This window comes from Leptinotarsa decemlineata, unplaced genomic scaffold, assembly GCF_025532065.1.
Source record: "Leptinotarsa decemlineata unplaced genomic scaffold, Ldec_3_MD MMD2_tig00001393_RagTag_RagTag, whole genome shotgun sequence".
NCBI lineage: Eukaryota > Metazoa > Arthropoda > Insecta > Coleoptera > Chrysomelidae > Leptinotarsa > Leptinotarsa decemlineata.
The window spans coordinates 12,780,488-12,841,435 of NW_027412562.1; the positions used below are offsets into that span (position 1 = coordinate 12,780,488).

At 33.1% G+C, this 60,948-nt stretch overlaps 2 protein-coding genes across 2 annotated transcripts; one reads left to right on the top strand and one right to left on the bottom strand.

Annotated features, from left to right (window-relative positions):
- The first annotated feature begins 8,801 nt into the window (after positions 1-8,801).
- On the top strand, positions 8,802-9,242 carry LOC141482567 (uncharacterized). The gene has a single exon (XM_074176058.1). The coding sequence runs from the start codon at positions 8,802-8,804 to the stop codon at positions 9,240-9,242; it is 441 nt and encodes a 146-aa protein (XP_074032159.1).
- A 4,865-nt stretch (positions 9,243-14,107) lies between these two features.
- LOC111506266 (uncharacterized) lies at positions 14,108-48,621 on the bottom strand. The gene is made up of 12 exons (XM_023161291.2): positions 47,958-48,621; positions 47,738-47,905; positions 41,084-41,307; positions 26,411-28,278; positions 26,206-26,354; positions 26,030-26,155; positions 24,116-24,647; positions 20,726-20,872; positions 20,479-20,672; positions 20,041-20,421; positions 19,833-19,988; positions 14,108-14,404 (listed from the first exon to the last, which is right to left on the bottom strand). The coding sequence occupies exons 1-12, from the start codon at positions 48,492-48,494 to the stop codon at positions 14,267-14,269; spliced, it is 4,620 nt and encodes a 1,539-aa protein (XP_023017059.2). The 5' UTR covers positions 48,495-48,621; the 3' UTR covers positions 14,108-14,266.
- Positions 48,622-60,948: the final 12,327 nt, after the last annotated feature.

Sequence of the window (60,948 nt, forward strand, 5' to 3'; positions counted from 1 at the left end):
CAGTTCCGAATATATGGAACTTTTTTTTTCGCACCGAAGGAACGTATGGTACGCAAATATGTTCCGGCACGTCGATGAATATACTTTCAAAGAATACATTCTGAAATTTTCATCGACAAACTATTTTTGATAAATGAGAAATTTGACTTTTATGAGTAATTCAGTTCCGAATATACGGAACTTTTTCTTTCGCACCGAAGGAACGTATGGTACGCAAATATGTTCCGGCACGTCGATGAATATACTTTCAAAGAATACATTCTGAAATTTTTATCGACAAACTATTTTTGATAAATGAGAAATTTGACTTTTTTTGAGTAATTCAGGTCCGAATATACGGAACTATTTTTTTTCGCACCCAAGGAACGTATGGTACGCAAATCTGTTTGGGCACGTCGATAGATATACTTCAGAAGAATATATTGTGAAATTTTCATCGACAAACTATTTTTGATAAGTGAGAAATTTTACTTTTATGAGTAATCCAGTTCCGAATATACGGAACTTTTTTTTTCGCACCAAAGGAACGTATGGTACGCAAATATGTTCTGGCACGTCGATGAATATACTTTCAAAGAATACATTCTGAAATATTCATCGACAAACTATTTTTGATAAGTGAGAAATTTGACTTTCATGAGTAATTCAGTTCCGAAAATACGGAATTTTTTTTTTTGCACCGAAGAAACGTATGGTACGCAAATCTGTTTCAGCACGTCGATAGATATACTTTCGCTGAATTAATTCTGAAATTTTCGTCAACAAACTATTTTTGATCAGCGAGAAATTTGATATTTTGTGGATGAGTCTTTCCTGGGCATTCGGTATTGTTTAACGCAGGATATTTCAAATGACATACTTTTTACAAGTCATGTCATAAAATTTTTACCGAGAAACTATTTTTCCAGTTCTCATTCGCTACCTGTTTCGGTACAAATGAATTTTTCCTGAATAATATTTTAATCTTATTTTACATTTTTTTCGGTATTACTGCTTGTATACGGACAGTTGGCTGATATAATGAGTTTATGTAGAATGCTGACAAATTTATTCGACATGTTTCAATAATATATCGTGTTTTTAAAATGATAACATCAAAATACAGGTAAAATTATTAATATTTGCAATCTGGCAACACTGTTCGCAAATCTCATTCTAAACCCTGTTCGATTGTCCTTCGTCATAAACTGTGGATGAAAAGTTGTGGGTAACTTCAAACTAATAGATAACATACTGTGGCGGATGCCTCCTCGCTCCCATCACAAAAAGGTGTGGAGTTCAATTTTATCTGCTCCGGGGATCAGAAAACTATAACATCTTGATATTTTGCAGTCCGCCACTTTCCTTAGATCTTTCAACCATTATCATCAATTCTTTCGGTAAAAAACTATCCCAGGAGATTCCAGAAGGCCACATCTTCTGCATCAATATTTTACCTCGTATAGTAAGTATTGATATTAAGCCTACTGGGTCGAACACGGACATGATGCACTTGAGAGCATTTCTTTTAGTTGGGTTTTCATCATGAACATGTCCGATGTCCAATTTTGAAGAAATATAGTCATCTCACTTTCTAAGTTTCGCCATAAGAATCTCTTGGACATTCGATCTCGTTCACGAATTCGAATCTGATGAAGCATTTCTCCGACGTCACCACAAAATCTATATCGTCGTTGGCGAAATTTACATAAGATTTCACCTGGTGTGGGTTAAAGTTTACTATTCAAGCTGACTCCTCTCGACGTGGGTTTATTCGGATTATTCACAGCAAAGTGTAAGTTCCAATGACGTGGGTTGTCTGTGAGAATTTCTTCCTGTTTCAGCTTTCTAACATATCCTTTTTCTATGTAACCATTAATTTTTTGGCAGTAGGCTTCGGCAAAGTTTTTGTCGAAACTGCATTTCTTTTCCATACATTTCAGTCGTTGTAGAGCCCTATATTTGCTTTCTGGAAGGATATCATTATCATTTTTCAACAACAAACGTATCTCATATATTTCTCCTGTATAACAAATGGTAGTATCCATTATAATCATTACCCTCTCATTATCCTTGCTCATCTTGTCTGATGTTAACAATACTCCAAAAGACTCTGTTGCAAAATTTTCTTTGATGAATTCTTCAATGATGAGTTCTTTCTCACAAACGTGCATTTTATGGGCTTTGAAGACTTTTTCGACATTGATAAGACTTGGACCCTGTAGTGACCAACCTAATTTACACTAAGTAGCTACAGGTAACTTATCTGATTCACAACCTATGTCAGGGTAATATCAAATGTATATTGTCCTGTCCAATTAAAATGACTGAACTGGGATATCCTTCGAATGAGAATATTTCCTCCAATCGGCCATTCTGATTTCTTGTTCTGGAAGTGACAAATTTCTACGTGAAGAAATAATGTGTTATACACAATCACAAAAATGTTTGTTTTATGATATTTGGCACCGAAGACTAGGACATTTGAGTGCTGGTCGTATGAAGTTACTACAAGATAGATTTGCCGAAGGTATCTGTTTTGATAAATGACACAGTGAAATATTGTGTGACAGTTGTATTCAAGGAAAACAAACCAGAAAACCATTTCCGAAGGGTAAGGCTATAAGAGCCAGTAGAAAATTGGAACTCATCCATTCGGATATTTGCGGACCGATGCCAGAAAAATCAATTGGGAAAAAATTATACTTTCTCACATTTACTGATGATTTTACCCGAAAAACATTCGTTTATTTCCTGATTAACAAAAATGAGGTGTTAAAAAAATTTAAAGAATTTTCAGCAAAGGTTGAAACAAGAACGGGTAATAAAATCGCCGCTATTAGAACTGATAATGGAACTGAGTATGTAAACCGAAATTTTCAAGAATATTTGAATAGGATGGCGACCGTTGAATATGATTTTGATTGTCAAGTTGGCGGGAATTCGGTCAAAATGTTGAAGAAAACCAACTTCTAAATTGTCGACGTTTCGAAACTTTATTGTTTCATCTTCAGGACTCTGAGGTATAAGAACAAGACATACATATTAAAATGGAAATTTACAAAGCAGTTCTGTTAGAAACAAAATAAATTATGTAATATAACAATCGTTAAAAAATAATAAAAGTTTCGAACACTTTACAAAAAACAACGTTGATGAGTACTTACATTTAGGGCGGCTTTCCGAGTTGAAGGGTGAAGTGAATAATTTCGACATAAAATATAAATAGGTACGTACACAGGTTCCTGAAAGACGTTGACACAGACACGAAGGGATTAACAATCTGAACTGTCTGTAAATCGTTCTTTATAATTCAAAAAAATCCCATGAAAGAAATGAGAATTGTATTTGGAAAAAGCAGTCAGTTAATGATTCCAAAGTCTGTTATTGTTTGATTTTTTCTATTACATTGAAATATGAGGTGTGTTAAGTTTTCAATATCCGACCTTTTGTTAACGCATTTTGTTCCATGTTTTGTTATTTCAATCATTTCGTTCAGGAGTCTTTTTTTTAATACCATCTGTTGTCCTATAATACTGACTGACTCAAAATCAAAATTATGAAGCGACGATTTGCAATGTTCTGCCAGGCTAGTAGGATTCTTCATTGTTTTAAGTGGGTTGTGTATATTTTTACAATCCCTGCTATGTTCAGTAATTCTTTGTTTGAGATACCTGCCTGTTTGTCCTATATATATTTTCTCACATTCAGCACATGGTATTTTATAGACAATATTGGATTTCAGGTCTTTTGTGTTTTTGTTTTTATTCTCGTGAATAAATGATTTTTAATTGTATTTTCAGATTTCATACTAATTTTAAAATTTTTATTTTCTAGTCTTGTATAGTTGTGGTGTCAGACCTGCTACATACGGTAATTTGAAATATTTAATGTTCAACGGTGTTTTTTCTTTTTTTTTGTTTATTTGTTCTATCTGAATATACTAATTTTTTAATTAGAGATCTAGGATAGCAATTCTTAAGCAACATAGTTTATATTAGTTTTAGGTTTTGGTTTTCAAAATTTTTAGCACATGCGACCAAAAGGTCGGATATTGAAAACGTACACACCTCATATTTCAATCTAATAGAAAAAATCAAACAATAACCAACTTTGGAATCATTAACCGACTGCTTTTTCCAAATTCAATTCTCATTTCTTTCATGGGCTTTTTTTGAATTTTTGTTAATCCCTTCGTGTCTGTGTCAACGTCTTTCAGGAACCTGTGTACGTATTTATATTTTATGTCGAAATTATTCACTTCACCCTTCAACTCGGAAAGCCGCCCTAAATGTAAGTAGGGGGAGATGGGGTACATTGATACATGGGGCACATATATACAGTCAATATAAATCGAAAACAAAGCGCGCTAAAATAGCCGTCCATCTCACATAGGAAGGTAATTATACACACTACACGCACACTAGCGCAGAGCAACGTTCACTCGACGATAAGCGCTTGTCACGTGTAAATCTGTTTCTGACATTCGCAACAAAATTTTCATAGTTTTCTTTCGGATGTGATTCTTCTAATATATTTAGTGTTACCTGTGACATATTAGGATATTTGGTAAGTACATATCTATCGTTACATTCTGTAGACTCGAATTTTTTTGATTATTTGTTGCTTTAATTTTATTGAACATTTATTTCGATTATAGTTGACAGGGGCACATTGATGCAAGTGCTGCTGGGGCACATTGATACGTATCAATGTGCCCCAATATTTTGTTGAATGTATGTTTATGTAAGAATAACATATTTCATTTCTTTATAGAAAAATGGTTCGAACATTTAAACGCAAAACAGAAAGAACTTTCATCGATGAAGTTTCTGTGGCTTCTGCGATATCTGACGTGAAGGAAAATTCTGAAGGAAAATTATCAATAAGAAAAGCAGCCGATAAATATAATTTGAAACATGCAACTCTACAACATAGAATTGTAAGAAAGAAGAATAGAGACAGCGAAGGCGTGAGTTTTTCATCTAAGTATACCTCCCAGCAAGTATTTACAATCGAACAAGAAGACCAACTGAATGCGTATGGAATTGTTTACTTATCATTTCCTCCACACATATCCCACAAACTCCAACCTCTTGATGTCGGTGTTTTCGGTCCGTTTAAAGCAAAACTCAAGGTAGCCTTCAATGACTGGCACATTAATCACCCTGAAAAAGCCTTAATTATTTATGATATTCCAAGTCTTTCTAAATTGGCTTTTTTTGAATCTTTCAACGCAAAAAATATTATGAGCGCATTTGCTAAGACTGGAATCGTGCCATTCAATAGATTGGCATTTTCTGAAGAAGATTTTTCTCCTTGTGACGTTTATAGCAACCAAGAATCACAAATGATTCTAGTGCCAATCATATTGATCCCGAATCAACGACAGAGAGCGAGCAATGTGTTACACCACCTCCAACTAGAGAGTCACCAAATATCATGGATGATTTTGAGTTACATAATATGCCTTCCACATCAAGAGTTTTGATGGAATCAATGAAACACTCACAACAAAGCCATGCATAACTCCTGAAGTTGTGAGGCCTTATCCAAAAATTTACCGAAACTATCCAACCAGAAAAGGAAAAGGAAAGGGTAAATCGCGAATTTACACAGATACTCCAGAAAAACAAAGAATAGAAGAATGCAAATAACTAAGAACAACGAAAACGTGGAAAAGATCTTAAAACTGCTCAAAATTTGCTAGGCATAACTGTTAATCCCAACAAGAAACCAACTAAAAGGACAAGGGCTATATCTATGGAATCCGACTCTTCTGCTGATATTTCATTACAGGAATCAATCGATTCTGAAGGATCTACCATGGATCCAATGATGATATTATTAATACTGCCCCACCTGCAGCAAATGATCTTAATGATGGTGACTATATTATAACAAAGGTAATTAATGTAGGAAAGAAGCAACCTCGTAAGCATTTTATTGGAAAAATAATGTCAAGATACCCCGATAGCCAGAACGACTTTCTAGTCACTTTTTCGAAGCTCAAACCGACTGGAACTTTTGTGTTTCCTGATATAAAAGACGAAGCTTCGGTTAATATTTCTGATATTCTGCTGAAGTTACCATATCCTATAGTTAAAACAGGAACTGGAAAAACAGCTTCTCTATTCAATTTTAAGATAAATTTGTCACCTTACAACATTTCAATGTAAGCTAATTCACTTCATAGAAACTAATGATGACTGATTATGTCAATAAAAGAATGATTGTATCTCATTGTTTGAGTATTTTTCATGGCATAGCTTATTGTTTGGATTTATTTTTTCTATTTTTATATAAAAAGCGCAAAAAGCATTCATTTCAAGTACTAGAATAAACTTAAGTGCATATAATATACTAAAAAGTAAAAAATGAATAATTGATAAATAATTGTCATAAAAATCAATGAAACTTGTTTGATTTATAGAAATGTTTTTATGAATCAAAGTGCCCCAGTATATGTATCAATGTACCCCACATGTGGGGTACATGTTTTTGTAAATAGGCTCTAATATTTTTTGTGATTGAATCTAACGACTAATTTGACTTTGAAAAGTTGTTTGAATATATATTGAATACATTATGATTCTTAAATCAGATGTTACTGTCAATAGGTCTTCTTTTATTGGATCTAAGTAAAAATCGTATCAAGGTGCCCCAACTCCCCCTACTCATCAACATTGTTTTTTTGTAAAGTGTTCGAAACGTTTATCATTTTTTAACGATTGTTATATTACATAACTTATTTTGTTTCTAACAGAACTGCTTTGTAAATTTCCATTTCAATATGTATGTCTTGTTCTTATACTTCAGTCCTGAAGATGAAACAATAGAGTTTCGAAACGTCGACACTTTAGAAATTGGTTTTCTTCAACATTTTGACCGAATTCCCGCCAACTTGACAATCAAAATTTTCAAGAATATTTACGCCAAAAAAGTATTCAACATCAAACAACAGTTGAATACACGCCAGAACAAAATGGTGTAGCGGAGAGGATAAACAGAACTCTAGTTGAAAAGGCCCGTTCAATGTTGCAAGATGCAGAAGAAGCGTGGAGCGGACGAAAACCAAATCTGGAAAATCTATGAATTTTCGGCTGTGTCGCTATGCTCACATACCCAAAGTGAAGAGAACAAAGTTTGACTCTAAAACACAAAACTACGTGTTTGTAGATTATTGCGAAGATTCCAAGACATACCGGCTAATAAATATGAAAACACAAGATGTACGTAAGGCGCGTGCTGTTATTTTTGACAAACAAAAAATGGCTTCCACTAGTCTTCATTCTTCGGGAAACGTATTTGAAGAAGCATATTGTGATGACAATATTTCCGAAACATATCCTACAGAAATAAAAAAACCGAAACCGAAAATATTCTTATTGAAAATGAACAAGCAAACCAAGAAATTATTGGAGAAATCAAGCAACATCCAGTATGTGATACTCAAGGCTGTCGGGATGGGGGGGAGCCTCCCCCCCTGCTTTTTCGACTTGGGAAAAGTTGGGAAATTTGAAAAAATGAATGAAAATTTTTAAAAAATGAGAGATAAGAAAGGGAGAGGTAATAAGAAAAGGGAAAGAACCGGGAGAAGGTCGGTATTTCCCAACATGCATAACTTGGAGATTCCATACCTACTTTGAAATTCTGAGTTGTTTGAAAACTTAAAAAAAGTTTAATTTCTCCCAAGTTAGAGGACAGTCCTGAACTGTCCACAAATTTTTAAGTGACAATTTTACAAAATTCCCAACTTTTCGCTGTTTTTTTCGACATGAAAAAGTTGGGTAATTTCGGGCCGTGAAGATAGAAAAAATAATAATAGAAAACAATAAGCACGATATTATTTAAGTGTTGTTTCGTTTCATTTGTATTGAATATTGCTATACATGGTGGATATGGTGGAAGACCAAGGACCTTCGTCCAAAGTAGAATAATTCCCATTATTATTTTTATAATTACCAAAATTTATTTTTGTTTGTGCATACCCTAACGGGCATAAGCATTCAGCCAATCTTTTCTAAATAAGAAAATTAATATATTATAGTAGTAACTAATCACTCGGCATTAATTTTTTTCGAAAGTTGGGAAATTTTGCAGGTGGGGTTGGGAAAATTTGGATTCCCTTCCCCCCCTGGTATTTCTTTTCGCTACGACCCTGGTGATACTAATGATTGCCGAAATGAACCAATAAACGTAGAAAACGTATCCAAGCAACCAGAAAACAGGTACCTACTCTTTATGAGAACGGAAACTAACAGAAAAATTCAAAATGATTATGTCATGCAAGCTGTCATGATAATGGAAGCAGTTAACGAACCAAAAAATGTTCATGAAGCTCTCAATAGAAGTGATTCTGAGCAATGGATAAGAGCGAAGCAGGAAGAATATTCTTCTCTAGTAAAAAATAAAACCTGGAAGCTCGTAATTCTTCCCGAAAACAGAAAACGAATTACATGTAAATGGATTTTCAAAAAAAATGGAGATGGAAAAGCGTTGTACAGTCCAGCCGTCTTTGGAACCAAAAATTGATAAAGAAATGAAAAGCATTGGTTCACTTCAAGCTAATTTTGACGTTTGTGTGTATTATCATTTTGAAAAGAAAAAAATCATAATAGTAGTCTTTTATGTGGATGACTTCCTCTTATTTTCAAATGACAACGACACACAAATGGTTTAAAGAACTTATGAAAAAGTTTGAAATGAAGGACCTTGATGAAGCCAGTTACTGTCTGGGTATTTATATAAGAAACAGACAGTCTGGGCAAATATTTTTGGATCAGGAAGCTTATATTAACCAAATTTTGTAGAAATTCAACATGACTGAGTGCAAACCAGTTTCAACCCCTTTGGAAGTTGGCAAAAAACTCAGCCTGTTCATGTGTTCTTCAAATGTTGAAGAAAATGAGATGATGAAGAATGTGTTATACCAGATGGCTATTAGAAGTTTATTATATGCTGCTCAATCTACTAGACCTGATATAGCATTTGCAGTGGGGGCTCTTAGCAAATTCAACTCAAACCCAGGACCAGAACATTGGACAGCTCTCAAAAGAATTTTTAGATATCTTCAAGGTACGAAAAATATGAAACTTATTTATTCAAGCGGTAAAGATAGTAGAATAGATGGTTATTTCGATGCTGATTATGCAGATGACAGAGATGATAAGAATTCAACCAGTGGATATATTTTCAAATTCGGAGTATGTTGCGCTCTCTCATGCAACACAAGAAGATCAGTGGTTGCATCAAATTATTGAATAAATTCAACTAACTGAGACAAAGTATCAAATCACCATATATTGTGATAACAAGAGTGCAATAGATCTGTCAAAAAATGCTTCTCATCATGCTAGAACTAAACATATTGATATTCAGCACCATTTTGTCAGAGAAGCTGTCAGAAATAAAAAAAATTATCGTCACAAAAGTTTCCACCGAGAAAATGGTTGCAGATTCTTTAGCAAAAGCAGTCAACAGAAGAAAACATGAGTGGTGCAGATATCACATGGGGATTTCTACGTCTATATTGGGCTCCTCATCAAGTGGGGGTGTTGCAGAATGAAGACTGTTCCTTTATGATGGATGAGCCCACTGTATATAACTATGTTGTAGTTGTTATTTAAAAACATTCGAGTTTGTTTACTTGTCAAAATATACGTTCCAAAAAAGTCATCAAGTATATTTAATTATATTCAATCTTATACAAATTGTATCAAATTTCTTGTTCAACCTTTCGTTGATATTTCTGTAACAGAGACTGGTTGGTGGGCTGTACAGGTGTGCTTCAGTTGGTCCTTCAATTTGCTTACCTACACATTCAATTACTTGTTCAACCTTTCCTTGATCTTTGTCACTTAATTTTCAACTGTACTTACTCATCAGCTAAAAATCTGCACTTCATCCTGAAGCTCTTGAAATATTCCGTTTGATTTACTTCTGTTGATCTTGGTCGTGCCTGCTGTGTACTTCTAGTTCGAAGAAAAATGTTGAAATGTTTTTTTTTTCATTAACCAGCTGTCGTTTTGTCAAAATAAAGATGAATGAAGTCTTACTTTTTGACATGCAAATCCTAGCACGGGTCTGAAGATATCCAGTGAACATTCATCATTCGAAAGATCAGATCGAATCAACGTTTACATAGCAGTTAGTTGTATGAGTAGAACAAACCACTTACGCTAACCAATAAAAGTCTACTGTCTAATCGATGGACGCGAAATAAGTTTCAGTGATTCGACTTTTTTTTTCTTTCTTTTCAATTTGTATTGATTTGTTTTAGTAGCATATCTTAATGGACTTTTTCTTTCCATGTCCATTCATCTCCTTTCTAGTTTTTCTTATTCTCTTCTCCTGTGTTCTTTTCATCTCCTCTCTTGTTCTTTCATTTTTTGTAGGTCTAGTTGTTTCAATACTAGAGGACTACTTTTCTATTATGTCATTTCCACATTCCCTTTGCTTTTCTTCCACTAATGGTGATGTGGTTAATGGCTTCCATCCTCGGAATGGTGCAAAAGAATACACTTATAACAATGTTATGTACGGTTTTTTTCCCACCGAAATTCTTATACTATATACTAATACTATACAGGGCTTTTCATGATGAGCGTTAATTAGCCGTTTCTGACAAACTATTCAACGGATCAACCTGAAAATTTCACAGTATGCATAAATCAATATGACCTACACGCCTAAAATATTTTAGACGAAGCGGCGTTGTCGCTTCTACTATAAAGTAGCGGCTTCTTTGATTTTTCAAATGGAACACCCCGCGTATATAATATTATATTATGATTCATTATCACTTTGTCAACAAATTCATATACTATTTCCCTATACCTATATATCACCGTTTAGAAGATATAAATTAATTTCGATATTTTTTTTACCAAACATAAACTTTTATAAATGCTGAGAATCTTGAACTCCCTTGCACTAAAACAACCAAATTTGAAATGAAGTGGAGTGATACTATGAGGATCTTCACTCCGAGTCATATTTTCATTTGCCTCATACAGGATCTTCAAAAAATCCATATACTTTGATCTCATGAATTTTAGATTAACTTTGTTCAGATAATACTATTTCTACGTTTGTTTGAAGGTGATTGACAATGTTTCATGATGAATTTCACTAGTTCGGACTTCCATTGTCTACTATATAAAATGATTTGAAATCCCTGAAACAAGTAAAAAAGAATAATTAAAAAAGAATAGTTGAAAGTAACAATTATATTAAGCAACAATAAACCTGAAATGAAATGATAGTGAAATAACCTACAAGTAAAAATATAATAATTGAATAAATAAAAATTAAAGGAATGAAAAAAAGAAAATAATAAAAATAAAAAGTGTAGAGATTCCAAGTCACGTTAGTTCACGACGTTTCGATTGTTGGTATCTACAATTGGTATCTACAATTGGTATCTACAATTGTAGATACCAACAATCGAAACGTCGTGAACTAACGTGACTTGGAATCTCTACACTTTTTATTTTTATTTTCTTTTTTTCATTCCTTTAATTTTTATTTATTCAATTATTATATTTTTACTTGTAGGTTATTTCACTATCATTTCGTTTCAGGTTTATTGTTGCTTAATATAATTGTTATTTTCAACTATTCTTTTTTAATTATTCTTTTTTACTTGTTTCAGGGATTTCAAATCATTTTATATAGTAGACAATGGAAGTCCGAACTAGTGAAATACTATTTCTATTTTGAACCGTTTTCGAAATAAACTGTTTCAAACGGAAACTGACGTGGTTTTCTTGCTCGTTTTTTTAAATTCATCGCTTATTTTGGATTTTCCACTTTTTTATTATACTTAGTAATATTTCTTTTTGATCCAGTTTATTAACTGTCTCAGATCAGTCAATTCGAAATTGGTATATACCTATCTTAGAAAAAGTTACAATTTGTATACATTGAGGTATTGGTCTCTAACGTAAAACAGTACACATTAATATTTTTTAATATCGTGTGCTTTGGAAAAATGAATAAACCAATTATTTAACGTCAGACTTTCGTTGGTGGTTTTGACTGATTGTGATAGCTACCAATTATAATAGAATAATGTCAAGATTAGGTTACAGTAATGAAGATTTCTTGAATTTATTAATAATTTATGGTGAGTGCAATAGAATTGCAAGTAGAACATGCCGAGTATTTCATGAAAGATATCCTTCGTAAGAAGACTAAAGTGGATGATGATGACAATGGTATAACAGTTTTGGGATACTTTCATGCATTTCCAAATGCTTCTCTGCACGAGGCTTAAAGGGAGATAGGTATACCCCACGTGACAATTTGTCGAATTCTTAATAAGCATAAATGGCATCCCTATAAGTTCTACTGTGTCCAACATTTGAAAGAGACTGATTTACCTCGCAGAGTGAAATTCTTTGAATGGTTACTTGTCAAGACTCAAGAGGATGAACATTTCCTTGACAATATCGTATGGACAGATGACGCCAAGTTCACAAAAAATGGAGTTTTCAATAGACACAACAGTCATTATTGCGCGCCAGAAAATCCCCATGTTGTCCGCCAAAGGGGTTTTTAAAAAAGATGGCAATTCAATGTATTTTGTGCCATAAAGAATGAGTCAATTTTTTATATCGAGTTTTATGATGATAATTTGAATGCATCAGAATATGAAGATTTACTGAGGAATAGAATTCAAATGATTTTGAATAATAGACCAGGAGGAGAACGTGTATGGTATCAAATGGATAGTGCTCCACCCCATAATACTCATTCAGTCAGCAAAGCTTAAACCGAAATCTTCGAAGACAGATAGATTGGTAATAATGGACCTTTTCGTTGGCCTCCTAGAACACCAGATGGCAATCCATTAGATTATTACGTGTGGGGTTTCATTAAAAATATGGTTTACTCTACTCCAATAACAACAATGGAAGATATGAAATCGATAGTTACAACTGCTTTCAATAGTTTGACTCCAGGCTTGATCAGAAGTACACATAACAATCTTTTGAAGAGATTACATGTTTGTTTAAGTAGAGGTGGAGATGTGTTTGAACATATTCTGAAATACACTGACGATTAAATTAACTCATTAATTTATGGGTTTATTATTTTCAGTTCGTGTTTTAGCGTTAATAAAACTATTGTTTGAAGAGAAGTTTCATTCGATGGTTGAGGAGTATTTTAATAATTATCTTTTCATTGTATTATCTGTGACTAATTGAGAAACATCAAACGAAATCTGTTTTACTAAAATGAGTGATGAACGAGGAAACCATGTCAATTTCCGTTTGAAACAGTTTATCTCGAAAACGGTTCAAAATAGAAATAGTATTATCTGAACAAAGTTAATCTAAAATTGGATGTAGAGCTCAAAAATGTTGAAATATACAGGGTGTTCCTTATGAAAAAATTGAGTTCCACTCATTTTTTCATGAGATCAAAGTATCTGCATTTTTTGAAGACCCTGTATGAGGCAAATGAAAATATGACTTGGAGTATCATAGTATCACTCCACTCCATTTCAAATTTGATCGTTTTAGTGCAAGAGAGTTCAAGATTATCAGCATTTATAAAAGTTCATGTTTGGTAAAAAAAAATATCGAAATTAATTTATATCTTCTAAACGGTAATAGATAGGTATAGGGAAATAGTATATGAATTTGTTGACAAAGTGATAATGAATCATAATATGATATTATATACGGGGTGTTCCATTTGAAATATCAAAGAAGCCGCTACTAGAAGCGACAACGCCGCTTCGCCTAAAATATTTTAAGCGTGTAGGTCATATTGACTTATGCATACTGTGGAATTTTCAGGTTGATCCGTTGAATAGTTTGCGAGAAACGGCTAATTAACGCTCGTCATGAAAAGCCCTGTATACTAATACTTATACTAATCCTTTTCAAAATATATGGCTGCTAATTAAATTGTGGAAATGTTTCTGAAATATTTTTCTTGACTTTCCTATGTCTGAAACTTCATTTTTTCATATGAATAAACACTACTAAGATAAATGTTAGTATAATCACTTTTCCTACAGTAAGTCACTTTTACTTATGGTAAATTTAAACATAGTAAAGAAATATGCCATTGACACAGAATATTGTTTCATTTCAAGACAAAAAAAAAACAGTTAAAAACTCGGAAAATATATTACAGCTTCAAAATATCTACAAAACAAATATACAATAAATATTTCAATATCTAATGTCAACTTAAGATCAGTCTCCCATGAGGTTTTCTCATTCTATTTACACAAACAAATTCTAAATATTAATACATTTGCAGCATTTCATTGGACAAATAACTTAGCTTTTGCAGAAGGTTGATCTATTTTCTTCTTTCTACCTACAGCTGGGCTCATATTATCTGATAACCTCAATTTTTTTATTACCCTAGGCGTACCACCAATTGCTTTTCTTTTCTTTTCCTGAAATGAAACAAATGATATTTCTAAATATAATTCAGAATAATGAAGAGATATGGAGTTCTATAAGTGTATTTGGCAAAATAGATTAATTTGGCAAGTCTTAACATCTCTTATAAAATATTTTGCAGTGTATCACTACATATTATAATTTGAATTCTCTCGACATTTCTGTCTGTCTAAATGTGTTTTCAGTTTTCAGCAATGGACGGAGTGACTCGACAGGAAGGTTTATGTGTATAGTATATTAATGGTTTGTGTGAATTGGCTGAAATATGACAATGTTATCAGTGAGAAGTCGGGGCGGTAGTGCTACCAGGGTGAGCTTTCATCGAAAATGCTGCCTTAATCCCTTTGAGATAACACAAATATTCACGACATATTGCACTTTTTTTATATGTTTACAGTGTTTGCTCCTCTTACTGTAAAAGTAAAATGAAAAATGGTGGTGCAGTGATTTATGAAAATGATAACAATGGACTTGAATTCGAAATTATTGATTTGAAAGATTTATGCTTAGAGAGGGTGTTTGAATGTCATGGAATCAAAATATGAAAACTTTTTTTAGGACAAAACACAAGCACTACAGGAAAACCCTTAAAGGGTTCTCAGAGCGGTGCCATTTGAAAAAACGATCTCAGGAAGTTTGTTTCACATTAACGCAGTTCTCCAGATGAGAGAGTTCTTGAACAGTGAAGTTCAAGGTGTACTGAGTTGAACCTCAAAACAACGAGCAGCCACAATCCGTCGCGTATTTCTGATATGTACCGCTCTTGGTAGAGTCAAATCTGCCAAGTCACTTGAACACTTCCCGTGAAAGTATCTATAGAAGAGAGAGACAAATCTCCAACCTTTCTTCGATGTTCCAGGCTATCAAGGTTACATGTGATGTTCGCGTCTCCAATCAGGCGGATGGCTCTTTTATGGATGGAATCCAGCAAATTCAGGGTACGTTTGGGGGTAAAGCTCCATACATAAGAAAAATGCTACCAAGAAGGTCTGATCTGAGCTTTATAAAGCATCAAAAGTTGCTGAGGTTTGTATAGTTTTCTGGTTCTGTTCTGTTCCAAGATTTTGAGAAGCAGCTTTTGCAATTCCAGCGACATGATTATGGCAAGACATATTGGTGTCCATTTTAACCCCCAACAAACTTATCGCAGCAGAAAGAGGAATTGTCTGACCTGACATTATTATATCCGGTTCGGAGACATTTATCTTCTTGGAGAAAACCAATTTCTGGGTTTTTGTGGCATTGAATTGAAGCTGGGTACTTTCACCCCAATTAGAAATCACTTCTAGATCCTCATTAAGATATGCAACCTCCTGCTGCCGGTAAAGATGTGCCTCCGTAATATACGAATGGTGTAATATAGTTAGTTAGTAATCTTTATTATAGGATACATCCTAATCTTACAAGACATAATAACTAATTAACAATTTAAATTTCCACAGTGCCAAAAATATTAATAAAATTCAAATCTGTATATAGATAATAACAATAATGAAGATAAACTAAATAAAAAGATAATAATAAAAAATATACAATTTATAAGACCCAATGTTGAAAACCAATATTGATATAGTAACATACATATAATATACATATTTTCCAACTAACTAACGCTCTAGGTATTCCAATAATTTACTTTTAAACCCTCTTACAGTATTTTTCTCTTTAATGGCATTTGGTAAATTGTTACACTTCCGTAGTCCCTTGTAGAATAAGTTTTTCGTTCCGCCACCAGTGTGAGTTCTATATATATATATATGAAAATTATTATTAGATCTTGTCTCATGTTCATGTATTTGATTATTCAAAACCAAAAATTCATTAAAATATGTTGGTTGGAGACTTTTGGTTATTTTAAATATAAAAACCATTGTTAAAAAAAATAATCATTTGAAATCGACAGCTATTGTAGTATATTTAACATGTGATCAATGGAAATATAATGACTGCATCTCAATATAATTCTCATGCCCCTATTTTGGAGTTTTTGAAGTTGGGAAAGCCTATTTTGGTTTATTAAATGCATTGAAGTTGGACAGTACTCAAAATGAGGTTTAATTATACAATTTTATAGAGATAGAGATAGAGTTTTATTTAATCATGTTACGTATAAATACATTTATGGCAGGTCACAGTACATAAAGAGAAACATTGCAATAAAAATAAAATGTTAAACACATATGTTGATATTCTGAAGTTAATAGTCAAATTATTTGCTATCCTAGAAAAAAAAAATAATTTTTTTGAAATTTTTTTTATAACGTATTCAGCATGACTGTTCAAACTCAAAGTGTTGTCTACAATAACTCCCAGATACTTTATTTCAGACACATATTCCAAGGTAGTGTTACCAATTTCAATTTTTATTTCATTATAATCAATAGAGTTCAGTTTATATTGAGTTGTTATCACCATAGCTTTTGTTTTGTCTGCATTCAATTTCAATTTATTCATATGTAAATATTTTTCGATGTTCTTCATAGAACCTTTGAGAGTATCTACAGCATCATTCAGTTTTGTATTCGAAGTATAAACTAATGTATCGTCTGCAAACAGATTAAGTTCATGTAGCCCAGGAATATAATAAATATCATTTAGGTATATAATAAATATATGAATATAGACCACCGTCTGGAAATTTCAATGTATTTTTAAATTCACTAAATGGTATCTTAGCACTCATCAGTACAAGTAATGTAGAGATAATCACAGGTAGGGACTTCAATACTGATTTCACTGGAAGCATTTTGAATGTGAAACTCATTCAAGATTAATTGGCATCCTTTGATCTTAGGAGTACAATGGCTGTCCAAACTAGACTAACTCCTACTTCTAAAACAATCTTAGATAATTTCTTTGAGGCTGAATATAATGTAATAGTTGAGGATTTTCATGTATCTGATCATTATGCACTGATTATTATTGTTCCATTCACTAAAACTCCTGAAAACTGCCCAAACATTTTTTGAAGATGATATTTTAACTTTCAAAACATTATTGGTAAATGAGAGTTGGAATGATTTTTACACTGAGAATTATCTGAATGTAGCCTATTATGTTTTTTAACAAATTATCCGATAATGTATTGAAGTATGCTTCACTGTCAAACGTAATCAACAGAAAAAACTGGCAATTCAGCTTCTATGACCAAAGAATTCAATTACTTGAAAAAATTTAGTATCTCTGTACTCTGAATGTGCTAAAATAAATAAGGACTATAATGACCTTAGCAAGCAGTTAATTAACACTTATAGGGAAACTTGAAGATCAATAATAAAATATTCAATGATGCTAATATTAATCTCTCTACTAACAAATCAAAAATTGATAAAATACAAAAATCAATTAGCAAATGCATGGAAATTGTGATCTGAGAAGGTGATAATGAGATACCTAAAAATGATAAGACAAATAATTTGAATAAACATTCGATTAGAATCACACAACATGGTGATACTGACTTTGATTTTATGAAAAGGAATATTGATATTGCTCCATCATCTGTTTTTTTTTTTCAGTTCATAACAGAATATGAATACTTTGATATGGTGAATAAACTCAAAAATTCTTATTCCACAGTCATAGATTGTATCTCAAATAACCTTCCTGAAAAATGTGCCCAGGAATCGTAGTTATGGTAGAAGGAATAAAAGGATAAATTTTAAATTATAAGAGGTCGACGGATCTTGCTTTATATGTATGCCCCTACCAATAGGTAGTTACAAAAAAGGTATTTCTTTTTTTATACGGTTTTATTGGAAAAAAAATTATGTGGATAATGTACTGAAAACTAAAAAATAATTCTTTAGGCCCTAGGTAGCAGTCATCACACCTCTCTCCTCAGCAATCTACGGTATTGATCAGATAAAAACTAATATAATCGTTAGAAGTAGCGTTATCTTAGTAAATATGTAAATACGCCCAACGATTTTATTATTTTTTATCTGATTGCTGAGGAGAGTGGTGTGATGACTGCTACCCAGGTCCTTCCGATTTATTTTTTAGTTTTTAGTAAATTATCTGCATCATTATTATCTTTTTTTTTTCAATAAAGCAGCTTAACATAATTTCTTGTTACTTATTTTATTTTAAAGTTTTTAGTTTCTAATTTTGTTACTCAAATCTTCATATTTTGTTTTGTTTATTTAGTGCCTCAATATTACAAGGTAATATGTAATCCGCCATTTTGTAGCTGCAGCCATCTTAAATTTGCATCTTTTTCAAATAACTACTGTGATAGAGAATAGAGAAATGATATATTTTTTGAAAATGAAATTTGTGAAGATCAGATCGTAAGGTGTAGTTTACGAAATTTTTGTAGCTTCAGCCATCTTGGATTTACAATGATACAGAATTTATTAAATTGTATTGTCATCAAAACTAAATGTGTGTTCCAAATTTCAGATCAATATGTCAACAAGAAGGGCGGTCAAAACTAATTACTAAATTTGACCCAAACAAGCAAATAAAAAGAGCAAGCTAAATAAAACCATTAAAAAATGCTCCGAATGGTCAACAAGAATATTCCACAGCATTCGAGACTGTTGTATTATGTTCCATGATGACTTGAGGTGTTACCAAATATTCCGCTCTTGAATACTCTCGAATGTTGTGAACTACTCTAGAGAGCAAAACTCCAACAGCAACCTTCTTCTTGAATGGAGGATAAAGGGCTTCCACCCAAATCTGTTGAATCTGTTAAAACCTGTTTTTTGGTTGACCAGCTGTCGCTTCCATATTCTCGACAATACTCAGAAGTCAAAACTTGTGCGAGGTAATGATTACCAAGGTCTCATACTTTAACGTACGATTCCTAGCACGGGTTAGATGAGTGAAAATCGACAGTCCAGCCCTAGAGCCCAAACCACCATTCCACATAACGGTTGATTAAATGAATAGAATGAACAATTAGCGCCAACTTAACCAGCTACCGTTCCATTGTTCCCACCCTTCCGGTCACATTCTTTCTATTTTTGAATATTCCAGAATATTCCGAACATTTTTCATGGGAACTTTTTTCATGAATGGAGGATAAATGACTACCACAACACGATAATTCTCGAACATTCCATCACATTCCAGAATGTAACAGAATTATGTTGATGGCTTTTGAACAGTTTCGAATTTTCTGGAATCATCTAGAAACTTACATACCCTATATCTTCAAAAGCACGCCCTTCTTCATGGACAAGCTGATGTTACAATATGAGACCAAAAAATGTAGGCACATATGTTCTGCTACAGAATAAATTGCTCAGCTGTTATTTATCAACAATTTGACATTTGTTAATAACTGAAACTCCTTATTTGGCATTTTAAATAGTATTACCAATCACCACTGTTTTGATGATAATATATTGGGATGAACCTATTTGTTACTAAATAAATCCAAAGACAATTTTGTTTTTCAGAATTACTCACCATGCTAGTTACTGTTGTCTCTGCACCAGTTACTGTTTGAAACAAAAAGTTCCTTGAGTTTTTCACCGAATTGACAGCAGTATTCGTTTGTTTATTGTAATCTGCTAACCTCTGCAGCACCTGGTCATTACGACTGAGAAAGGAACCACGCTTATTCTAAAAAATAATCTTCACAGTTACATTCAAAATTGAAATATTTAAAACTTACCATGAAGCTGAAAGTGCTTTTAATATCTGGACTGTTCGACTTAACTGTAGGTTTACTATCAGGAACACTCACTTGGGAACTATTTTGTATAACTTTGTGACCAGTCTTCAATAACTGGCTCTGACTGTCACTTAGAAGATCAAACTCATCTGAAATTGATGACTTCAGCTGTTTTTCCTTTAGAAACATTTCTATTTCATGTCTTTTCTTCCTCCACTGTTCCTCACTTTCTTCTTCGTCTAAATAACATACATCATTATCTTCTTTGTTTCCACCCTCAGTATCATCCACAGAATCTATATTTTTCCACCTGAATTGTCTCTCCCGACCTGTACCATGTAGTTCACCATCTTCCAATAGCAGTTCTTGCAACAATTTTACCTAAAATTGTTTAAATAAAATTGAATTTAGCTCAATTTGAAGAAGGAAATGTTCAACCTCTCTCGTATCATCATCTAGCATTCTCCTCATGTGTATTTTTTCCAAATCACTTCTAATTTTCTTTTCATCAAATTTTTCGATATCACCCTGCTCAAACTCCATTGTATCCAAATCTTTTTCATCTTCATCAGCACTTCCCCATTCTGATTCTGATAATTCGGCCTCTTTATCGAAAAAATCTGCCAGTTTACCTGAAAGTATCCAATTATATTAGGATATGTGCTATGGAAGTTTGAAGACTAACCTTTGTCACTGATATACTCAATTTCATTTTCTTCTGAATCATAGCCAATATTATCAGCAGGAATGATCTCTTCATCATTATCGTCTTCTTCGACCTCATCGTGTAAATCAATCACTTCTTCATTTTCTTCATCATCTGAGCTCTCGTCTAAAAAAAGGCAAAACAATATAACTTAGTAAGTAATTAAACTTAATTTTATTGTGATCAGAAAGAAGCAAGTGGAAAATAATAATAAATGCTTAATAATTACTATCTATGAGGATCATTTCAAGGTTTGATTATTACATTTTATTACACTAGATGTCAGTTGAATAATGTCTTATATGGTTCCATTCATCCAAGCAACAAGTTCCTTTACAATGATTTTGTGTCCAACTTCACCGAAAATAATGATTTAGGTGTCGTTCTATTTAGAATAGCACCTAGAAACTTTGAAGTTCTACACAACAGCAATGCAAAATTCATAAACAAATAAGTAAACAATAACACAGGTTTAATTTTTTTGCAAATATCTCGCGAAGTACTGTAAATATCCAAAATATGAAAAAACTTATAGACGAATAAATATCCTACAAACAAGTTCGCACTCCCGGAACTCACCAATATTCGTTAGTTTCATGTTTATTTCATATAAAATATAAATATTAAAGAATGAAAAAATCAGTCATCATTCAGATGCACAAATGAACAATAAAACCCGCAATCCATTAAACATTTGTTGAATGAGGGTTTTTTACAATTTGAAATTTTTTAAACTAGAGTTATCTTTTTTCTCTTCTGAGTCTATTTTTGAATATTTGATATTCATTGTTCCTATGAATAAATTGAATTGTGAAAAATGAAAAATTCAAGTGAATCTCTCAAGAATTTTTTTTCAAATATTCTGATTGTTCTGTTCTCTAATCACAAAACAGTACATGAATATATTTTTCATTTATCACTCTCGTTGTTTGAAAATTTATTATGAACATCTTCATTGTTTATAAGACATTCAAATTTTTTCTGAGAAATAAATCATTGGTAAAAGTAACGATTTTTGACGAAAAAATTTGCTCAAAGACACATTTGTTAATTAATTAATTGTAAATATTGATATTAAAGAACAGTTTTTCTGAAATGATCCTTATTAATATTGCTCTCTCATATTCTTGATAAAAATGTTTTTGTGTATTCATTTGGTTCATTCAATGAAAAATGTATTACAAACAAATCATTTTCTCTCAATATTTTTTACATAAGTGAACAAATTACAAAAACATACATGGTTGTTTAAACTTGAAGTAGTGAAACACATATTTGAATTGCCGTTTCCAATTGAAAAATTGGAATAGACTAGGTTTTCATTGTACTGAAAATGATAAAAATGTATTTACAAAAATATATCAATGAGATTTTCTCCCTGAATTATAGAGAACCAAGAAAAAGGTAAATTACTGTTGTTTTATCCCAACACCAAACCGTTATTTTTTACACCTCGAAACGTGTTTCTATAACCAAGAGATCATCTTCAAGAGTTTAATCTTCCTCTTGAAGATGATCACTTGGTGATCGAAACACGTGTCAAGGTGTTAAAAATAACGGTTTGATGTTGGGATAAAATTCCAGTAATATTCATTACTACACCAAAGGTTCCAAACAGTACATCACAAAAACAAAAATGTATGCAAACAAAATTCGACTACATTATACAGACCTACACAACTACCTGCAAATTCTCAGTACGTATAAGGAGTGATTATATATATCTTTAAGTTATAGATTCGAAAAATACTAGTCTCTACTTTTTTGAAATTCTCTAAGGAGGGAATTGTATGTCCTAAATCTGATGATGTTTTTCTGAAGAGAAATATCGAAAAATACGTGGCTGAATTTGGGATGATAGAGTATACTAAATTTGGTGGAAAGACTAGAAGTCCGTATTGAAAAAAAATGATGGGAACTTATGAACGAAATATAGAACTAAAAATTGTTTCATACCAAATCATAAAAAACGTGTTCCTCTATCTTAGTTTCATATTATCTGAAATGGAGGTGGCAGAGCCTACAATCGAAATCCTACAATTTTAGTTTTTTGCGGATATCTCAAATACCAAAGCCATTGAAAAAAATATTTTATTGTACCCCTAAATAGACAACTTTTGTCCAATTTAACCAACATTGTAAGTCTTACTATTTGCGAGATAGAAATAATGGAATCAGTTAAAAAAGAATACTTCGAATACTGTAACTTTATTCTTAGTCAACTTTTTACTTGATTGCTTAATATATTCCATACAATATTAAATTTTTCCTAGATATAGATAATTCCTTTTATAAACTACTATTACCATAGGGGGTGAGTTAATGATATAACGTGATGATTATAAGTTCAATCTATGTCTGATATTAAAGTTTTGATTTTGACTTTGGGACTTGATGGAAGATTTTCTATGGTAGACTCTAGCAAGCATGTCATGTAGGTTGTTTGGATAACACTGAATAACAGGTAGGTGGTGTAGATTTTTTTAGTTTTCCTGAAATAACATACTCCTATATAGCAAATAAAACTTTTTGTGTACTTTCTTACCATTCTTTCAATCAAAATCAATTTTCTGTAATCAATATTAAATTAAACATATATTGGACCACTGTTTTTTGTATCCTATTGTATAGAACTCTCGTTTAATTGACTAAGAATAAAATATTGATTTTTTAATATTGCTTTACATTCAAGTGGGTTCATTATTCTATTTCAAATGAGTTATTTCAATAAAATCATCTTGCATTTTCTTATCCATGATTTGATAAATAACACTAAAATTACATTAATCATAATGAGCACATCAATGAAAAAATGATATTTCAATTAGTATTTTTATAAGATAAATTGATGAATGTAGCTGTTACTATGTGGTAGGATATCATCATAAAAAATTATCAATGAAACTTTCTGTTTTTATACCACTTTGTGCTATGAAAACATAGAAAGTTTTATTTTTCTTTTTTTATTTGTGTAAGACTTGAGTAATTAAGTTTTCTTTTGCACCAAGCTGATATTATCAGAAGATTGTAATTTAAAATCATTAATTTATTAGTCTGAAAAAAGTTTGGTTGGATAACAGGATCAATTTTTTCTTAAAAAAACAATTTTTTTCTTGCCGACGTTTCGAATTTAATTGTATTCTTCTTCAGAGCTCGAAAAGTAATTTTTTCGTATCATCAAACATATTAGTACATATTTTAAAAACGTTAACAACATTGCAACAACCAAATTTCCGAGACACAACAACATGAAACTTTTGGTCACTAAACTAGTTAACTGACTTAATTTATCAGTTTACAAAATACTACTAATCAACGATTTCTTCTTGCCACAGTCCAAAATTCTAAAAGAAACAAAACACATCATACCTGAAAATATTAGTTTTTTCTGATGCACTTTCTTCTTTATTTCAAGCCCGTCACCTTCATCATCATCTGAATCGATAACTCGTCCACTAGCAGCGTTTTCCTCAAATTCTTCTACGATCCTCCTTTGTGTATTAGTCATCAGTGGTGATTCAAAAGTTTTCTTGAATTTCTCCATGTCCTCATCCAACAGTTGAGAAATGATCAAACCCTCATCAGCACCAAGGCTCTTGACTTCCTTGGTGGGATTGAAGGTATGAGTTTCAAGAGGAGTTTGGATAGCTTCATGAGAAACATCCTGGGATACTCCAGTGAACTCTCCAGAACAAATATTTAATAGATCCTGAGAGGTAGGAGAGGCACTGGAGGGCACTGCTTGTGAGTTATCTGTAAATTCTCCAGAGCAAATATTCAAAATATCTTGGGTATTTACAGGAGAAGAGCACAGTTTTTCTAATTCCTGATTGGTGTTCTCATTATCTGGTTCTTGAGAAAAAGAAGCATTGTCTGAACATAATTCAGCTATTGCTTCAGCCTAAAAGAAAAAAGTAACTTTGATTTAAAGTAATTAGTCGAAAAAGAAACATGTAACAATACCATTTACCAAATATATTTCAAAGGAAAATCAGTAGTGACTGCAATAGAAAAAATATATCTTTATAGTAGATACCAGGAATATTTATTTCCATATGGGTCATTCTAAGGCTGACTGGTAAAAAGTGATTAACATTTCCATGCACAGTTATCATTTGACTAGCTATTTTTATGCAGCAATGTTAAGAAATGTAGGTTCTAGAGCTTATTTCAGGTTCTAGGGCTTATTTCAATCTGAAATACAGATACTTCTTCACAAATGCAAGGAGTCGAGTATAAAATGGCTGTCAAAATTGAAAAACTTGAGATATTATATATTTTTCTTGACACACTGAAACTCTACAACATACTTAATATACGAGTATACTTCGAATCAAATAACAAAACTAATGACATAAAAAAATATTTCTCTAATTCGTTAACTCAAATTTCCAACTTTAATCTAGATAAATAGATTGATAGAAAGAACATTAAATTCCGCAGATCATTTACAGAACACGAGATAAGTCAAACGGTAGTTAATATACCACATATTGAGTTTCCTGGATTCAAACATAAGAGGTAAAAATTTCAGAAAACTTCCTTTATTGAACAACTCTTGAAAACACGTCTCAACAAACTTGGTAAATTACAAAAATAACAATTTCAAATTTGACACAACTTCTGAATAGTACAACTCGAGAACTGTCTCATGAATTGTTACAAACTGTCCACAGCTACCTCCATATAAAACCTGATCATAAAACCATATAGTCCTATGAAAATTGTCTAGAAAAGGGTCTTGAACAAATTTAAGACCAATTATGTTTGCAGCCGATAAATATTCTTTGAAATTCAAAAGTTGTTCCACTCAAATCAGAGTTTCATATATCCTTTAGATTACTTCGTCTCAAATATTAAATTCACTGACTATGTTTGTTTTTTTGTACCATACTCAGAAGCAGTATCATCACATGACAGAAACTTGTAGAGACGTGACAGTCAAAAAGAAGCCGAACTTAAGTGACATTAATCACATGACAAGATGTACAGACATGATGCGCAATCGGTTCTTATTTAAAAATGTCCCTCGTATTTGAAGGTTATTTTTCAAATGAAATATGCCTTTCAGTTTCAGATAATTATATTCCCATGAAAACTTTTACATATTCCAATTTGTATTTTAATATTTGAAAGAAATTTGCATTTTTCTATTGCACTGAAATATTATAATATAATATTCCAATACAATATAAAACACAAAGAACCATACATGATTCTAAGTATCACAGATTTTTCTCTCCCCTCTTATATCTTATGATACACGAACAGCTTACATCCTACCTGTGAATTAGTTATTTCTGAATGAGTGAACAACTTTTTCTGTAAGTTGGCATGCCAATTCGCCTCTTTCAATGGTGATGGTACATTTGGCATTCGAAATGGTGACACCACTCCAAAACTTTTGGACTGAAACAAAATTAATTCAATAAGAAAGTAACAAATGTTATTGAACTTACCTTCGATGCTGAATTTAGATTGTTGAGACCAGTTATATAAGAAACAGGAGTCAAGAAATCATATTCAGATGTTGACTGAGAAACAGAAGGATGCCTTACAGGAGTTTTGACATTTTGTGGTTGATGAGAAGGCAAATAATCATCATCTTCTGAAAATATAATACATCATTCAAAAAAAATACATAAACAGAAGTCATCCACATACGTGTTGCCTCTGCTTCTTTATTTTGGTTCAAATTCTCTGCGGCTTTTGTGGCATCATTTTGAGAAGTCAAATCAAATTGATCATCCTCATCTGAATCTTCTGTAAAACCTTTCAAAATTCTTTTCAAGGTTTTTTTGACAGGCTTTCCTTCACAATGATCTGAGGAGTTAGATTCTTCATCTTCAAGAACTTTACTTTTCTCTTCTTCATCCATTTCTTGTTCATCATCACCATCGTCTGCTTCAATACAGTCTTCTTCAGAATCTTCTCTATCAGTTTCTTCTGTTTCATTGTTGAAAAAAGATGATTTGGCTTGATGTTTGTCTTTCTGTTCGTTCTCTTCTTCTTCTTCATTTTCTTCTTCACTAGATTCTGACATTTCTTCTTCTTCATCATCATCGAGGATTCTATCTCCAGACTCACAATCTGACTTTTCACCATCATATGGATCTTTGTCTGCTGAAGTTGGCTCGGCATTTATCTTTTTTTGCCACATTTTCTTTCTTTGCTCCGACATCCGATTCTGAAGCTCCCCACGAAGCTTTTGAAGTTTTGCCCCAGGCTTTTCTTCAATATCAACTGGATCATCATCATCAACATTCATATCTACTGTTTCTTTGAATATTTCTCCGCTTTCTACACTGACTATATTTAATTTTACTTTACTTTTATGACTATTTATTTTTGTGGTATGTTGAACAAATCTTTGCATGAGTTTTGTAACTTCATTGGGCCTAGCAATTTCTGTATTCAAATCAATGATTTCATTTTCTCCCCCACTTAACCGCGGTTTTATATTTGCCAATTTTTCTCTAAGGAGCTCCAGTTTAGATAACGTTGGTTTCCCAGTTTGAACAGAGTTCTCAATATTTGTAAAGTTTTCTATTTCTCTGTCCAAGTCTGAATATTCAAAACTTTTCGGTTTGTTCGTTGTGGAGTCTACAAACATATCTTGAGAAAGTTCTATGCTATTAAGATGTTCTGTGTCGCTATCGACTGGTTGAAAGATGTTTTTCTCTCCATTATTTGATGTACTTTCAATTATATGTTCATCTTCATTGTGATTATTAGTAGTCAAGTCCTTTTCAATTGGGTCAACTTTTGCTACTGAAGAACATTTTTCAGAATTTTGATCAATATCGTCCAAGTTGAATTCATACTCCATTGAATTTTGGTCAACTGTTTGAGGTTCCCTTAATTTTTCAAAAATTATACCACTTTTTTCAGCTGATTCCCCATTATCATGATAAATCTGATTCTCTCTATTTTTTTCAGTGTCATCTATGGTACAGATTTCTTCAGATTCATTAAGTGTTCTACTGGGCTGTTCAGAGCTTTCACATTCTTGTTGAATTTCAGTAGGTTTTTGAGTCATCTCGCCATCAATGTGATTATTAACTGATGAATTATTTACATGCATTACACTATCATCGAGTTGAGATTCCTTTTGAATGGTTTCAATTGAAATATCATCATTTTTTTCTACAGATTTATCATTCACCTCAATTGAACTTTCTTCCACAATTTCTTCTGTCAGTTTAAAATCCGTCTGTTGAGTGTCAACACCAGAATCTTCAGCCATTTCATCGTTTTTATTTTCTTCTGTACAGATTTTTTCGCTATTAAAATTTATCTGTTGGTTGTCAACACCAGAATCTTCAGCCATTTCATCGTTTTTATTCTCTTCTAAAGAGATTTTTTCGCTATCATTAACAGATTTTATTTCTGAATGTGAGATTTCTTTGGAATCTGTAGTTTTCTCCATACCTGGAGGAACATAATCCTCATTATTTGTATCTTCATCTCCAGATTCACTTTCAGATTTGTAGAACTCTTTGACTTCTTTCTCGTGCTGTTTGAGTTTTTTCCTGCAAATGAGGAATAAAAAATTGTTGAAAAAAAATATTGAATAATTTTTTCATTTAATGACTGTACGGGTACCATGTTTCAATATAACACACCTATTGACTGGCTACCTGAGCTACTGAGCAGTAGCTCAGTAGCTCTGGTGTCACTGCACCAGAGAAAATGTGATTATCATAATATTTACACATACATTACATATATATATATATATATATATATATATATATATATATATATATATATATATATATATATATATACAGGGTGTACCTGGACTTCCTCTTTTCCTCTCGGGAATGTATAGATGGGGTCAAAATATCACCAGTACTTCATATAACTTTTTTTCCTAAAAGTCTTCGTAACCAAGTTACGGGCCCTCGAAGTTACAAAATGAAAAATGTTTTTCTTTGATAACTTTTCAAGTGAATATTCAAAATCATCCAAATTTTGGTAATTGACTAAACAAATGAATTCCGTCGATGAGCTTTCATGCAGGAGTCAGTTGTTTTGCTACAAAGTCAGGAACGGACTACCCCCGATGGTCCACACCCCAAAACTTTGAAATGACAGATATTTTTCAATATTTTTCAACAAAATAAGGTTACTTGGACAATTTTATGAATAAAAGTACTCGTGTGGAAAGTCGATCGAAGCAACGAGTCTTGATAAAAATGTAGTTCTACTCGACGACATCAAACCCGCTCGTCCACCATTATTTGAAATGAATAATTATCAAAGCAGAAATAATAATGATAACGTTAATTCAACAACATTTATAACAGGAATAATACAAAGTATGCTAAAATGAAGTCGTAAACAAAAAGTACAGTACCTATATGGAAGTTTAAGTCACAATTGTGATAGCAGATATTTTTTCAAAAGAAATATCAAGTTCTGTAGATTCGTGGTGTTTTTAAACTAACAAGCTACTCTACTATGAAATATCGAATTCATTCCATATTTTGTATGTACATAATACGTGTGGAATAATCACGTTTCGTGTTGATCAGTTATCTGAATCTCATGAAACTCAACATTCGAATGTAACAAATTCTTCTTCACAGCTAAACTGTTGAGGAGTTTCACTGATAATTATAATTTTATGGGAGAAATTCTTTAACACGAATCTAAATTTAGCTGAAAAAACGCACATCGGAAAAAATATTTACTATACTAATAAAAAGCAAACGAATGAACTACAAAAACGGCTGCACATGATCAGGTGAAAAATATCCAGGGAATAATTATGTTCCATTTCTTTCACAGATGTTGACAAAAAAACCTTTTAGAAAGTTTTGATAAAAAATGAGAAACTGGAATGCGATTTTGTTTTGTTGAGTGGTGCGTTGTCATATGACTATCATTGTATTGTCAATATTCTATAGGATATTTTGAATTTTTTTGATATGGCCGAACAGTTTACATTCAATGAATATGCAGATATGCATGTATTTTATGGACGAGCATTTTGTAATGCTGCAGAAGCTCGTCGTCTGTATTCCGAGCATTTTCCCAATCGAACGGTACCGTCAAGAGAAACATTCGAGCGTGTCGATCGCAGCTTGAGGGAGACAGGTATGTAATAATTGATAATTAATTTGAGCACGTTGTTTTATTCCGATATTATTGTAGGTACAGTTTTGCCAAAACGAGGTGGTGAGGGCGCTCCTAGGACTGTACGTACCGTTGTATTGGAGGAAAATATTTTGGAAGCCGTCGTTGATGATCCTTCAATGAGCATCAGAAATCTATCAGAATAGTTCCATACATCCAAGTCCACTATTCATAGAATAATTAGGGAACAAGTGCTCCACCCATTTCACATCCAGAAGGTACATGCCATGACACCTCAAGATTTTCCAGCACGACTGGAATATGCCAATTGGTTCATGGATAGGCAAAGAGAGGATATGACTTTTATTAATCGAGTTTTATTCACTGATGAAGCAGGTTTCAGTAGAGATGGAGTTATCAACTCTCATAATCTCCATATATGGGCCGAAGAAAATCCCCATGGGATATTGCAAACCAAACACCAACGGAAATTCAACGTGAATGTTTGGGCTGGTATCATAGGAAACCATCTTATAGGACCATTCGTTCTACAGGACCGGTTGAATGGAATGGAATGGAATGGAGAACGTTATTTGGAGTTCATTCAGAACGATTTGAATGGACTTTTGGAACATGTTCCATTGCAAACCCGAAGAGATATGTGGTTTATGCATGATGGCGCTCCTCCTCATTTTAGTTTGATTGTGCGTGACCATCTGAACCATATTTTCCACAATAGATGGATTGGTAGAGGTGGGCCATATTCATGGCCATCGCGGTCTCCGGATTTAAATCCATTGGATTTCTTTCTGTGGGGGCATCTAAAAAGCCTTGTTTACACTACACCTATTCACACAAGAGATGCATTGTTGAATAGAATAACATTACATTGTGAAGCCATACGAAACGACCCTGGAATGCTATTTCAAGTACAGAGAGGGTGTCTTCGCAGACTAAGAAAATGTATAGAGAGAGAAGGTGGTCATATCGAGCAGTTTCTGTAGCGGATTTTTCATTTCTGTTTGCTCTTGAGGCTCTTGAGTTTCGTTAGTTAAACGTGTTTGCATTATAAAAATTCGTTATGAACATTTTACCTATCATTTCCATTTTCCTTAAAAACTAATATTTTCGAATAATGGTAGACATCTCAGGATAAATGTTGTTGAATTAACGTTATCATTATTATTTCTGCTTTGATAATTATTCATTTCAAATAATGGTGGACGAGCGGGTTTGATGTCGTCGAGTGAAACTACATTTTTATCAAGACTCGTTGCTCCGATCGACTTTCCACACGAGTACTTTTATTCATAAAATTGTCCAAGTAACCTTAATTTGTTGAAAAATATTGAAAACTATCTGTCATTTAAAACAACTGACTCCTGCATGAAAGCTCATCGAAGGAATTCATTTGTTTAGTCAATTACCAAAATTTGGATGATTTTGAATATTCACTTGAAAAGTTATCAAAGAAAAACATTTTTCATTTTGTAACTTCGAGGGCCCGTTACTTGGTAACGAAGGATTTTAGGAAAAAAAGTTATATGAAGTACTGGTGATATTTTGACCCCATCTATACATTCCCGAGAGGAAAAGAGGAAGTCCAGGGACACCCTGTATATATATATATATATATATATATATATATATATATATATATATATATATGAAAGTTTTATAATCGAAAATTTAATGTGTATACCTACAAAATTGAGATACGTTATCTCTGATGACCGATTCAACAAAAAAAAACATCACGTCATAGTTTTCCAGACAGTCTAAGGGGGTGGAAATGAGGTGGAAATTTAAAAAAATCGTATCACCAAAAATTGAATATTTACACCTACACCATTGGAAATCGTTATTCCTGATGACTCATTGAACAAAAAAACTTCGTCGGGGTTTTCCAGGCCGTCTGAATGGGAAAACTGAGGTGGAAACTTTTCAAAAATCATGTCATCGAAAATTGACTGTTCACCTACAAGATGGAGCACTGGATAAGTTAAAACTATTATAGAGATTGATATTTTAATAATTTCGAAATGGCAATAAATTATTGCAGGCAAAATCATATTTGGAGTATTGTATGTATCTGCTGTGGCTGCTCATCGTTCAACTCAGTATACCTCGAACTGCACTGTTTGAGAACTCTTTCATCTGAAGAACTGCATTTATGTGGAATAAACGTTTTTCCAAATGGATTTGATCTCCAGCAATACAAATCCAATGGGAATCCCTACTTTTGCACAAGCACCTCTCTGAGAGCACTTGAGGATTTTCCTGTAGTGCTTGTGTTTTGTCCTTTAAAAAAAACTGATCAAGAAGTTGACCCTAGTAATATGGCTGTAAACAAACCTAGGCTGAAAGAACACAAGAATAACGTTAAGAAAAAAAAGATAGTTACTTTTCCACTAAAATTGACAATGCCAGTAACAAAACTAAAGAGACGTGGAATATAGTAAACGAGTTGGGAAGAAAAAAAAAAGTGTTTTGCTGATAATTTTATCACTCTCCATCATGACTCAGTTGTGGTTGAACACCCTCCTGCTGTAGCAGACCTATTTGCCCATCATTTTGCAAGTTCTGCTAAAACTGTTATTTCCACACACTTAGGTCAAAATCTAACATTACCTTGTACAACCAGTACAAACATCAATATTGTACACTTATTTGAGAACGAACCGATTACTGAAGCTGAAATTCATGCTGCATTGGGATTAATGAAAAATAAAAATTCGAGGAATCAGATGACTTGTCACTACCAGTTGTTAAAGAAACATTTGACCGTATTATATCTCCCCTATCTGTATCTGTAGAGTTGGGAGGGTGAGTGTGAGCCCACAGCACTTAGGCCACATGTGACCCATTTGTATGACCCTAATGACCTAAATAACTACCGACAAATTTCATTACTTTCGAAAATGTATGAAAAAGTGGTGGCTACTAGAATGGTGAATTACTTTGAGTCAAATAATGTAATGATCAACGTGGATTTAGGAAAGATCGTTTCATAGAAACCGCTGGTTATGATTATCTCAATAACAGTGAATGAAATCAGAGAGCTAACACACATTTTTGTAGGCTCCTTAAAAATTGATGATTTTTCATTGGTGATACGTTGGTTTTTTGGAAAATTCTGTGCAACTGGATAATATCAATAGTGATGGTTCAGTTGATTCAATAATTAGTGGTTCGGCTGTTATTGGTGAAGCAGAAACTTGATGATAATTAACAATTTATTATCAAAATTCGTGAAATTTACCAATAAAAACCTTAGTTTCTTTTTTATTTTGCTCCAGGCAAAAACTATCAACAATATTCCATATCTACATACTTATCAGTATACAGTGTCGTGGAATTAATAAATTTCAAAGAGGATCATGACATGTTTAAAGTGTGAAAAATCTATTAATGATGATCAATTCTGTGTTTGCGATGGATGTCATCAAAGAATTCATTACACTTGTGCTGATCTTACTGCTTCTGAAATTAAATGTATGGTCTTGAAGACGAAAAGGGTACTCAAGTTTTTCTGTGATGAATGCTTGGAAGGTATCAAATTGGTTCCAGTTATGAAAAGACAGATTGAGGCCCTGGAGAAAAAGGTCAATGACTTGGTCACTAAAATAAATTCTAATCTGATAGATAACACCTCTGAAAACTCTTCTATAAACTTGGAAACGATGATATTCGAACTGGAAGAACGTCGCCGAAGGGCTAACAATTTAATGGTGTATAATATCCCAGAATCCTCTTCAACCATTGTTAAGGAGAAAATAGTTCACGATACTAATAAAGTTCGAGAATTTATTGAAGAATTGGGCTTCGATATTGAAGTCATAAAAGTAATCCGGGTCGGCAAATCTAGTAGCACTACTAGACCAATTAAAGTTTTGCTAAAAAACAATGATGATGTTCTGAATATCTTGAAAAACAAAAATAAAATTCAACATAATATAAAAGTTAGTTCTGACTTAACCATAACTCAGCGTAATTATTTGAAAGATCTGAGAGAACAACTCAACACCAGAGTTGCCAAGGGAGAGACCAATCTCACGATAAGGTATATCAATGGGATACCTAAAATTGTACAAAAAAACTAACTAAGGGTAACTCTCCAGTTAAAACAATGAAGGAAGTAGAGTTGTATTATCAAAATGTTCGTGGTATTAGAACTAAACTTAAAGATCTTGAGCAAAATGTAGCAATTAGTAACCATGACATCTTAGTACTCACAGAAACTCGGTTGAATGATGACATTGAAACTGAAGAAATAGGGTTATCAAATTATACGGTATTTAGGAAAGATCGATCGCCTCAAACCAGTTCCAAATCTAGAGGTGGAGGAGTCCTTGTGGCAATAAAAAAAAATCATTTCTCAAGATCCATTGTTGTTGAAGTGCAGAATGTAGAACAAATCTTTGTCTGTACAACGGTCCATGGCTTGGAAGTCATCATCGGTGCTGTTTACTTACCTCCAGCTTCCAATCTTGATTTGTACATAAACCACTGTGCCAGTGTTGAAAGTGTATTAGATAGGTTTCCTCAGCATAAATTCTTTTTATTAGGAGATTATAACTTGCCGAATATTGACTGGTTTAATGATGAGCTGGGTATATCTGCCCTTAACAATAACAATATTGCAGCTCAAACAATGATAGACTGCTTCTCTTTTTATAATCTCTTTCAATTAAATAATATTAACAATTGTTATGGTGTTATGTTAGATCTTTTATTTTCAAACGAACCTAATGACTGTATTGTAGAAGCGTCTAGTGACTGTTTGTTGCCATGTGATACCCACCATCCAGCGCTAGCAATAACAATATCAAATCCTAATGATTTTAAAGAGCTAGAATATGAAGATTTTCTTTTTGACTTCAAAAATGCGAATTATGTTGGCTTAAATTACTATCTAGCTGGCATTGATTGGGACTCATATCTTGGCAACATAACTGACATTAACCAAGTTACTGAAAGTTTTTATGATATTTTGTATAACGGGATACATAATTTTGTTCCTGCCGTCCGCCTCTCAAAGCCAAGATTTCCCCGTTGGTTTGACATTAATTTGAAGGTGCTAACTATGGAAAAGAAAAAAGCTCACAAAGCATACAAAACTAGCAAAAGTTGGGATGACTATCTGATATTTTCCAATATTAGAGCTCAGTGCAAATCAGCTTGCAAAGTAGGTTATGAAAATTACATTAAAACAGTTGAAAATAACATAGCATCTAACACTAAATATTTTTGGAACTTTGTGAATACCAAACGGAAAAATAATGGCTTACCTGAGACTATGTATAGTGATAATTTGACCTACGACAATGGTAATGATATTGCAAATGCATTCGCACAACAGTTTCAATCTGTGTACAAGCCTGATACTGTTGATGAAATTCCGACCTTCACCACGGATAAGACTGTGGAAATGAATAGTTGTGCAATTAGTTTGGAAATTATTTGTAATAAATTATCTCAATTGGATCCATATAAAGGTCCAGGACCTGACGGTATTACAACAATGTTATTGAAAAATTGTAGATTTACTCTGACAAAACCACTATGTTTGCTTTTTACAGCTTCACTCAGTCTAGGTGAGGTCCCTCTTGTATGGAAATCGAGTTACATAACGCCTATATATAAGTCTGGAGACAGAGCAAACATAAAAAATTTTCGCCCCATTAGCATATTGAGTGCTATACCTAAATTGATGGAAAGCATCATATGCGATAATATAAAGACCCCTCTGAATCAGGTTATAATTGATGAGCAACATGGTTTTTGCCAGGGCAAATCAACCAATACTAATTTGTTGCTCTACTCTCAGTATATCTTAAATGCTTTGGAGAAAAAACAGCAAGTGGATGTGATATACACAGATTTTTCCAAAGCATTTGACACAGTTAATCACAGGATTCTCGGTGCAAAATTGGAGGCAATCGGTTTCTTTGGGAATTTATTGAAATGGCTCACAAATTATCTATGTAACAGAACACAAGTTGTGAAAATTAAAGGATTTACATCTCAACAAATCTCGGTTAGCTCAGGAGTTCCACAAGGAAGCCATTTAGGGCCATTCCTATTTAATATCTTTGTCAACGATATCAAAACCAAAATTAGTCATTCTGAAGTATTAATGTTTGCTGATGACTTGAAAATATTCAAAACCATTGTATCCACAGTTGACTACGAACATATTCAGAATGACATTACATCTTTTACTGAATGGTGTGTAGACAATGATATGGACGTGAATGTGTCTAAATGCAAAAGTATGTCTTTTCCTAGATCACTTACTCATTACAACAATATGTATACTATAGCAGGCAAACTATTAGAATCGGTGAAATCCATACGAGATCTTGGTGTAGTGGTGGATGTCAAAATGGATTTTCACCTGCAGTATGAACAGATCTCTAGCAAAGCAATGAAAATGTTAGGCTTTCTATGCAGGACTACAAAAGACTTCACCAACATTAATTCTATCAAGTTATTGTATTTCGCTTTGGTTAGATCGATTACAGAATATTGTAGCTGTGTTTGGTCACCAACTTATGAAATTCATAAGTACACTATAGAAAAAGTACAAAACAAATTTATAAAATATATTGCCTTTAAGTTGTCTATACCTCTCAGTGATCACTCTTTTTCAGAAATTCGGTCTGTAACTGGTTTACCGAAACTTAGTTTACGCAGAGAACATATAGATATTATATTCCTTCATAAATTGCTAAATTTTAGAATTAATTGCTCAACTCTTCTTGCCCAAGTAAATCTGCATGTTCCCTCTAGAAAAACACGAAATAATCTAACCTTTGCAATAGATTACCATAGGTGTAACTATGGAATGCATTCTCCTTTATCAAGAATAGTCATAAACGGGAACAATACAAAATTCGATCTCTTTCATATTTCCGAGGACATTCTTAGAAATAAGTTAAGATATACTTATTCTTAAATTGCTTGTATCTGTCATTTACTTTTATTCTCGCTTCATTTCGATTCTCTATTATAACTGTTTAAATTGTTATTACTTATAATTAAATTAGATAAGATTTGTGTTAACAATCTGATATTTGTATAACTTATATTAAATGGGAGTTACCCGTGAATAAATAAATAAATAAATAAATAAATAAATAAAACATATATTCTGAAGTTGATGCCACTAATTTTGTAATTAGTATTTTTTTTGATCTGTCGATGGTATTTGACACTGTTTCACCAGATTCTCTATATATAAAGTTAGAGAGGTTTGGGTTTCCCCATAACATACTGACTTGGACAAAATCCTATATGAGTGGTCGGCATTTGAGAGTCAAATATAACAATATAACATTCTAGATGGAGTTGATATTACTGATGGAATAGCAATGTCACATGATGTTAAATTCCTAGGTACCATGTTAGATGAATCTTTAAATTGGGATATGCATATTAATGGGGTTTGCAAGAAACTTAATGCAGCATTCTTCACGATTAAGCAAATGAAATTGCTTTTAGATGAAAAATATCTCTCGAGTAAATATTTTGCAATGGCATGTCCGCATATTTCCTTAAATATAATGTCATGAGAATGTGGTAGAGATTTTGACCTAAGTGTGTGGAAATAGCAGTTTTAGCAGAACTTGCAAAATGATGGGCAAATAGGTCTGCTACAGCAGGAGGGTGTTCAACCACAATTGAGTCATGATGGAGAGTGATAAAATTATCAGCAAAACACTTTTTTTTTCTTCCCAACTCATTGTTTACTATATTCCACGTCTCTTTAGTTTTGTTACTGGCATTGTCAATTTTAGTGGAAAAGTAACTATCTTTTTTTTCTCAACATTATTCTTGTGTTCTTTCAGCCTAGGTTTGTTTACAGCCATATTGCTAGGGTCAACTTCTTGATCAGTTTTTTTTTAAAGGACAAAACACAAGCACTACAGGAAAATCCTTAAGTGCTCTCAGAGAGGTGCTTGTGCGAAAGTAGGGATTCACATTGGATTTGAATTGCTGGAGATCAAATCCATTTGGAAAAACGTTTATTCCACATAAATGTAGTTCTTCAGATGAAAGAGTTCTCAAACAGTGCAGTTCGAGGTATACTGAGTTGAACGATGAGCAGCCACAGTCCGTGGCATATTTCTGATATGTACCGCTCTTGGTGGAATCAAATGTGCCAAGTCACTTGAACACTTTCCAGGAAAGTATCTATAGAAAAGAGTCTCCAATCAGACGGATGGCTCTTTTCTGGATAAAATCCAGCAACTTCAGGGTATATTTGGAGCAGAGCTCCATACATGAGAACAATACTCCAAAGAAGGTCTGGTCTGAACTTTATAAAGCATCAAAAGTTGCTAAGGTGTGTACAGTTTTCTGATTCGGAACAGTGTTCCAAGCTTTTGAGAAGCAGCCTTTGCAATTTCGGTGACATGATTGTGCCTAGACATATTGGTGTCCATTTTAACCCCCAACAAACTTATCGAAGAAGAAAGCAGAATTGTCTGACCTGACATTATTATACCCGGTTCAGAGACATTTATCTTATTAAAGAAAACCGATGCCTGGGGTTTTGTGGCATTCAATTGAACCTGGATACTTTTACCCCAATTCGAAATCACTTCTAGATCCTCATCAAGATATGCAATCTCTTGATGCCGGTGAAGATGTGCCTCTTTAGATATTTTCCTTCCTTGGCAACATCGTCAGAAATCAACTTAATATTAATGCCCTTATTTACAACATTTTCTCTTTTGGGACACGAGACATCAAAACACCAAGAGAGGGACTCTAAGAAGAAAGAATTCATCATAAATAGTCATATCATATAACATTGGAAACCATATTGTAGTACTGAGTATAGTTCTTAATTCATTGATGCTGCTAGGATTGACACGTCTTTTCACTATAACTGATTTAACCGAACTTTTTTTTTCATTATTATTTACTTTTTGTTTTTACCAGTTAATATGTAGGATACAAGATCTGCAATGTTTGGTTGTACCCATACACAGTTATAAATTTCTTTACAGAAATTGATTACCATATAATCAATACTGGTGCTGGTAGTGTGATCGTTAATGGTGGTGAATATTCTTGTAGGGCCTAACATATCGAATTCCAATTCAAATGAGTTGAATAGATCCTTCAATAATTTGGTATTAGTATCATTCACCAGATAATCTATATTGAAGTCCCCACACAAAATTATATTTTCAGATTTATTCTCAACAAGTTTTAATGTATGTAACAGACAATCGAAAAATAGATTCAAATCTCCACTTGGATGTCTATAAATGGTGATAACTATAATTTTTAAGCTATTCACTTCACAACAAATTCCACATATTTCGATTTGAGACTGAAGAAATTTTTTTCAATGTAAGCATTTCCTATATTCAATACTTTTTTTACAAGGATACATACAATACTCCAAATATGATTTTGTCTGCAATAATTTATTGCCATTTCGAAATTATTAAAATATCAATCTCTATAATAGTTTTCAGTTATCCAGTGCTCCGACGAACAAACGATTTCAATATTATTATTATGAACAAATAATTCAACAGAGTTCAAATTATTCAAAAGGCCTTGGACATTGACATGACATAATTTGGTTTCACAAACTCCCAGACTATTATTTAAATCTAAAAAAGCTAAATTGCTAGGTGGAGCACTATTTTCACTGCCTAAATTTCCTTTGGAGCCTCTCGCCTCAGGCGAGGGCATAAAAAATTATTTTTAGATGCGTCTAGTATAGATTCTTCATGTTGTGTTGATTTTTAACAATCATTTGACCTTATTTCAAATTCAATTAGCAAGTTCCCATTCATTTGTGTATGTTCCATGTTTTCACTTGACATATTTTCATCAGTTTCAGCTGTCTGTTTACCATAATGTTCGGACTTGATATAATTTGCTAATGCTTTGCTTACAAAATATATACTAGATTTTTTCAGATTGTACCCACTTCTGTCAATATTTGAAGTTCTAATGTGATTATTGCAATCCGTGTTAGGAATCACACGTTAAAAGGTAAGACCTCGTTAGTCCTTAGCTCGCACAAGTTTCTCAACTTCTGAGAGTTGTCTTTCGTATGGGGGCGACAGCTGATCAACGGAAAAATATGTTTATTTTTAACATAAATAGATTTACAGACATTGAAGTGAATTTCTTTACACAAAGTTAAATTGTTTCTGTATATTCTACTATTTCCGCCGTCATCAAAACAATAAGGCTCTGCCATGATTATGATGTTTGTATGTGTATATTTTCATTTTTCTTGTCTTTATTTTTGGGGCATAACACTAAAATGTCTGCCCTCGTCACTTTTTTGAGCTTTCCTTTGCAGTTTTCAAAACTTCATCAAGGTTTGCATTAGCTTTGATAAAAGATTGGATCTTGTAATTTTCATACATATGATTCAGAAGATTCGTGGCTATATTTCTCCCATGATAGTTTGATATTACAATAGTAATTTTTAACATTCTCAATTTTGTTGAGTTCTGATGTATTATGTTCAATTTGTTTGCTAATTGTTTGAACTTTAATACGATCCGCCTTTTTCTAGTAGTCAGATGGAAAAAAAGTCTGGGTTCCTTTATCAGAACTTATTTTTGTGTGTTTTAGATTTTTCATATTGTCTTCATCCACACCAGCGCTTGGTGAAGCAGTTAAGGTACATTTATTTTTCATTTGCTTATTGGTTAGAGTATTAGAATCTTTTAATAAAATCATTTTATTTATTTATTTTATTTTCCATTTCTTTGATAGTCGTTTTTTGTTTTTCTTGTAAGTTATTCATCTCTGTGTCTATATCCTCTGCTTATTGCAGATAATAATTTTTTCTTTTATCAACTTTTCAATGTATTTGTTTTTCACCTCGCCATCATCCACAAGTTCTGTTATAGTTTTTTCAAGAAGGCTGGTCTCCTGATCACTTACATCTTCATGTTTCCAGCATACTATTTTATTGTCTTTCAAAAATACCACTTTTTTGTGAGGCACTTGTAAACAACTCTAATGGAAGATGCCCGAACAGTTGGTGCAAACATAATGCGAAGTAGGTTTAAGTTTTACAACATTTATAATTCATTATTTACTAAGTAATTTTCCATTACTGCTAAAGTGTTTACAGTTCATTGGCACATGGGATACTCAATGAATGAACTATATGTAACCTATGACGTGTTTTATACCACTTTCACTTTGAAAATGATTAAATTTTACTTTACAACATACACTATCTACATTAGAACTTACGAAATGATCTCTAGTTGTTGTTTGGACATTTTGATTGCAACTGAAGGTGAAGTTCCAGCTGGTACAGGAATAGCTGATGAGATTTTTGTTTTCCTGGATAAAAATTCTTTAAGAGTGAAAGATTTTGGCCGATGATAGGGAAGAGAAACATTCATTTCTCTTACCATTCTCTGAGATTCAGACTGAATTTCTCGTCTCTGTTTGGCAGCTTCTTTTCCAGTCATCTGAAAAAATCAACAGTGATTAGACAATGAGGATACGTTACATGAAAAATAAATAAAGAATATATAAAAAGCAACACACACTGAAATTGAAGTTTCAGTTGGGTTATTTGTCCCTAATCTGATCATATTATTCACAGAGTGTAACCTTTCACAAAGGAGCTATCTGGGTTATAGCTATTTTGTTTTGTTAACCTTTAGACCAGTGCTGAAGCCTTCGAAAAAGATACAAGTGAAAGAAAATAGTACTGGAATTGGCCGCGGTGGTAGTGCGCCCGACTCACGATCGGAAGATCGTGGGTTCGATTCCCACCTCGACCAGATATTTTTCTCGAGAGAATTTATCTGGTTGAAGCTGGGATGATTATGCAACCGTATTAGGAATTACACGTTAAAAAGTAAGACCTCGTTAGTCCTTAGCTCGCACAAGTTACGCAACTTCTGAGAGTTGTCGTTCGTATGGGGGCGACAGCTGATAAATGGAAAAACAGATTTTAAACAGATTTTTTTTTTTTTAAACAATAGGATGAAACCCACTGGAAGCGGGAGAAAATATGACAAAAACTGAAGGAAAAATAATTTACAGGCGATCTGAGATCGGGAAGTGGAAGGAGGTGAGTTTTTATGGATAAAAAACGGCTTATCGCGATTTCCGGCAAAACAACAAGTCATATGGAAAAAAGTTGAATGGCAAAGTTTTAGGGAATAAAAATGTCTACACCTTTTGTATTGACACTTTTTTACATAAACTCGAAATTTATGCGAAAAACTCAAATAACCGATTTTTTGTTTTTTTATTTCTTCGTTCTACAAAAATAATTCGTCACCAAGATTGTTGAAAACTTATCTTTTTATGACCCAAACACACCATAGTTTTTGGGATCCAAAATATGTAATTTTCCCCTATTTTGATTTAAAATCGAAAAAAACCCTGATTTCCAATCGAAAATTCTCACGTCAAAATATCCAAAATATATCAAATATTGATTTGATTTACATTACTATTGCAAATTTTCTCAGAAAATTTAAAAAAAAAAACTATAAAAATCGACTTCTAAACATGGTTTTTCATTATGTAAAATTTTAAGCTGTTTATTAAAATTGTCACTTTAATTAATCGAAAAATGTAAGATTCCATGTTGCATTGATGAACAAAAAAATACTAATAGAGATATACTACTAAAACTAACAACCAAATAAGTTGATGAAGGTAATACTTTAAAAGACATACAATATTTTTAGAAACTTGTAGGATCTTTAAAAAATTATATTTGTAGATGTCTATTTATTCGTCAAACTTTTCTCTACACACCCAGAACCAGAAACCGTAATCCTGACCGATATTTCCAACACATCAAAAGTGGGCACTACTGGAAGTAGAAAGTTGAGAAAGGACATTGAAACATTTTATGCTTGGTTTTCATTGCGATAACGGATTCAGCTTAGATATTTTCCGGTGTTCTCCGGTAGACATGAACGGATATAACGCAAATACCAGTTTAACAGAAAATACAACTCAACAGAATATGCTACAGAAGTACATGAAAATTATAAAAATGGAGAAGAATAGAATGACATCTGAAGAAAAGTCCATGAAATTAATTGAATAGAACTGGCCGATACCTAATGAAAATCCATATTAAAAAACTAATTAAAACTAATTAAAACTAATTAGTTTTTTTTGTCCATGAAATTGCTAGACTGTCAAAACACTCAAAAACTAATTGAAAATGAATAAAACAAAAAGTTTCATGTGATGCCAGATTTCAGTCAGAGTATCCAAAATTTCAATGGAGAATCGTTACGGAAGCCCACAATGGATTGGCTTTCCAGTTTGAATCATGCAGCAGTTTTACATAATTTAGTTTACAAACTGCAAAGAAATGGTATTAGAAAAAGCTTCTGAAATGAAGATTTTCGAAGATTTGAAAATCAAATTTAAGAAAACTTTTCATTTCGAAATGAGCAGATGAAAAAGATACCGAGGTAGGAATGAATCAATTTAATCTTATTTCCAAGGTAAAGTCACTCTTTGTCATGCTCTTGGTTATAATAATGACAAAACCAAAAAAACAAGTTGTTATAGGCTTGTATTACAAAAACATTATTTCTGGTTCACTTGCCATTAAAACGTTAGAATATGATGAATTGTTACATGAAATTATTCGATTCGAAAAAATCATGGATGTCACGATCAGAAGTTTGGACGGAATGGTCAACACGAAAAATGTTATAATAGAGGAACCAATTGGAACAACAATAAAAATTTACATGAAACATATAATTATTCAAAAAATAAAAGTGACGCCCACTACAGGAAATAATGTACAGACTAGAAGAGAAAACCAAGGAATATCTACTAATTTTAGTGTAATTTTTTCTGATGCAAGTAGAGAGGTCATATAAAGATATGTGATGAGTTTTAATATCGCTGAAGGACAAAATAACGATGTTGACAATTTGCAGGCACAATTTTTAGTATATGGACCATTTAACGGTGCTGATCCTGTTCAAAAATTCATCAAACAAGTCAAAATCAAGGATCTATTCACTGTTTCAGCTTTTGTTGATTCTACAATAAAAAAACGGTAGTGATATCCAATCATTTGAAATGTTCAGAGACTTATCAGAGCTTGTAAGCTTTTGGAAGACAGAGCACTTTGAGTAAACAGACGAAAATCTTGATAAATATAGATGAAGTTCGAGGTCAAATCTCGAGTATCTAAATCGTCGGGCGTAAAAGGCTAGTGATAGACTTAAGAAAATTGAACTCTCAAACTATAGCGAAAAATTTTCCAATGCAGCATGTTGACAATTGTTGTGAATTACTTACTGGAAGTAAATTGTTTCAAACGTTAGACTCTGTCAGGCTATTTGCAAATGTATCTTGATGAACAGTCAAAACATAAAACTGTATTTATTTATCCAGATGACAATGCATAATTTGAAAGAATGTTTTGGTTTGGTTACTGCTCCATTTGAATTTTCGATACTTATGACTTTGGCGTTAAGTTTCCTGAGAAACACGATCGCATCATATTTGGACGATATTTTGATCAAAGCAGTGAGTTGGTTGGACAAGCTTGACAAACTAAAAGCAAACTAAAGCAAACCTAACTTCCAAATTGTATAAATGTAAATTTGGAAAGGAATCTGCAAAATTTTTGGGTTTTCAACCGACAGAAAAAGGTTTATTACCTGGTACAGTTGCTCCTATTCTACAATTATACAATCTCAAAGAAAACATTGTTACCATATATTGCTAGGTGGTTTCCAACATTATCTGAGTATTTATTCGAAATTAGACATAGAAGTGGAGACAAAATGTCCCATGTAGATAGTTCAAGTCCTTCTCCAGTAGAAAATGTTCATAATTCATGAAAATGTTCATGATAATTCCTGAAATAAACTAAAACTAAACTAAAAAATAAACTAAATTGTTGAAATGTTGAGCAAAGATGAACAAGAAAGAACTACGAAGAGAATAATATGAGTGAAGGATATGAAATAGACACAGGAAGACTGCATAAGAGAGTTAAAGTAAACAAAGAAATGAAGCATTTGTATGTTATTGCCGATTCAAGTAGAGAGGCAGAAATTGTACATCATCAAAAAGGACAAGTCATTGGATCATACTGGTTCAGCGGTATGAGGAGATATGTGAAAAAGCACATACAAAGCTGTTTCGAATGTTTATTAGCAAAGGTTCCCTATGAAAAGAAGCCAGGAAGAGTACACCCACCGATCGACCCACAGACAGACCAATGATTAAGTTGCATATAGGTTAGCTTGAACCTTTTTCTAAGAATACCACAGAGAAAATGTACATATTAGTCATCGTTGATGCTTTTTCAAAATTCGTGAAACTTTATGCACGGAGAAGTAAACAGTCAGAAGAAACAATCACAAAAATTAAACTTTTCATTGTAACATATTTTTAATGAAATTCTAAAAGGTTTCAAAATTCTAGGGTAGCGCCGCGAAAGAACACCATGTAGGTATATGAAATATCACACATGCCAATTTATTTCGTTCTCCGGTTAAAATGAACAATTTCAATTGTGGCCTGGGTCTGCGAATCTTATGGAAAAAACCGTATGGTATGTTTCGGTCGATGGAACAGTGACTGTGTAAATTACGGATAGATTGGATGAATAGTGCCTATCGTATCGTTATTAACGTATTTTTCACCATTTCATTCCAAATCGGCGAATTTCATTTTGGGTTATAGTATTTTCTGGATGTCGCCGAATTTTCTTTAATAATAGACGATATAAGTCTGTGGTATATTAGTATTCAACGTCTCAGGGTTTCGTCGGGTTTTTGCACATGAAGCGTTTTATGATACTATTTTTTGGAACTAAGAAGAACGAGTTCTATTTATCTTTGATCCAACATAGGACAGCTGATGCGGGAATTGATAAAGTATTACCTTATCTCGAGGAATGTCCCTATTGGATTCGCTTAAGGACATAGTGATAAGTATAACCCAGTAGATGTTTCTTTATTTTTTTGCCTAGTGCACGCACATAAGGAAAACACTTGCTGTGCATGAACAATTCGAGTATTATAATATATTTACTAATATTATAGAGACCAATTTTTTTAATTTCAACTAACCTATGGTTTGACAAGTAAGCTAATTGGATTTATTGATTTCAACTTTAAGAGAGGTGTATGTTTTATTTTGTTATAAATCACTTGGCGCCCTCTCATGCATTTTCTTGTCTAATAATAATAAGACCCACACCCGACTCCACTGAGATATTAGTCGGTGCATACACCTAAATCAACGGTCGGCAACAGGCGGACCGCGGTCTGCTTGCGGACCGCAAAAATTCGAACATCGGACCACCAAATATTGTAATGTGTTATATACCAACTATAAAAATTAATACGTATATAAGGTATACTATACCTTTATTAATTGAAGTAATATTTTTAAGCCACATACAATTCAACTAAGTATGTACTTATTTTATTTCAAGTTGCCTAGTAAACCTGTTTTGCAAGTACCTACAACTGGTATGGTTTTATTAGTTTCCTATCTATCCTGTGTGTATATGTGTTTGTGCGCGCTTGCCACTATTTTGTTTTGTTGAAACAAGCGCGAGCGAGTATCAAAATCGGGGGTGCGGGCGAATGGGCGGGGGAAGCAGACTGTCAGTCGAAACGCAAACCACAGGGCAACCATTCATTTGTTTTGTGATTTTTCGCGTTTTCATAATATTTTCGTACCTATGCTAATATGGATTCTAAAAAGCGTGAAGTGGACAGTGAAAATAGGAGTTTCTGGCAGAATGGACTGAACAATATTGTTTTACGCTGCCTAATAGGCCTCAAACGGTTCCAGTATGCTTTGTATGCAATAAAACTGTTGCTCTTGTTAAGAGTCGTAATTTGAAGTGACACTACAAAACAAATCATCAGCAATTTCTCTTGGCAGTAAGGCTCGTAAAGAAAAACTTCAATCTCAGTTCTCACAAAAAAAAAGCACATGATTACTAGTTCGTTGCATAAGCAAGCAAGAAAAATCCACAGAAGCAGCGCTACGTGTGTGCTGGACGCTTAATAAACAGCAGAAACCATTTTCAGATTCTGAGATGGTGAAAAAATGTATGTTAGAAGTAGTCATGGTACTTTTTGAAGAAAAAGAGATGTCACTTTATTTCAAAGTATTTAATTATCAGTGTGAAGTAATACACGAAAAACAGAAATTTTTGCTGCTGATATTAAAAACACTCTTCTTGAACTTCCGTAAAAGGCACCTTGCTACGCCATAGCATTTGATGAATCATGTGACATTGTTGATGATGAACAAATGTCTATTTTCGTAAGATTTCTTGATATTGAGTATCAGATTTTTAGGGAAGAGTTGCTAGCAATATTGCCATTGAAAAGGCAGCCCTTTGTGGAAAACTTAGTGCTACACTGAAAGAAGTGATGTGAGCTTGGTCAAGTTGATTAATTTTATGAGATCTCATTCTGCTCTTCAGCACCAACATTTCAAGGAGTTTCTTTCTGACAGCGTATTCTGACTAAACTGCAACAAATGTTCGTTGGCTAAGTAAAGGTCAAGTTTTTGAAAGTTTCTGGCTGATAAAAGAAGAAGTAATCCCCTTCTTGCAAAACTTAGATATGGAGAGAGCCAGAAAGCACAAAAATCGTAATATGCTGGTCGTGGCACAGGTGGGGCACCCCATACAACACGGTCATATGGGGTACACCCTGTACATCATTAAAGATGGCATAAAAATAAAATCACCCCAAATTTATAATTTTTCTTTTTCTTGATGTATTATTAAAGTTAAATGAAAGTAAAATTTTTTTCTATGATTTTATACTAAGTAAGTAATTCTATGTAGTTTTTCATAATTATACTTATACTAGAGGGAAGAGAATGTATCATGTCTGGAATTTCTTTTATGTGTACCTTAACATTTGACGTTTTCTCTGTAGTCTTACATCTATTTTTTTTCTTATATGGAGTTGGGTTTATCATTTTGTCTTCAAGTGCATTTTCATTATTATCATTACCAATTTCTGTCTCATGATAATCGTCATCACTATCTGAGTCACATAAAGCTGTCCATCTGGATTTCTGTAACAAAATATTTAAAATTTCATAAATTATTGTCAAAGTGAATATTTACCTCGTGAACTGAATTTTCTGGAACAATTTTTCCATTATGATCAGTGTTAACCAAGGATTCGTGACTTTTGGATACCTCATAAGAATGGCTCTCAGGGCCGAAGGTACTTTCCTCTTCACCCAGATCAGAGTCACTATCTAGAATAGCCCACCGTTTAGACTTCTTTTTAGTTTCAACTGCGATCTGTGATACTGAATGATTTTCTAAACCAGTTACTGAAATGATATGTTCAATGCATTGCGATTTTTCCTGATAAACTTCAAAAAGTTTTCCTGAAGATGAATTTTTGTCGAAATCCTCGGAATCACTATCAGCAATAACTTGACGTTTATTCCCAATCCTATTTATATTTAAATCTTCTTCAACACTAGGTTCAAATTCATCCCTATCATTATGCTGTTTTCCGACAAAATTTTCAGATTCTTTAAATAAGAGTAAACTCTCATTACTTTCTGATACATCAAAATTGTTGCAAAATACTTCCATATGTTCGTTACCACTTTCAACGACTCGATTATCATTGACTTCTTTTTCCATTTTTACAATTGCGATAGTTAAGATAAGTTGAAAATAAAATATTTCATTTGAATTCTACTCTTCCGCATCACATAACCTAGAACCTCTCAGGCAATCAAATATTTGGCGGGTGTTTATCTGACGCACATAAACATAACAAACTAAAAAAACAGCTTATTGCATCATGTCGATAGATGGCGCAAGATGAACAGGGAAAGGTAGATTGTATTACTCCGAAGTGTTGCCAATACCAAGAAAACTAAAAAAACGTCAACTCATCAATGAAAATACATGAGAAAACAGTAGGTAAAGTAAAAAAGGCAAATTTTATACTGTTCTCATGTAATTTAAACAATCTTACACTTTTATCAGTCACCAGGACTCACATACAACAAGTAATGTAAATTATTTGTTTAGTAAAATATCTACAAAATTTTCTTTTCCTGTCTGCCCAGTTACATCAACAATAATAGCTCTAACTTTTGTACGGCCGTTTCGCAATTTTCAAATCTAGACATACAGCGCAAATCAATTTATTCAAATGAAATGCAATATTAAAAGACAGATTATGTTCAGCAATAAAGCAGGCCATTTCCCTTAGCTTTGATTTTTGTATTTTGTGAATTGGAAGCTGAGGACAACATTGATGTCAGTTTTTGTTGCTTTTGTAATTTCAAACACAATTCTTCGCGTGTTCGTTGGATATTTGTGTCGTAACAGTTCGTGTATACCACATTTTTAGTCACAATTATCCGCGAAACAGAAAAAATTCAGTGCTATTCCTCAACCAGCCTTTGAACTTATCATCTTTTAACCACGAATTTATAAATTTCATTCCACATTCTTCTTTTTAAAAGGACCTATTCAATATAAACGACCGAATTACATAATATATTTCACTAATTCAAAATTCAAAAACTGTAGCCACAACACAATACGCTATATAAGAGAGCTTTATCCTGTAGCTGTCATTTTTCTACTGAGATTTCCCCGTGCATAAAAATAAGTTTGTCAAACACATATTATTATGGTTGGGATTTCCCTTATTGAATCCCGACAAGAGAAAATACTGTCATCTATTGTAATTGCGCTGAACGCTGAGCGCTGAACGCTATTTGAAAAACAGTGAAAATCAGGTATGAATAGGGACATCGATATGAAAACAACTAGTCCATTGTGATATACTGTTTGGAACCTTTGGTGTAGTAATGAATATTACTGGAGTTTTTTCCCATCTTCCTCTTGAAGATGATCACTTGGTGATCGAAACACGTTGAGGTGTAAAAATAACGATTTGGTGTTGGGAAAAAACTCCAGTAATATTCATTAATTAGTCCATTGTTAAAATAGTAGGGTTGGTAACACTGCTCTGCACCTTGAATCTCGCTTCAATCTCAGAGTAACAATAGACTCTGCAATAGACAATAGAGAGGCCTTTTGCATCCTTACATTGAAGGCAGCATAACTTTGTTTACGGGAAGTAAGTTGGACCATAAAACAGTGGCTGGTTTAGTTGATACCCGGAGGGATATTATATATTTATAAAATAAATCATTTCAGGTGAAAATATATTGTGTTCAAATAGTTCCTACAGGAAATCTGATTTACTATTAATGATTATGGAAATGTGGCCAGTTTTTCTACCACCTACTAGATTTTCATTTATGTATGGCTTTATAATAAAGCACGTGGTTTACTGGGCTAAAATTATATTATTTCAAATGAACTAAATCTGTTTTAAATCTGTTTTTCCGTTAACCAGCTGTCGCACCCATACGAACGACAACCCTCAGAAGTCGAAACTTGTGCGAGCTAAGGATTAACGAGGTCTTACCTTTTAACGTGTGATTCCTAACACGGGTTGGACGATAGCAAGTGAAGATCGATCGTTCAGACTAGGGCTTGAACCACCGACCAACACGGCAGTCAATTCGAGTGAGTGAACAAATCACCCATACCGAACCGCCTGGCTACCGACCGACCTAACTAATCCATAACAATGATAAATGTTAATTTCAAAAGTAATGAACTTTGATTCATATAATAAGAATTTTCGATTAGGGAACATTTATAGTTACGATTGAGGTTTGATATTATTATGTGATTTCATTCAAAATTGGTATCTAGGGGTCTTTGTGGACCGACATTATTATATTTTCAATGATCATTTTTTTGATCTTATTCTTATAAAGTTTTTGAAACTAGGTTCCCAGCAAACACACTTGTTACATTTACGTAAATATGACATAAAATTAACGAAACATGTGTACTCGTATGTAATACATTTATGTAACTACTTCATTTTATTTCTAAGATACTTTTACCCCATATTTACATAATAATAATAATATTCATTAACTAAATATTTACAATGGTGAATAAATAAAAGAAAACCCACAATAGTAAAACTTGTGCGTGGGCATAAATAATTTACTTATGATGCACTGTTTGGAACCTTTGGTGTAGTAATGAATATTACTGGAGTGTTTTCCCAACACCAAATCGTTATTTTCAACACCTCGACACGTGTTTCGATCACCAAGTGATCATCTTCAAAGAGGAAGATTAAACTGGAAACTAACGCGAAGCTAACGCTACTTATGCTATATAGATATCCCATACAGGTAAAACATCCAGGTGTACCACCCATACAGGTATACCAACCTAAATTAATTTTACAATTTTGCCTTACCTATTATTTTACAATATATGTTTATATAAAACAATTTTCAGCTATATAAAAATTCATTTCACAATATTGCCTATCTAAATTTATCTATCAGTAAACCCAACAATATTATTTCAACAAGCTATGTAATATACTCTTTGGTATAGGTCCGTCATCGTTATTCATAATATTATTGTGTTTACTTATTTCTACACTCTCATAGGCATCTAGTTGCCTGTTGTTGTTAACTTGTCTAACTAATCTTAATGAACTGAAGTCTATGGAATGGTTTTGTTGCAAAATATGATGGGCGACTACTGATTTTTCAGGTCTTCCATATTTTAAGTGTGCTATGTGTTCCTTATATCTTACTTTAATAGATCTTTTTCTCTGTCTATAATATTTTGCATCGCAGTCCTTACATTCAATTTCGTAAATTCCAGACTTTTCCGAATTCTCGACTTTGTCTTTTGGACTTCCCAAAAGGCTCTGTAGTGTATGACTTGTTTTAAAAACCACCTTCATACCTAATTCCTTGAAAATCTTTCCAAAGCTCCTCGTATATTGGTGGTATGGAACTGAGATGTATTTATTCTGGTTTTTGTCCTTTCTGAAAGTCGAGATTTCGTTCATTCTTAACCTAAACTTCTCTTCCTTATTATGTCATCTACAATACCCCTCGAGAAACCGTTAGTGGCTGCTATTTCCTGTATTGTACGTCTTTCTTTTGTGAACCTATCATGTGTTAGATGGAAAGTCAAAAGAAGATGCACTAAAAAATTCAACCCAGCATGTTTGTGCTGTCCACAGTGATGTGAACTGTCAGGAATATACCTGTACGTGCTTGTTTCTTTTCTAAATATATCGTATTCTAACCCTCCGAGAAAAGGTCAGGAATCAAATCTCCATGAACAAGATAAGAGATAAACGGAAGCATTCAATAAACAACGATAAAACCAAAATAAACTTATCAAACGATTGAGAGACAAGGACGTTTTTTATTTGAAAGCCGACAAAGGTAACAAAGTAGTAATGAGGAGCCATATTGGCTCCTCATTACCAAAACGTCAAGAAATGGTAGTTGTCCCTTATTTTCCAATTCATACGTGAATTTTATTGATGGACATCTATTATTTAAAATGGAAAGAAAGTCCCAATATTCGATTTTTTGGTATCGAATATCGCGAAAATATCATCCGACAAATCCTAGGAAAATACTTCGACTTTTCTTTGGTTTCCATTTCGAATCTGTTCCTGAACAGGTCTGCCAGGTAAGGGGACAAGGGGTTTCTCATGGCCGTTCCTTCCTGTTGTTCATAAAAGCAACCTTCTACCTGGAAACGATTTTGTTTCATACATAAATTAGCAAGAGAAACGAATTCATCGATTTCGTTATTATTGAAATTATTTTTCTCTAGTAATTCCCTGAGGTATTGCAAGGTCTGTGGAATTGGGACGCTAGGAAATAAGGAACTAACATCAAAAGAAACCAAAATCTCACCTTCTTGCAGAACCATGTTTTTTGTATGTTGTATGAACTCTAAAGAGTTTTTTATACTAAAACCTAGTTCCGCAATAGACAAGGTTTCAAATTCCTTAGTGAGACATTTTGCTATTTGGTAGGTAGGAGTTCCAATAGCTGAGACGATTGAGCGTATTGATTTTCCTGGTTTGTGGATTTTTGGGAGGCAAAATAGTTTCGACACCGTTGGGTTGGAAACTTGTAACTTCCGTTTCAGTTGAGGGGTAAGTATGTTGTCGCATTTCTTGAGGACTTCTTTTACTTCGGCAATCATCTTTGGTAACGGGTTCCTGGACAATTTCGCATACGGTCCGTTAGTAATGAGAGTATTGACCCTTTCGTAGTAGTCCGAGTTATCCAGAATTACTACTTTGTTACCTTTGTCGGCTTTCAAATAAAAAACGTCCTTGTCTTTCAATCGTTTGATAAGTTTCTTTTGGTTTTTATCATTGTTTATTGAATGCTTCCGTTTATCTGTTATCTTGTTGATTTGATTCCTGACCTTTTCTCGACTTCAGTTCATTAAGATTAGTTAGACAAGTTAACAACAACAGGCAACTAGATGCCTATGAGAGTGTAGAAATAAGTAAACACAATAATATTATGAATAACGATGACGAACATATACCAAAGAGCATACTAAATAGCTTGTTAAAATAATATTGTTGGGTTTACTTATTACTACATAAGGACACATTGCAAAAATGAATTTAGATAGGCAATATTGTGAAATTAATTTTTATATAGTCGAAAATTGTTTTATGTACAGCTATAACAGTTAAACATATATTGTAAAATAATAGATAAGGCAAAATTTTAAAATTAATTTAGGTTGGTATACCTGTATGGGTGGTACACCTGGATGGTTTACTTATATGGGATATCTATACAAGGTGATTCAAAAGTACTTTGACAAACTTCAGGAAATGATTCCTCACAATATTCTAATATGAATTGTCCAAATAAATAAATGTCCGGAAACGCTTCGTTTCCAAGATACAGGATGTTGAAGTTTTATTTTTATTTTCGTTTTTTTCAAATAACTGTTGAAATACTGAACTTAATTAAACGAAACTTGGTAATAGGAGGTTTTTGAGGTGTCGAATTCGAACCTGATGTTCTTATTGCTCTTACTCGTAGGGGGCGCCACCTAAACGTCTTTTTATTTTTTAAAGATTCATAACTTTTTTGGGCGTACTTCTAGCACATTTTTCAGTAAAAAAATCGATTCCTCTATAATATCTACGTAAATAAGCTACCCTTGTTACTAGTCGCTGTAAGCAACCGTTTTCTAAATATTTGGACTTGAAAACTTCAAGTCGATTATTTGATAATCGATGCATGTTGAATTTATTACGACTAATTTGCATTTTTCACAAGAATGCTTTGAAAATAAATTTGACGTTTGTGAGTAGTTCTGGTAATTACATATTTTGTGATAGTTAGACGTTTTGTTGAAGTTTCCGTAGGTAGACGTATTTACCAGGAGCGATTTCCTAATCGAGTACTGCCTTCAGCTCCAACATTTGCTAGTCTCCACCGTCGTTTGGCAGAAACAGGTAGCTTCAAGAGGGCAGCTGATATTATTGGAAGACCACGAGCAGTCCGAACCCCAGAATTGAAAGAAGCTGTTTTGAACGCTCTCGAGGAGAATCCAGAAACAAGCACAAGAGTAATTGCTGAAGCTGTCAATTCTACTCAGTCTACAGTTTGGAGAATTATCCACGATCAACAGTTTTATCCATACCATATTCAAAGGATACAAGCTCTTTTGCCACGAGACTTTCCCCAACGCATTACTATGTGTCAATGGTTTTTGAGAAAATTGGCTGGAAATCCTCAATATTTAAGTTTGCCTCACGGACGAGGCAAACTTCTCCCGAAATGCTATCACAAACTTTCATAACAACCATGTTTGGGCTCTCGAAAATCCGCACGCAGTTAGTGAAAGACATTATCAGTATCAATTTTCTGTAAATGTATGGGCGGCAATAACTGATAATTACTTGATAGGTCCTTTCTTTCTTCCACTCCGACTGAATGGCGCAAGTTACAGACATTTTTTTGGAAATTGAATTGCCGGGACTACTTCAGAATGTACTATTAGAAATTCGTATCTGCATGTGGTTTATGCATGATGGGGCTCCGGCCCATTTTAGCGTTGTAGCCACGAAATTCCTTAACACAGTCTATCCAAATCGATGGATCGGCAGGGGTGTAGAAGAACCTAACCAGGCGTGGGCACCAAGGTCCCCAGATCTAAGCCCGATAGATTTTTACTTTTGGGGACATTTGAAGTCACTAGTTTATAAGACTCCAGTAGTGAACGAGGAAGATCTAAGAAACCGAATAGTAGACGCCTGTGAAACAATAAGGAACACACCAATAATTTTTGAGCGGGTACGAGATTCAATGACTAGACGACTGACTGCCTGTATCTTCGCTGAAGGTGGACACTTCCAACAATTTATTTGAATACAATTTAGTTTCGTTTATTTTAGTTTATTCTACATATTCAAAATTTCTTGAAATAAAATGTTGACATTTCTTGCAAATTTTATTAAAACAAATACTGATTATGCACCCTTGATACAAAAATAATTATTTCGCTTAAGGATGTCATAAAGGAACGTACCCAACAGTAATGACCTCTTCAAACAAGTAAAACGTCAAATTCATTTCCAAAGCATTCTTGTGAAAAAAGCAAAATATTCGTAATAACTTCAACATGAATCGATTATGAAATAATCGACTTGAAGTTTTCAAGTCCAAATATTTAGAAAACGGTTGCTTACAGCGACTAGTAACAAGGGTATCTTATTTACGGAGATATGATAGAGGAATCGATTTTTTACTGAAAAATGTGCTAGAAGTACGCCCAAAAAAGTTATGAATCTTTAAAAAAAGACAAAGACGTGTAGGTGGCGCCCCCTACGAGTAAGAGCAATAAGAACATTAGGTTCGAATTTGACACCTCAAAAACCTCCTATTACCAAGTTTCGTTTTAATTAAGTTCAGTATTTCAAAAGTTATTTGAAAAAAACGAAAATAAAAATAAAACTTCAACGTCCTGTATCTTGGAAACGAAGCGTTTTCCGACATTTATTTATTTGGACAATTCATATTAGAATATTGTGAAAAATCACCTCCTGAAGTTTGTCAAAGTACTTTTGAATCACCCTGTATAGCATAAATAGCGTTAGCTTCGCGTTAGTTTCCAGTTTAATCTTCCTCTTTGTAGATGATCACTCGGTGATCGAAACACGTGTCGAGGTGTTAAAAATAACGATTTGGTGTTGGAAAAAACTCCAGTAATATTCATAAATAATTTATGTGAATATGTCGTAACTAACACGTAAAAACTTAGGTCAATATGGTATATTAGGGTTCACTTAACCACAGATTTATTCAATCTGTGACTTAACTTCAACGTAAAGTTGTTACTTCAATAATATGTTCGCTGTGTTTTCAGGTTGTAGGTTGTAGGTAACATCCAGACGCTCTTGACTTTTTGACAGAGATGAGAATCTCTCTGATTTTTCGAGTTGGTCTGTGTAAAGTTCTGTGGAAGAGGCTAGAGTTTTTAAAACATTCTTATCACGTGATACGTTGAGATTTGTGTTTTTGATGATGAGTATTTTTTACAAAAAAAACTGTCGAGGCAGAGTTTGGCCTGGAAGTTTTGGTTTTTGAAGGATCCTTTTTCTAGTTAATGATTCCAAGTTGTTATATTTGTTTATGTTTACTCACTGAAATTATATAATAATAATAATATTTATTTGTAGTTCCTTATTACATATAAATATAATATGTATTCAATCTATAAAAATAATTAACAATATATATGTAAAATAATGTCATTAATGTTACGTAAAAATCAGGTTGTATTTGTGGCGGACATTTCGCCATAACAGGGATGTAAGTTTTACGCAACATGGTTACATAACACGTATTATCGGTTATGTAACGTTCATGTCAATTTTACATGATTGTGTTTGCTGGGTTTATATTATTTCATTATTTGACATATCCCAACAAAAAAAAAAGTTTAAAAATGACAACAGTCAATTCTTATTGAATATTGTCTGTATGCAACGCGAAAGCCTCGTACAAAGAAAGAAAAACCAAAACGGAAATCATATTCTCGTGTGACGTAAGTTAGTAGTTAAGTGAGCAATAATAGATTTAACACCGGTTGCACCAGAATAACTATTTAGTATACAAACCGAACATTGAGCAGAAAGCTTTTTAATTTGTTGATCACAGAATGAATATGACCTATGGCACGCATATGAAAAACATATTTTTCATTTTTTAATACAGTTTTTTTCATTTACATTAATGATTTTTCGTAATTATAGAATTCGTCAGTATGAATTATTGAAAAACAAAACATATGAACTAGAACTATGAACTAGAGTCTATAAAAAAGTTATCTGTGGAATGTCATGTAAAGATCTGTGCAATTTTCTATCGTGAAAATACAACTAGTCACTATCATAACCGCATATAGACCACCAAGTGGGGACCCCCGAGTTTTCTTAAATTGTCTGTCGCAGGCAGTGCAGATCTAACTTTACTATATTGTGTGGAGATTTCAACATAAATTACCTAGCACCAGAAGATAACAACACTAAACTACTCAGTGACCTTTTCAAGTCTTTCCAACTCAATATAAACTTTATAGGCCCCACTAGGATTTTTACAAATATAAATGGACACACAAGCCGAACGTGCATTGACTACATGACATCTACTCATTCAGCTATGAATGCAAGTTAAAACAACCGAATAAAGCAGACCATCTGTCACATATTCTTACATTTCAGATAAGTAATAATCACTTTTAGGAAAAAAATGAAAAACAAATAGTTTTATATCAAAACAGTTTAAAAGAACATAAAAAAAAAACTTAAAAAAGGCTAAAATCAATTATTTCAACAACAAAATCTTGAATGCAAACAATAAGACCAAAGCAACATGGAACATTATAAATAATGAACTAGGAAGGAAGAGTAGTTCATCGAACAAAATTATCAGTATATTAAAAAATGATCAAGAAATTACAGATCTAAATGAAATAACAGAATTGTTTGCTTGCAATGGGGAATGTTTCTCAATTTGGGTTAATACAGCAAATCCAAGTTTGAACAAAATAAAGTTGAGTTTAATTCATGAGTTTTTCAAATTCACTTCGAAAAGTATTCAAATTGATGTTTCAAATGTTGGGTTTTAATTTTTAAAGGAATTTGTTTCTAATTCACATATTGGCAACAGCGCCTATATCAAGTTGAAATAATTTATACGTACCTAGAAAAAAAGAAAATTATCTTTATAAATCAACAATTAAGGCAAAATATAAATTATAGTTCAATACCACCTCCACAAGACATATAAACAACGGTTGTTTGGTTATTTATTTATATAGAGGAAGATAGGTTAGGTGCACGAAATGTCATATGTCACAGAATGTCTCGGAACTTGGAACATAATTAAACAGAACAGCACGCCTCTGAAATAGGTCATCTTTGTTTGTCTCATACAGGTAACAGATTCATTGTCCTTAATTAGCTATAACCGATGTTGCCAAATGGTGAAATAGAAATGAATCACTTTAAATGTTGAATACATTATTTCATTCCTCTTTTTTAAGTATATAAATAATTTTTCAAAGAAAAAGGTTGAAATGATAAATTTAAAATGCGTTGTTTTAGAGCTCTTTTATGAAAACTACTTGATTTTCGTCAGGAGGAACATTCCCCATTTCTCAAATGCTGCCAAGTTCGCAATTGAAAAAACCTTTGGTCAAAATATTTCACTGCCTTGTACAGTCTCAAAGAATCACAATATAATTCATCCTTTCCAAAATGATCCTATAAGTGAATCGGAGGTGCTAGGCACACTAAAAATATTAAAAAATAAAAAGTCTACTGGATTGGATGAGTTGTCAATAGAAACAATAAAAAAAAATAATCGATGTAGCGATTACCCCTTTGACTCATTTATTAAATCAGTCCTTTTTGCAAGGATACTTTCCCGAAGAATTAAAAAAGGCATTAGTAAAGCCCCTTTTCAATAAAGGTGATCACTCGGTAGTAGAAAATTACAGACAAATCTCTTTGCTCTGCTCACTGGCTAAATTATTTGAAAAAATAGTCGCAAACAGGATTACGAATTATTTGGCGGAAAATAACATACTGTGTAAAGATCAACATGGATTCAGAAATAGTAAATCAGTTGAAACTGCAACAAATCACTTACTGAATTATATCTACAAAGAAGTGGATTCGAAAAATTTTGTAATGTCTTTATTTTTTTATCTAAAAAAGCGTTTAACACAGTGTCTCCTGAATTTCTGATTGCAAAACTAACCCAATTTAGTTTCCCGAATAACTTGTTGAAATGGATTAAATCTAACCTCAAATGACTGTAAAATGTGAAAATGTTAGATCAAGGTGCAAAGACGTTAAGCTTTGGAGTGCCACAGGGGTCAGTGCGTGGACCATTGCTTTTTTGTTGTATGCAAATGTTTTGTCCGAATATCTGAAAGATTGCCACCTTATCATGTTTGCGGATGATACCACTATCACAGTTACAGGGGGAAATATTGATGGACTGCTTAGTAAGGTAAAATGCATAATCAATGGTTTTAGCTCCTGGTGTCAGCGAAAAAGATTAATATTAAACTCTACAATAAGAAAAATGATGTTCCAGATGACCTACAAATTATTGACGAAATAAAGATTGGTAGTGAAGTAAAATTTTTAGGGACTTACTTGGATGAAAGCTTATCATGGGATCTGCAAATAAAAGATGTCTGCAACAAACTAAACAAGACATTCTTTGCTTTAAGTCGAATGAAATCATGAATGGACACAGCAGGTCTACTAGAAATCTATTTTGCAATGGCAGAGTCACATATATCGCTCAATGTCATAGCATGGGGTTGCAGTAATGAATTCATCAGAGTATTCGTAGCACAAAAGCGCATAGTAAGACTAATTTTCAGCATTCAACACTGAGACAGCTGTAAACCAGTATTCGTCAGGGAAAAATTATTATCGGATCCTTCCATATACATTCTTAAATGTATAGGATTTGCTAGATCTAACATCCATGAACTAGAAACAAACGCAACGGTGCACATTTACAACACACGTCATGGTGATGTTTTGGGTATTCCAAGTCATAAGACAACGAAATATAAAAAGTCCCCTTTGTATAATGCCATAAATCTGTATAATAAATTACCAGAGCATATCAAACAAATTACCTCTGATAAAGTGTTTCATGGTAGAATAAAGCAATTGCTGCTGCAAAAATGTTACTATAGTTGTGATGAATTCCTGGAAGATGGTTTCCGATGAGCACTGATTTTACTTATTTTTTTTCTCTTTAGTCTTATCTTCTCTTCGACGCCTGTTCCATATTTGTATATACATCTATTTATTTTATATATATATATAAATTTATATATATAAATTTATCAAGAATCATGTTTTTTACTCGCGACGTGGTTTTTTCATGCGGAAAGGCTTCAAGGTTATGAGTAGGAACGGAGCTGGGGTCAACATATGCCCGACACTCATCCAAATAAATACCATCATAACATATGTTATACCCTCCTCATCCAAATATTGACTTTTAAGTTCGTTTCCTAGTGAAATCCACACCTTTCGAAACTTTCCACGTGTTTTCAAACTCTTGGCTATATTCTTTACTATAGTTGTTTCGAAAAGTTTTGGATGATTCTCCTTTGTTGAAAGATGTTCTGGAAATTCGTACGACGTGTCCTCTCCTTCCAACTGAATAGTGCGGACTCTCAAAATGGTGGTTTTTGTGTCTAATGCCACAGAGGCAAAACAGAATTTTGCTCGAACAACAGCCATTTTGTTGTTGATTTATAAGTCAATTCCCTTGTCTTAATGGATGAGGTTACAAATAATGAGTACTGCGGTTGATGCTTGTGATAACTGAAAATATATTTACACTATATACAGGTATTCAAAAAGGTTTCAATAATTATAATATAAGATTGTACATAGGTTTACCTGAATCAACAACAAGTACAGCTTGGGATTATTATAATTATTGGTTCAACTTTCTAAAAACAATTAGCGACAAGCGCCATGAATCAAAGAACGTGTTTACTCCAATATCAAACAGCTACGACTGATGGTGACGGCCGCGCGCTTCGAACTTGGTATTTTGGTATGAGTGTCGTGCGGGCGACCTATGGCTTGTCGCGCTATAGTTTGGACACCGTCACAAACTTACATATCACT

Coding starts and splice junctions, on each gene's coding strand:
- LOC141482567 (XM_074176058.1), top strand. CDS start 8,802: ATGACTGAGTGCAAACCAGTTTCAACCCCTTTGGAAGTTGGCAAAAAA.
- LOC111506266 (XM_023161291.2), bottom strand. CDS start 48,494: ATGGAAAAAGAAGTCAATGATAATCGAGTCGTTGAAAGTGGTAACGAA. Junction 26,355..26,410: donor TAAAGAAGCAGAGGCAACAC/GTATGTGGATGA, acceptor TTATATTTTCAG/AAGATGATGATTATTTGCCT. Junction 20,873..24,115: donor GAAAAAACTAATATTTTCAG/GTATGATGTGTT, acceptor GCCTTTTTTTAG/ACGAGAGCTCAGATGATGAA.